This window comes from Emys orbicularis, chromosome 8 (assembly GCF_028017835.1).
Source record: "Emys orbicularis isolate rEmyOrb1 chromosome 8, rEmyOrb1.hap1, whole genome shotgun sequence".
Taxonomy (NCBI): domain Eukaryota; kingdom Metazoa; phylum Chordata; order Testudines; family Emydidae; genus Emys; species Emys orbicularis.
In genome coordinates this window covers 70,188,546-70,260,634 of record NC_088690.1, presented here as the reverse complement: position 1 = coordinate 70,260,634, position 72,089 = coordinate 70,188,546, and positions in this window count along the sequence as shown.

Sequence of the window (72,089 nt, the reverse complement as noted above, 5' to 3'; positions counted from 1 at the left end):
CAAACGTACCCTAGCATCATATCGATGTTTATTGAGGTCTGCGTTCTTCCGAGCCGCAGATGTAGCTAAGTGATAAGCATCCCGCAGCTTTTCTCTTAGTCGGGATACATATTGCTGATGAATTTCATAGTTATCTCCATCCTCTGATACACCAAAGCACAAGTCTATGGGAAATCTTGGTTCTCGCCCAAACATCAAGAGATATGGGGTGACTCCCGTAGCATCGTTCTTTGTGGCATTGTAGGCATGCACCAGAAATGCGACATGTTGGCTCCAGGTTGCCTTCTGCTCTGATCGCAAAGTCCCCAACATATCTAATAGGGTTTGGTTGAACCTCTCTGGCTGAGGATCACCTTGCCGGTGATAAGGCGTTGTCCTAGACTTTTTAATTCCCTCTATCCTCAGCACCTCCTTCAGAAGGTGACTCTCAAAGTCCCGCCCCTGATCCGAGTGTATCCGGGCTGGGAATCCATAAACTGAAAAATATTTTTCCCACAGTACTCGAGTGACAGTGGTGGCCCTCTGATCACGTGTGGGATATGCCTGTGCATACCGCGTAAAATGGTCAGTCACTACTAGAATGTTCCCAACATTCCTCTTGTCTACTTCTAAAGACAAGAAATCAATGCATACCAGTTCCAAAGGTTTGTTGCTGGTGATGTTCTTGAGATATGCAGCCCTCGTGAGCAGAGTTTTTCTTTGAACACATCAAGCGCAAGTCTCACATTTCCTGCGAACATCTTCAGCCATCCGGGGCCAATAGAACCTACTACGAATAAGTTCCAGGGTCCTCTCCATCCCTAAATGTCCAAAATCATCATGCAAGGCCCTCATGGCCAGGGCTCTGTACTCTTTTGGCAGCACTAGTTGTGCTCGTTGCTTTTGTAAAAGGTCGGTGGTCATTCGGTGTAGCACTCCCTGAATCAGTTTTAGTTTGGTCCATTCTCTCAATAGTAGTTTACCCTCTGGGTTAGATGGGACAACCGCAGCTGGGCTTCGCCCCTCCCTTTTGGCAAGTAGTGTATCACAAATGTCAATATCTTGCAGCTGGGATTCTTGCCAGTCAACCACACTGAGCATGGGCAAGGGAGATTGGTCCAATGCAATACAGTTCACTGAAGAAGAAGGCACGCATTCAGGGGGCAGGCCCAAAGCTTCTGCAACACATCCATGAAAGCTCTCATGGGCCTCTGGCTCTCGGCGACTCAAACTGCAAATAGCTCTCACTCCATCCGTGGGTATCACAGCAACTTCTGGTGCCTGCGGATGCCTGGACAATGCATCTGCATCTACATTGCTTCTCCCTGATTGGTATTGAATTCTGAAGTCATAGCTAGCCAAAGTAGCCACTCATCTTTGCCCTATAGCATCCAGCTTAGCACTAGTTAACACATAAGTCAGTGGGTTGTTGTCTGTCCACACCTGGAACTGAGCACCATACAAGTAATCTCAAAATTTCTCAGTGATGGCCCATTTCAAGGCCAAGAACGCCAGCTTCTGGGTGGGATAGTGAATTTCACTATCAGACAGTCCTCGGCTGGCAAAGGCTACAGGTTGACGTTTGCCTTCCACTTCCTGGTACAGGACTGCTCCCAGACCCTCCAAACTGGCATCAGTATGCAGGATAAACGGTTCGAAGGGGCCATAGTGTCTCTGCACAGGAGCCTTTGGGGACCTCCCCTTATTCTTGGTCTTAGATTTGTTCTTGCTGGACTAGTATCCCCTGGTAAGATCATTCAGCGGTTTTACAATCGTAGCATAGTTTTTCACAAATCTGCAGTAGTAGCCACTAAACCCAAGAAAGTTCTTGAGTTCTCTGTAGTTACTTGGACATGGCCATGTAGTGAGTGCTTCTATTTTATCGGGATCAGTACTCACACCCTCTTGGGACATGATGTCACCCACATACTTCTCTGAGGTTCTGCAGAACTGGCATTTGTCAATTGAAAGCTTCAAACCATAATCCTCCAACCTAGGGGTCGGCAACCTATGGCACGCGTGCCAAAGACGGCACGCAAGCCGATTTTTAATGGCACTCTGGAGCCTGCCGGGACTCCAGCGTGCCATTAAAAATCCTGCCCAGCCCGGCCCGCTCTCCTCTGCCCTCCGCTTCCCCCTCGGGGGCAGGGAGCAGAAGCATAGCCGTGCGCACGGGGTGGGCAAATGACCCCACTCTCCCGGCATGGCAAGCCGCGGGGTCCGCGCTCCTGGGCCGGAGCGCAGCAAGCTGCTGGCCCCTCCCGCGCCTTCTCCCCTCCCCTGGAGCTTTGCCACCGCGCGCGCAGCGCTCTGGGGGTAAGGGCTGCGCGCTCCCGCGGGGCAGTGTTTGGCTCTGCAGGGAGGGAAAGACGCTCCCCGCTCACCCGGAGCCCTGCCGCAGCACGCGCAGAGCTCTGGGGGCCGAGGCTGCGCGCTCCCGCGGGGCAGTTTATCAGGCTCTGCGTGGAGCTTCATGGTAAGGGGTCTGGGGCCGGGAGGGTTGGATAAGGGGTGGGCGTGGGGGCAGTCAGGGGACAGGGTGGGTTGGATGGGGGGGTCTCTGAAGGGGGCAGTCAGGGAGCAGGGGGGGTTGGATGGGGCATGGGAGTCCCGGGGTCTGTCAGGGGGCGGGGAGTGGATAGGGGTCAGGGCAGTCAGGGGACAGGGAGCAAGGAGGGTCCTGGGGGGGCAGTTAGGGTGGGGGGTCTCTGGAGGGGGTGGTCAGGGGACAAGGAGCTGGGGAGTTGGGAGTTCTTAGGGGGACAGTCACCCAGCCCTCTCCCCTGAGCCCTGACTCCCCCCCACACACACCCTGCCCTCTGCCCTGAGCCCCACACACACCCCAGACCCCTGCCCTGAGCCCTGTACCTCCCTCATACACACCCAGCCCTCTGCTTGACTCCTTCATCCCACCCCCACAACCCTAGCCCTGACTCTGGCACCCCCACACATCCCCAGCCCCCCCCTCTACCCTGACACCTGCACCGCCCCACATCCCCAGCCCCCCCACATCCCATGCACCCGCCACATCCCCACCCCCACCCAGAGCACCAAACGGGAGCTCCTGCACCCCTCCCACATTCCCATCTGCACCCCTCGCATCAAATGGGAGCTGCCCAGGTAAGTGCCCCACACCCGAACCTCCTGCCCCAACCCTGAGCCCCCTCCCTCATTTTAGCTCCTGGCCCGACCCTTCACCCCCAGCCCTGTGCTCAGTGCACTGCCACCCTCAGCTCAGTGCAGAGAGAGGAAGAGAATGGCCAGAACCAGGGAGAAGGTAGGTACCCACTGTATGTGGGGAGGGCCAGGACCCCAGACTGGCAGCAGGCTGAGTGGATCCGGTAGCCAGGATCCCGGCTGGAAGGAGCCGGCGGATGGAACCCCTGAGCGGCAGTGAGCTGAGCCGCTCAGTCCACTGCCGGTCTGGAGTCCTGGCCGCCGGCCCCACACAGCCCGCTGCTGGTCTGGGGTTCTGGCTGCCGGACCCTTGCCAGCCGGGGTCCTGGCCGCAGGCCTCGCTCAGCCTGCTGCCGGCCTAGGTGAACAGAACCCAGACCAGCAGTGGGCTGAGCGGGCCGGTGGCGTAAGATCAACATTTTAATTTCATTTTAAATTAAGCTTCTTAAACATTTTGAAAACCTTGTTTATTTTACAATACAACCCTAGTTTAATTATATAATATATAATCTTATAGAGAGAGACCTTCTAAAAAACATTAAAATGTATTACCGGCACGCGAAACCTTAAATTAGAGTGAATAAATGAAGACTCGGCACACCGCTTCTGAAAGGTTGCCGACCCCTGCTCCAACCTATCAAGCACTTTAAGAAGTCTTTCTTCATGCTCCTCCAAGTTTCTTCCAAACACAATCAGGTCATCCAAATAAACTAACACTTGCAGTAAATTCATGTCTCCCACAAGACAGCGTTTCTCCATAAGACGCTGAAATGTGGCAGGTGCTCCAGAAATCCCTTGGGGCATGCGTTCGAACTGATAAAACCCTAATGGGCAGATGAAGGCTGTCTTCTCCTTATCTTCTTCTCCCAGAGGGATCTGGTAGTATCCACTCCGAAGATCCAACACAGAGAACCACTGGCTTCCCAGCAAACAGTCTAAGGCATCTTGGACTCGGGGCATAGTGTACTGGTCAACTACAGTACGGCTGTTTAGGGTGCGGTAGTCAATACACATCCGGCTTTTCCCATTCTTTTTACGGACCACCACAATGGGTGAGACATATGGGCTGTGGGACTCTGTAATGATGGCATTTGCAGCCAGCTCCTGAAGATGTCACACATCTTCCATCTTGGAGAGAGCAATCCTCCTAGATCTCTCCCTGAAAGGTCGAGAGTCATGTAGTCTGATGTTGTGCTCTACTCCTTTTGCACATCCCACATCCCATTCGTGCAGTGAGAACACCTTGGATCTTACACAAAGTTTCCTCCTCAGGCGATCTTTCCACTCCTCGGACAATAGTGAATCTCCGAAGTCAAACTTTGTTGGTCTATTGTCGGAACTTGAGTCTCACACTGGGGTTTTACAATTGATTCAGGCTCGAACAGGTCTGCTATCTTTTGTCCTTGCTTCACAACAACATCATGACTTGTTTCATTAGCAATCTGTATAGTCACCTTTTCCTGGGCTTCAGCAGGTAGGGTTATGACTCCACTGGGGACCAGTACTTCTTCTGGGAGCTCTCCTTCAACCGGCTGTTCTACCATTGCTAATGCCTCTTTACTGCCTTTCAGCCTGGTACTCATGACAAGCACTTCTTGCTCCGTCATTGCAGGCACTACTAAGGGGGTTGTGCCCATGTACTTCAGTGCCCCAATCGGTAGCTCAGATGTCTCCTTTTTAGCGCTCTCAATTTTCCTATCGGCTACAGCACAAAGTGTATGGATCATCAGGGTATTCAGGTACTGGTCCCCAGCCTGTCGTCCGCACTAATCCGCGAGTACCTTGAAGAGACTGGAGTTGGTCCCTATCAGCACAGACACATCAGAGGTACCTTTAGGGTCAGGGCATATTAAGGCAGCTGTGTCTACCTCTTCTCTTACCCCAGCAACCTCCTCTGGGAATTCCAGGTGCACTATGACATACCCTTGGTAGGGGTATTCATCCATGCTGAGGCCACACAGACCAAGGCCAGTCAGTGGCTGTATAGGCAGGCGCCTAAGCATCTGTTGGTAGAATGACTGAAATATAATAGTCACTTGAGATCCAGTGTCAAGCGCTGCTTTGCACTCTGCCCCTTCAATCCTCACTGTGACCTCTGCTCGAGGCCCTATCAGTCCTGCGGGGATCCCAACTGGACAGTCTTTTCTGGGGGGATCTTCAAATCCTGCAGGCCTGGGTGGTCCATGTCCCCAGACCCCCTGGCAGTTACCGGATCTCTCCCAACTGATCCTCAGCTTTCCATACCCTAAGGAGGGGTTTTCTTCATTACGGCACTTGGCAGCACTGTGTCCATCCTGACCACATCGGTAGCAGAAGAATTGTCCTTTCCCCCTTCGCCTGGGTGGGATGGTGGCTCTAAATGCTGACTTCTCCATCACCACAGTCTGAGGCTCCTTATTCTTGGAAGTATTAGCTCAGTCAATGGTGCTTTGCAGTTCAGCTATCCGTTCTGTCAGGACCTGCATTTGTTGGGCAAGTTCCTCTGTGGTGCTCACCATCAGTACACTGGCCGTTTGCAGTGGTGTTGTGCTGGCTGGCTCCAATGTTTGGGCTTCCCAAAACTCCCTGGCAGCCTGCCTTTCTTCCTCTTCTCTGACCTCTTTTATCAGCTGGGAGTAACTTGGGGGATGTTCCTGTTGTTCTCTTAGCCGGAGATGAAGTAGAATCGGGTTCTGGTACTGAGTTCCTCTTACAATTTGAGCCAGTCTGGTCTGATCCATCTGCTCAGCAGTCACTGCTCCCCTCATGACAGCTCTCTGAAGCAGTCTCTCCAGCCTCTGTATATAGGCTGAAATCTTCTTGCCCCTTTGCTGTCGGGAATTAAGGAACTTACAGTAACTGTCTTCAGGGCCCTCTACACTCCCGAAGGTATGATCAAGGGCCTCTAGGCAGTCCTTCACACTGACCCCAGGGTCAATGAGCTTCAGGGTGTGAATCACATCTAATGCTGGGCCACTAAGGCTCTCTATTAGACTCTTTGCTTTTCTGCATCAGGTACAGCCCACTCCTGCAGCATTTCAGTGGTATGCTCCAAGCAGGGTTCAAACTCCTCTTCACCAGCAAATAACCTTAACTTACGACAAGAGTTTGACGTAGCATGGGACAGCACAACCTTTTCCAATGTTTGCCCCAGTGCTTTTGCCCAATCATCGGCTGAGGCTGCGGCCCCTGAGCTAGAGGCTGCAGAGCCAGGGCCCAACAAACCTGACATATCAGCCATTATACAAACAGTAATTTCCTCAAAATATAAAAACAATTGTTTCCCAATGTAGTGGAACACTCAACAGGTGCTTGCGAGGGGTACTGACCCAGGGATCCCGGCGAGCCCCCAAAAATGTAACCTTTCTGCCCATCTGAGTTGGCAGCAACAAGGGCTGGGTTCAGTATCTAGGGGCTCCATTTCAATAACACAATGCAAAACCGGCTCGAGCCCCCACCCAATGACCTGGGACAATTACATACCACCCCCCGGGCACCTCTAAGAGGCAATACTTCCCCTCTCGCAAGCACGGAGTCTGAGTGTAGAAAAATCCTTTTAATAGAGGAGGGAAACAATGCGGCATTATGTTGGGGGAACACCACAAACGGGATTCATAACACAAACCATGAGCAAAAGACCCACCCCCAAGTAAGTTTGGCAGTGTCCTTGTCCACTCAGGGTCTTAAGTCCCACAACCCAAAAAATCACTGAAAATCCCAAAAGTCCAACAACCCAAAAGTCTCTGTCCCTGGTCAGTGCAGCCCCAGAGTTCAAAAGTTTATCTGCAGAGTTTTACGTCCCAGCCTGGGTGGAAACGGGGGGGGGGGGGGGGAGGAGGGAGACACGCAGGGGTGTTAAGGGGCACCTTACGTGGTCCAAGGCCGACTGCCCCGCCTCTCCATGGGGTTCTGCTGCAGCCTTCACTGCGAGCCACTCCGTCCCACCAGCCGACCCATGAGCCGCTCCACAAACTGCTCCACTCCACCAGCTGTCCTGTGATCCACTCCAGCCGTCCCACGAACTGCTCCGCTCCACCAGCTGCTCAGCAATATATCTTCAGGCCCCCCCACAGCATTCAGTGATTGCAGCCCTTAGTAATTTTAGCTCTTTAGTGATTTCAGAAAATGAATTCAGCTCAGCAGCCTGTAACTATACTTCTAATGGAATCAAAATTAGCTCTGATATTCCACAGTGGAGAGCGGAGGAGATGCAATTGGTGTTTTGGGCCCTCAAAGGGGGTCCATACTATCAAGTACAAATACCTATCCCCAGCTTCTCTATATTCACTGGGTTTTGGAACCCATGTCCCTTGTCTAGCGAGTGCTACTTAGTTGATGGCGAGTCCCTCTGTCATAAAACAGTTCCACTGTCCTTGATTCACATAATCAAGGTAACAACACTTCATTCTTCCTGCCCCAATAACAGAGAAACTGGGGATCCCACAGCAGTCAAAGTGACCATTTGGGCGGCTGTGGGCTCATGCTAGGCGGGGTGGGTGTGCCTATGCAGCTCCTGAAGTTCTTTTCCACAACTTGCCACAATTCACCACCAGATGTCAGGGTAGAGCTCATCCTGACTCTGCTTACATGGTTTTAACAGCTCCAGGTCCCAGCTGGCACCCTGTCTGCTTTAGCCATTATTCAAAGAACAACAAACCAAGCAGCAAACTTCACCCTCACCACAGCACCATCAGGGAGCCTTTCCCCACCAAATCTCCTCCCACTCCTGAAGATCCACCCCTGCCAGGCCCCAGCCAATTCCATCAGTTGGGCAGCCCACCCTGAAGACCAGCAGTCCCAGGGTATGGGAGACCAAGGGCAGAAGCTGGCTTCACAGTGGAGGGCCCCCACGGAGAACACTCTGCCACCAGTCCCCTCTCCGTCACATCAAGGAGAATCCAGCTGAGGGCCATTGCTGAGCACAGCTGTGGCAACATCAGCCAGGGCCAGGAAAGGTCTGACCAATAGGCAGGGCCCTTTAGAGCTTCAAAGGTCAAACCCAACTCCTTCAACTGCACCCAGAAACTAAGAGGCAACCACTGCAGATCCCAGAGCCATGTGCTCCCTGTAAGGTGAACCTTTTACCGAGCAGGCCCTGCGCTCTGCCCCAGATAAGGTTCAGGGGCCGCCCCATGCAGAGGGCACTGCAGTTATCCAGTCTCAAGGTGACAAAAGCATGGATCATGGGAGCAAGGTGTTTGCATCTGACAGAGACACTTGCCTTTTGGCCAGGCACTAAACATTATCCCAGTGTCCAGGCTGGATGGGCAGCAGCATGGACGTGTACTTTATTCCCAAGGTTCAAAGGTGTGCCCTCCGAAGCACTAACAGGTGGTGTGTGGAGAGCTGGTGGGGCAGGTGGTGCTGTCCCCTCCAACTCTTCTCCAGCTGCTAGGTCACATTGAGACGCGAGGCCCCTGTGCACATAAATGTTCCCCCCAGGTAATACATCCCTGTAACAGTGCTGCCTATGCAGTCTGGCTTTGGGCTAGCCACTGGCTCGGCCTCTCCCTCTTGGGCTCCCCAACACCTCAATGATGTAGGCTTTCCAGTGTCGAGTGACACCCCTTCATGGGGGCTGGGTTTATTCACAAAGTTCACAGGGAGACACGCAATCCCCACCAGCCGTGCTACCTGGCTGCCAGGGTTCTAAGCCCTGTCCCTGCTGAGGCTTTCCCCACACTCCAGCCTTCCTACTTGGTTCCTACAGGCTTGCACCCCCCAACCCTCCGCTTGGGAGCCTCACTGGGGAGCACATCCCACACAGCCTCCACTCTGCTGAGTGCCTCCCTGGCCTCCATTAAGCAGCAATTTCCGCAGCTTCCTACTTGAACCTCCATCTGCCTGGCTACAGGCTTCTCTTGTCTCCACCCCCTGCCTGTCATTCAACACTGCTCATTGTGTCCCCCTGGGAGGGGGAGCTAAGTGTGCAACAGGTGGGGCTGGACCCTGCTCCTTTAGTGGGCTAGTCACCCTGGGACAAGCCCACTGTGGGATCCTGTCAGCCCCAGTGTTATTTACCGATGCCCAGGAAGCTGAGAGAATCAAATCTTTATGAAACAATCAATTTTCATTCTAAATTAGTTTATTTTCCTTTCGGCAAGTTTGGAAGGGAACCAAAGCAATGCATGACCTGGTGAGTCTGAGAATGTAGAGGACGCCACCCCAGTTACCTCTGTACCCTCTGCCCTGGAGGCAGCAGGTGAAAGGAAGAGATGGCGGAAGAGGAAAAACGACAGTGTGGGGATAATACAAGAATGATTCCTAGATTCATAGATTGTAGGACTGGAAGGGACCTCGAGAGGTCATCAAGTCCAGTCCCCTGCCCTCATGGCAGGACCAAATACTGTCTAGACCATCCCTGATAGACATTTATCTAACCTACTCTTAAATATCTCCAGAGATGGAGATTCCACAACCTCCCTAGGCAATTTATTCCAGTGTTTAACCACCCTGACAGTTAGGAACTTTTTCCTAATGTCCAACCTAAACCTCCCTTGCTGCAGTTTAAGCCCATTGCTTCTTGTTCTATCCTTAGAGGCTAAGGTGAACAAGTTTTCTCCCTCCTCCTTATGACACCCTTTTAGATATCTGAAAACAGCTATCATGTCCCCTCTCAGTCTTCTCTTTTCCAAACTAAACAAACCCAATTCTTTCAGCCTTCCTTCATAGGTCATGTTCTCAAGACCTTTAATCATTCTTGTTGCTCTTCTCTGGACCCTTTCCAATTTCTCCACATCTTTCTTGAAATGCGGTGCCCAGAACTGGACACAATACTCCAGCTGAGGCCTAACCAGCGCAGTGTAGAGCGGAAGAATGACTTCTCGTGTCTTGCTCACAACACACCTATTAATGCATCCCAGAATCATGTTTGCTTTTTTTGCAACAGCATCACACTGTTGACTCATATTTAGCTTGTGGTCCACTATAACACCTAGATCCCTTTCTGCTGTACTCCTTCCTAGACAGTCTCTTCCCATTCTGTATGTGTGAAACTGATTTTTCCTTCCTAAGTGGATTCTTGCCATCAGCGTTGCCTTCATGGCAGGCTAGCCGGACCAGGCCACCTGTCCTGCAGAGAGCAGGGTATCCCATTGTAAAAGGGGAAAGCAATGGAGAGTGGGAAACAGGTGGGCTTGTGGGAAGCTGTGACTCTCCTCTAGAGCCTTGTTTAAATGATGTCTAGATGTGGCTACTGAGCCTCACTGCTCAAATGGCTGGAGAAACACAGCAAAAAGAGCAGAGACAGTGGGCCTCATTTCTAATTGTTATTTATCACCTTGTAATATCTGTATTGCAGGAGCACCCACAGGTGCCAAACAGGAACTGGGGCCCATGGTGCTGGGCACTGCATGCATGAGGAACCAAATACACTCTGTGCCCCAAACTGCTTGCACTTTAAGGCCAGAATCCATCTCAAACCACCAACTGGTGCAATAAAATCCTGGGTACATCTCCAAAGAAAAGAATGGGTTTCCTTCTAGCTGTAATAAACAATTACCAAGAAATCCCACTTCTCCTGGGCACAGGGAGTGGGGATTTAAAAGTGCTTGGCTTTGGCCTATCTAGTCAATAGCAAAACTCTCTGTAACAAAGTTGCCACTCCAGCACACCCCCTTGTGGCCAGATATACTGATGCAGCAAGCCGGCCTCAGTTTCCCCGACTGTCCTTTGGCCTACTGAAGCCATAGGAGTGAGTGAGGTGCCTAACTCTGTTTGCAATCCACAGCTGTGAACCCACTCCTGCAATCAGGTGTCTAAGGCATTGCCTGTAAGAAGCAGTGCTGCTGTAGCAGCTAATGTATAGCCTAGTGGCAAGGTGACACACCCAGGATGTGAGAGAGGCCTGCTTCTAGTCCCCCATCTGCCTGATGAGGAGAAGGGATTTCAACAGGGATCCACCACCTCTCCAAAGAGTTCCCTAACCACTGGGCTAAGGGACATTCTGATGTGGGGGCTCCCTCAGTCTCTCCTATGGAACCTGTTGCATTGTGGATATTTAAATGAAAGAGTCATTGGAGCAGGGGCATTGGATCCTGGGTCTCCCACCTCCCAGGTGGAAGTCCTACCCAGAAAAGTTACAGAGTCATTATCTCTCTCTGGCCCAATGATTCTTTATTTAATTAATGCACCTACGAGGTTTGACTGCAGCCGAGCGGGGTTTTATGAATACCAGCAGCGGCTGAGGCTATGTCTACACTATCTCCAGATTGATGATGGAGGCAGCGAGGGTCGATTTAGTGGGTATAGTGAAGACCCACTAAATCAATGGTACAGCGCTCTCTGGTAGACCCCAGTACTCCACCGGGAACGAGAAGAGTAAGGTAAGTTGACGGGAGAGCATCTCCCATTGATCCAGCACAGTGTAGACACCACAGTAAGTTGATCTAAGCTACGTCGACTCCAGCTACGTTATTCACATAGCTGAGTTGCATAACTTAGGGTCAACTTACTGTGGTAGTGTAGACATAGCCTAAGTCTGGGACACAGGTGTGACATTGCACTCCATATGCTTTATGAAAATATGCTTATGAATGTGAATATGATGTAATTGGAATATGCTTTATGCAAAAGGTATCTTGTAAGGTATCATTACAAAGCTTATAATCTACTGAGTGTGTTCATCCTATTTGTTTGCATGTATTATTTCTATGTCTGGAGTTAGGAGAATAAGATATAAACTTGTATTACTGATGTATTACTGATGTAAGTGGAAGCCATTAAGGGTGCTTCAGAATCAGTGAACTGTAAATGGCTCTGTTTACTTGCAAACCTTCCTGTGTATGTGTGGGCCAGCCCAGGAAGAATGGAGGCTGGGGTCTCACAGGACATGTGACCATGTCACATGACACTGGAATCCATCTTAAATCTGGTACTTTTCCATTTAGAAGGAAGGGTGGGAACCCAGAGAGACAAAAGATTCCCACCTTGTGCCAAAGCTATAAAAGGGAGTGGAGCAAGAAAAAGGGGTGGCCAGTCATGAGAAAACCCTGCTTACCACCTGAGATGTCTGCTGGAACTAACAAGGACTGTACGAGGGGAAAGGGTTGGGCCCAGACTAGGAAGGAGTCTAGTCTGTGAAAGAAGCTTATTGGAACATCTCGGAGGGTGAGATATTACCTGTAATAAGTTTCTTAATGTATTAGGCTTAGACTTGCATGTTTTTACTTTATTTTGCTTGGTGATTTACTGTGTTCCCTCTGTTATTACTTGAAACCACTTAAATCCTACTTTTTATACTTAATAAAATCACTTTTGTTTATTAATAAACCCAGAGTAAGTGATTAATACGTGGGGGAGCAAACAACTGTGCATCTCTCTCTATCAGTGTTATAGAGGGCAGACAATTTATGAATTTATACAGAGTAAAACGGATTTATTTGGGGTTTGGATCCCATTGAGAACTGGGTGCTGGAGAGGTAGCCTGCTGAGCTGTTTACAGTTAAGTCTGCAGCTTTGGGAGCATGGACCAGACCCTGGGTCTGTGTTGCAGCAGGCTAGCATGTCTGGCTCAACAAGACAGGATTCTCTCCAAGCCATCAGGGAAAACGGGCTCAGAGGTAATTGAAGCAAATCAGGCGACAGTCCCAAGGGGGTCTCTGTGACCAAACCCATCACAACAGGGACCTAAGTCCCTTTGTGAATCTAGCCCCTCATGTTTGTGTAGCATTTTGTACTTCTTGCACCTTTCATGCAGGGATCTCAAAGTATTAATTATTCCAAGAAGCACTGCTCCATCTGATACTGATTCCTCTTACAACACACCATCTGCAGGGAGAGAGAAAATGCTACATTAGATTTATTTTCATCAGGATCCATAAATGAAACAACAGTGATTGCTTATAATGAGACAGTGAGACAATGAGAACAATATCCCTCTCTTCCTAGTGCTAAGGCACTCAAACCAAATCATCCAAATTATCCACAGTTAGTTATATCCCAGTGCATCTCTAATATACTTGTCACATATACACAATAGCATGGTACAATGGTTATGTGAAAACACATTGCAGATTTCATGTGCTCTGAAGGTCTAATGCTCCAAAAAGCAAGAATAAAAAGAAGGCTTTCATACAGGGATGGAAACATTTTTATGATATTGGTGTGTATGTGAAACATGTTAGACCACAATTGTGCGAGGAAATGAACAGATGGGCGATTTTACAGTTCTAAGTAATAAATTGTAAAGCAAATTGATTCTCGCTCCAGCCCTGAGATCGGAAAGATTACACCATTCTTTGCTGTAAATACTTGACATTATTTCTAATAGCAATGAGCCCTTTGGTGGTGCCTGACAGGGTGGTAGGTGTCTAAGGAGCGGAATTAAAGAGCACACCATATCCTGGTAGGATCTATTACAGGGGCCTGGTAGGAAAGTGGCAACCAAAGTCTGAATGTCCCTACAAAAATCATTCCCTTTCAAAGTAATCTCCTCAGCATTTATTAGTGTAGCTGGGCAGTGAATGCCATCTACCCCAGTCACCTGCAAGGGCCTAATGCAAGATAATTAGCCAGGCACCAGCAAGCCAGTGCCTGTTCTATCTAATACAAGCTCATGATTAGTGGCTAACTAGAAAATGTCAGACAAGAAGCAAAAGCCCCAGGAAAGGGAGAGCGGCGAGTTAAGCTGGGTTGAATCAGGAATTTGCTGGCATTTTCTAATTTACAGTATTCTGCTGAGACAAAGAAGCTCAGCCAGGGTCGCTTTGCTCTTGTTTTGTTCAAGTTATTATTCCTTGTAGACACATGGTGAGGGCCCATTTTCAAAGTAGTTTTCAGAGGCCAGAAGGTTCCTAGACATGGGGAAAAAGGAAGTTGCGGGGTCAGTCTGGAAAATGCTTTGTGATACAGGTGTTGGTTTATTATAAATATCTATCTCATAGAACTGGATGGGACCCTGAAAGGTCATTGAGTCCAGCCCCCTGCCTTCACTAGCAGGACTAAGTACTGATTTTTGCCCCAGATCCCTAAGTGGCTCCCTCAAGGATTGAACTCACAACCCTGGGTTTAGCAAGCCAATGCTCAAACCACTGAGCTATCCCTCCACCCCCCCTTTGCTAAATAGCAATGATGACAAATTAAATTAGTATTTACCACTGATAAAGGGCTTTTCATCTTCAGCCTGATTTACAAACAGCTAAACCTTGTAAGTCTCTTGGGCTCCAGTGCTAAGCGAGGCTGGGAGTGATCAGAACCTGCCCGGGAGATGTCCCTGGAGCACGAATGCTGCAGGACGAGTACTGGTTGGGTAGTGGTCCCCAAACCTTTTGCTAAGGCATTTGTCCTTTTTTGCAACCCACCATTACATGTGTACTCTCCGCCCTGACACCGCAATCCTAATCTCGGCCCAGTGTGGGGGAAGCCCTGGGGAGAGGGATGATGGAAAGTGATCTTGCCTGGCACTCACCCTGCAGAGAAGCTGGGCCCAGCTCCCCACACCGTGTGCTGCAGCCTGGCGCATGGGGTTGTGGTGTCACTGAGGTTGGGCCCTGCTGGCATGATGGAGCCGCAGTTGGGCCAAACTGGAATGAGTGGTGCTGTGACCCCATGCACCAGATTGCCAAGGACAGGAGCTGCCCTTGTGGGATGAGTGTGGGATGGGCTGGCTCGCTCTCCAGCACCCCAATCCCCTGTGGCCTCCCCTTCACACTGCGCTGTAAGAAGTGGTGTTTGCCTAGGCCAGGGTCAGTGATGGGCTAATCTGGCCCTGGATGTGGTGACCTATCTAGAACCTTCCCATGACCCACTGGTGGGTCAGGACCACCCACAGGGAAACACTGTGGTAGGGGATGCTCTTCCTCTGGTGGTCTCAGGGGAGTACTAGGGGCACTGTGCTTCTGGAGGTGCTGTACCTCAGAGCAAGAGTGAACTGCAGGGTGGGGCAGGTCATGGCTCTTGAAATAGCTGGTGGCATTTTTTGCAAGTGTGGGAGTGATTGCCCCTATAGCTTGGCCAAACTCCAGCTCCGGGTAGTGATGTACTGCTTCCCAAAACCCTGCTGCTGCTTCCTCTGGAGGCACTTGCCCCACATCCATCAAAGCAGCTTATAGGTGTGGGAGCATCTTATAGGAGTGGAGGAACGGAAGGTGGAGACAGAATGGCAGACTTTTATTGGAGGGCCTGGGTGGCCCAGCTCGCCGAGCAGCAGAGGGGGTTGTTCTGGCTGCTGTGGGGGTGGACACCCAGACCAGACGGGAGACCAGGCACCAAGGGCTGGAGGCCAGTGCGGGGCCTAAAAACTGTTTCGCCTGTGGGCAACCGGGACACTATAAGCAGGAGTGTCCCTACCATGAGGGAGCACAGAGGCCCCGCCTGGAAAAAGCTGGAACTGTGAGAGCGCCCCCTGTGAAGCCAACAGGGGGGCTCCAAAGCTGTTGGGCCTGTAAAGAGCCTGGACACATAAAGAGGCAGTGCCCTCAGGGGACTTGCAGAACCCAGGCTAGCCCTGAAGTAAGGGCTAAGACACATACAAACAGTGGGAGGGCCGTGGCAAGGGGAAGGCACAGGAGATGCTTCCACTGCCACACCAGGGGCCATTTAAAAAGGCACTGCCCCCTGAGGAAGAGGGGGAGTGCCGAGCAAGGGGCCCAGCCTGAGCCTGACCAGGCGGGAGGGACAGGCAAGGCTGGAGCCCCAAATCCAGAACTGTCGGTGGCAGGGAGGCCCCAGCTGTACCTGGGGACCCACACAAGAGCCAGGAGGGCTATGGTGGGATCTCAGACAGACAGGGAAACCCACGCAGGAGCTGAGAGGGCTACAGTGGGGATCCAGACTGTTATAGAGGGAAGCAGGTGGCTCCAAATAGTAGAGAGACTGCGGCAGGAGAGGGATTCCCTGAGAGCCCAGCTGCGAGGGGCACTGGTGTGATAGGGGTCTCCCCACCCCGTGCATTCTTAAGGGGGAGGGTGTGTAGCGGGATGATTACCTTGCTCCTGCCCTGACGGGTTTAAAAGCAGCCTTGGAGAAGGCTGCGGCGGGGAAAGCTAGGCTGATTGGGAAAGCAGCCACAGCTGTGGTCCGCTGCAGCCCTCTCCAAGGCTGCTTTTAAACCCTTCAGGGCAGGAGCGGGGTAACCACCCCGCTACAGTGATCCACACAGAGAATTGCAGCCCAAACTGGCCAGCCTCACTCCCAGAAGTAATCCATGGAAATCCAATGCAAATATTCTCCTGACTGAGGACATTCTCACGGGGCAGGAAAGGGGGCGAGAGCCACTTCTGAAGAAGATGTGGGAGACAGTGCACCAGGAGCACCAAGCCATGTTAGATGTAGGGGTTGTGGAAGAATTGAACAGTGATTGGAGGAGCCCCATTGGGCTTGTGCCAAAGCAGGACGGGTCAATGCAGTTCTGTATCGATTTCCATAAGGTGAATGCGACTTTGGAATTTGACACATACCCCATGCCAAGGTTTGACAAGCTGCTAAAAAGACTAGGGGCAGCCAAGTACATATGCACCCTCAACTTAATTAAGTGGCATTGGCAGATCCCCTAGACACCCTAGTCTAAAGAGAAAACCGCCTTCTCCACTCCATTCGGATTTTATCAATTTAAGACCATGCCCTTTGGGCTCCATGGGACTGCTGCCACCTTTCAGCAATTGATAAATAGACTGTTGCATCCCCATGGGGCATACACAGCTGCCTACATCGATGATATTGTCATGAAGGGTGGATCAACTGTATAAGATGTTACAGTGGTACTACAAGTTGTTAAGGAGGCAGGATTAATGAACAACCCAACCTAGTGCTGATTCGCCACCCAGGAAGTCATATAAGTGAGGTATACAGTCAGAGGGGGACAGTTATGCTCCCCAGGGGATACAGTCCAAGCTCTAGCAGACTGTCCCATCACCTCCACAAGAAGCAAGTTTGCTGGTTCTTGGAATTAGCAGAAAAGCATTGGCGATTCATCCCAAACTTCACATTGCTTCTCCTTTGCTGGACCTGGTAAAAGATTCTGCACCCAAAAAGATCCATTGGACAACAAGCTGTGAAAAGGCATTTAGACCACTGAAAGGCCAGCTAAGCCAGGAACTGGTGCTGTTCCACCCAGACTTCCTGAGGCTATTTGTCTTACAGCAGACACATCGGAGCGGTGCCATCTCAAGAATTCAGAAGAGAAGAGCATCCCATCCTCTTCCTCAGCAGAAAGTTGTTCCCACGGGAGGTTGTATGCTCAAGAAGAAGGCCCTGGCAGTAAATGGTCTGTCAATGTCTTGTGATATTACTTCCGGGAGCAACTCTTCCTCCTAGGAGCTGACCAGTCACGACTCCAATGGCTGAACTCCATAAAAGATCAGAACCTGCACATCATGCAGTGGTACCACTCACTGCAGCCATATAGCTTTCAGGTGCCTCACTGAGCAGGCACGGGAAATAAAAATGTGGATTTATTTCACAGGAAGAAGAAGACCTGGAGCAGCCCCAGGACACACCTACTCAAGGGCTGAAGGGGAGGGTGTGTGGAGGGGTACACAACCCCGCAGTGGGCAATACTGGGCCAGGTAGCCCCACCCCTCCAGACCCGCTGAGCATGCTGTAGTTGGAGGGGTGGGTTAAAAGGAACTCAGAAGCCCAGGCAAAGGGTGGTAGCCAGGCTGCAGGAGAGGAATCCTTCTTCAGGAAGCCAGACAGAAGATGGAGCCTGAGAAGGGACCACAGAGCACATCAGGTCCTCAGGCACGGCCGTCTCCAACCAGCACCCGTCTGAGATCCAGCAGGTCCGGCCCTGCTCCTTTAGACATTCTGTGAAGCTATTGACTGTTTGGACATAAGGGCCATGCCCCAAACTGAATCATCAAACCACAGGGCTGGGGAGAGTGCAAGGGTCAGCTAGTCTAACCCCCTGCCAAGATGCAGGATTTGTTGAGTCTAAACCATCCAAAACAGATAGCTGTCCAGCTTCTTTTTGAAAACCTCCAATGAAGGAGTTTCCACAACCTCCCTAGGCAGTCTGTTCCATTGTCCTACTGTTCTTACAATTAGGAAGTTTTCCCTGAGATTTAAGCTAAATCTGCTGTGCTGTACTTTGAACCCATCGACTCTTGTCCTGCCCTTTGGTAAGAGAGAACAACTTTTCTCCATCTTTTTTTTTTATGGCAGCCTTTCAAGCATTTGAAGACTGCTGTCATGTCCCCCCCCAATCTCCTCTTTTCCAAACTAAACATACCAGTTCCTTCAGCCTTTGCTCATATGGCTTGCATTCCATCCCTTTAATAATCTTTGTCGCTCATTTCTGGATCCTTTCTAGTTTCCCCACATCCTTTCTATACATTGGTGACCAAGATTGGACACAGTACTCCTGCTGAGACCTAGTGTAGCAGATCACTGACTCACTGGCGCAGCTCCTCCTGCTGGTTACCTCCGGAATTAGCTCAATTCTAGCACTCGGCACTCCTCCTGCTGTCCGGTGTCTCTCCTGCTTCAGGCCTCATGTCCCTCCCGGACTTCGATGCCCCCTTTCTCTCAGGGTTCTGCCCACTGCAGTACCCCCACACTCTGGGTCTTCCCTCCCAGGGGAACTCCCAACCCTCTGTGCCCACTTTGCCTCAGTGGCTACTGCCAGTCATCATCTAGCCCCCATTCTCTGGGGCAAACTGCAGTCTGGAATGGCCACTCATCACTGGCAAGGGGGTTGGACCTGCTGCCTTTCTAGGCCCTGCTGTCTCCCTGCAGCCCCAGTATCTCCTTTGGCCTTCAGCAAGGCCTCAGCCTGGGGACTCACCAGGCCAGAGCTTTCCAGCTCTGCTTGCCCTTCCCCAGCACTGTTATGCTTCAGGTACCCTGTCTCTCCCAGACAGCTAGGTGCTTCTCACTACCAGCCTCAGAGTGAGACTGACCGAGCTCCTCCCTCAGCCCTTATATCAGTGCCAGGTGTGGCCTGATTGGGTGTGACCACAGCAGTGGCTGCCTCCCCAGTAAGCCTACCTTATTCCCTAGGAGCAGGGTAACTGCCCCGCTACACCTAGCCATCACCGAGTAGAGCGGTACTGTCCCCTCCCATGACTTGCATGCTATGCCTCTGTTAATGCAACCCAAAATTGTATTAGCTTTTTTTGCAAGAGCATCGCATTGCTGACTCATATTGAGGTCATGTTCCACCACAACTCCCAGATCCTTCTCAGCAGTGCTGTTGCCAAGCCAGTTATCCCCCATTCTGTATTTGTGCATTTGGTTTTTCTTCCCTAAGTGAAGCACTTTACATTTGTCTTTGTTGAATTTCATTTTGTTGTCTATAGCGCAGTTCTCCAATTTATCAAGATCCCTCTGAATTTTAGAGTCATCTGCAAATTTGATCAATATGCTCCCCAGTTCTACATCCAGGTCATTAATAAAGATGTTAAATGAAGGAGCACAGAGGTAGGAACTAGTCCAGTGGGCAGATTTAGAACCTCAACAGGGAGGAGTCTGCTGGTGCTATTTCCCACAGGGCCCAGGTGGAGAGGGAGGGCCTGGGTCCCCTCCATACCCCACTTCAGGCAAAGGCCCAGATGCAGCGGGGAGGCCTAAACACTCCCAGCCAGGAGTCAGGAATTAAGTCCCACTGCTGCCCCCACCCCCTGAGAGAGAGACTGAGAGTGGAGATCCCCATAATGGACTGTTATCAACTGTTAAGCAGCCCCTCTGGTTCACCAGCAAGAATGATGTAAGAACACAGAATGCCGGTTCACCATCTACCACAGCATCCTGTCGGCCTGAGCTGTTGAGATGCTGAATCCCCATGGCAGGTCCTGGCCGGCTTATTTCCTGAAGCAGGAAAATGTATATGCCTAATCATGGTGGAGGGCGGCTCCTTATTATTAGCTATTAGCTATATCATAATAGTGGGGGCTAATGGGCGTCAGAGTGGTCAGAGTGCAGGTTCATCTCTTAACTCGCTGCACTCTGTCACAGCCACGCTCTACAAATCAAAGCGTCTTACTGCTAACAGCGCTAAGCTGACACAGGTGATGCCTCTGTGCTTTGGAGGCTGACAGAGCTTCACCTTGAAGGGCCAGGCAGCAGGGAGAGATTTTCTTTGATTTAGATTAATCCAGCATTTTCAGTACCTTGTGCCCGCCCCCCCCCCCCACCCAGTGGTCACAATGCACCAGCTGAGAAACACCCCGCTGACAGACAGGAGCATGACAGAACTGGGCCATGATGTTTGCAGGTGTTGTGCTCATATTAAGGGGGCAGCTAAAGCTTCTGGTTGGGATTCAGAAGCTGCTAACTGACTCAGGAGCCTGCGTCCTGGTGACTGTCAATGAGACTCCTGCTCCAAGTCACCCTGGCGTTTTCGAAAATGCCACTCTCTGGCCCCCCTGGATCCCTGCTTAAACCAGGCCTCATCCCACTCCCATGGTGTACGGGGAGATTTTGGCCTGAAACCACTATGGCTTATTGCTAAAAGCAGCCAAGTCAGCAGGCCGTAAAGTGGCCATGCAGCAGCCTCAGCTTGACCAAGGCAGGGGGGGGGGGGGTTTGGTTTGGGTGCCACAGAAAGGGCAGCTTGATCCCATGTCCTTCCTGATAAGAATTGTGTTGAAGTTGCTGATACACGCATTTTAGAAGAGCAGGATGTGCCCTCAGGAATGCCTATTAGGGCCTCAAGGCTGCAACTCTGGAAAAACCCACACCTGGTTAATCAATAATCAGAAGGAACCTCTTGCTTGACCATTGAAGCTGCTTGCTTAACAAGTTTTCTTTAAGGGACATGTCATTCTATTACTAATGTATAAATAAGGGGGAAAAGTTTGAGGTAGTTGGACTCTTCTGGACTCTCCCTCTGGATACATCTTGCGGTCCCCACCAGCAGACGGAAGATTTGGCCACCGGCAGCCTGCCGTTGTGCCACTCGAGAGCCACACTCAGCTTTGGTAATTATCAAGGGTTGTGAGTGTTTTACTAACCTGCTGCAGACGTGTGTAAGTGCTTGAGACTAAGTAAAGTTTAGCTTTAAGTGAAAACACTCTTGTGTTGTCCTGTTTGTGCCAGCCATCTATCGGTCGGACGGCCGTGTCTCCCCTGATTTATTTCCTGACACCACCTCGCACAGAGTAAAAGTTACCAAGAGCTTTGGGTTGAAAGAACCCTGGGTAACAATGGAACCAAATGGGAGCTTTGCCATTGACTTTAAAGGGAGCAGGATCCACATGGAAATATGCCTGTCATGTCATACCAGCAAAGGAAACGTACACAGCCTGCCATTGGCCACAGCGCACCAAGCAAAAGGGGAGCTAGGTGGGGAGGAAGAAGCCAGAGCTATCTGCAGAGAAGAGAGACACAGGGCTCAATTCTGACAGGTGTCAATCTAGTGACTTCCTTGTCACAGAGAGACTCAGGATTCACACTGTCCTCAGGAACAGATAAAAAAAACTCCAGGCCATGCCCAGTGTTATGGAGAGAGCTGAGTATCAGAAAATGGCATTGGATCCTGGGCTTCTGCCTAGGTGAAATTTCCATTGTTGTACTGACATTTAATCATGGGGAAATATTACAATATGCAGTCTCCTTAATTATGACAGACCAAGCAGTTCGTTGTGGTAATTTAATCCTCCTCTTGATATTCTGAGTTACTGATTTTTGATAGTCACGCTCCATTAGGCAGGAGAGTACAGTGGGTAATAAAGAAATGTAAATTGCTCAGAATGTAAAGTGCCAGGCTCTGGGTTCTAGTGGTCAGGCCCGACGGTTGGAGCAGTGGTTGAGAACAAGCACCAAGGGTCAAAGCCGGATGTACAGTCAGGACTGGGGCAAGGGCAGTGCTGAAACCAAGGTCCAGGGACAAGCTGTGGGTCAGAGTCTTTGGACAAGCCAAATCAGGATCATAGTAGGAGTCTGGAAGCAGGCCAAAAGCCAAAGTGGGGTTGGAGTCAGTCCAAGGGTAAGGGGGGTCAGGAGGTGGGTGTAGGGCTGGAGTGGGTCAGGAACAGGGCTGGAGTGAGGTCAGAATAGGGCATGGACCAGACCGCAGTGGGCTGGAACAAGGCCGTGGCAAGGCTGGGTCACAGGCAGGACAGAGGCAGCATCGAGGGCAGGCTGGAAGCCTAGTGCATCTGTAACACCGTAAGGCAGCAGGATGGTTCCTAACCGAGCGGTGCTGTTGCACAGACTAATTTGTGGCTCTCGTGGTAAGAGTGAAATCTGTGCCTGGGGTCATCTGATCCAGGCCCTGCCCAGGGCCAGGCTGTTGCAGTAGGCCTGAGGGCTGAGGAATTGCAGGCTCTGCTGGAGGGGAGAGCCAGTGCAGCTGAGTTGCTGCAGTATGCCTGAGAAATGCATCACTGCAGGAGTGAGTCATTGTTCCTATTGAATCTAAAGCCCACCTGCCCCCAGCCTAAGGGGAGGAGCTACTGAATCCGGGACTCTAGTGAATGCCGGGGACAACTAATGAAAAACAAGCATGGGAGTGAGGGTCACAGGATCATAAGCAGGGAGCCAGAGCGGGACACCAAGTAGAGAACCCTGGACAGCGCCCACTGCTTCTCGAAGGTATCCAGGGAGCCAGTGGACGTGGCCCAGAGAAACTTTGCCCAGAGATGTGAGCTGAGAGCTGAGAGAGAAGGTCAGAAATAGGCTCCACAGGCACAGAGCACCTCCTCACCCAACAGCCTCCTTCTGGTGCAATGGACGGCCACCTTGGCCAGCACCAGGAGTTGGTTGGCAAGGAGGTCTCATGACTTCGTGGGGCCACAGATGGAGTGTGCATACAGCAGGAGGTGTGGGGAGAAGTGCAGCCAGAACCTGAAGAGAAGGTTCTAGAGGAGCCGGAAAAGGGGCTGACATCCGGGTAGATGTGCACCAGGGTCTCCCTCTCGCTGCAGAAGGGGAAGGTGTCAGGGAGGGGAGTGACCCATGCCAGGTACATGCCCATGCTCACGGCTCTGTGAAGGAGCCGCCAGCTAATATCCCCGGCGGGCCGTGGGCCCAGGGTGGAATACAGACTGGCCCGCCAGGGCTACTCACCCTCCACAGTTGGTAGGAGATTCATTTGGTGTTGGGGTGGGACATGAGAGTGAGAAAGTGAAGAGTATGGAACACAAGCACGTACAGCAGTGGTGGGGACCTGCAATGGACATGCCCTGTTCTCTTTCCTGCTTAAAGCCAGAAGGGATTTCATGTGCAAACTGGTGGCTATGCTGGAGGGAAAGATTCTTGGATTGGAGTTTGCCTGGGAGTTTGCCTGGGGAGAGCTTACTGAGGCTTTCATCTGCGGGTTTCTCTGAGTAGTTACTGCAACAGCTGAGGAAGCTCTTAAGAGGAAGGTGATATGGAAGGTGAGTGATCAGCTGTTGTAACCTGCACAGGTTGTGCCATGTTTGTCTTTCTTCCACAGGACAGAAGCAACTTTGTCTGTACAAAGTGCAAGCTGGTCTCCATATTGGAAGAGAAGGTTCGAGGTCTGGAGAAACAAGTATCGACTCTGCGTTGCATAAGGGAAAATGAAGATTTCCTGGACAGACATCAGGAGATGCTTCTACGACCACAACGTTCTGAAGATTCAGAGCAGGCGCAGCAGGGACAGAAGGATGGTGAAGAAGTTTGGCAGCATGTGACCTCCAGAAGGAGAAAGAGGAGCGTCCATGTACCAGCAATGGAGATACAGGTGAGCAATCGTTTCCATGTTCTCTCTACAGGTACTAATGCGGAGAGTGGACTAGATGACACATCTGAGGAAAGGGAGCAGAAGGAGACTCCACTGATTGGAAGGCAAAAGATGCACTGTCCTAGGGATGAGGGTTCCAGAACCACCACTCCCAAGAGGAGGAGGAGGGTGGTGGTGGTCGGGGACTCTCTCCTCAGGGGGACTGAGTCATCTATCTGCCGCCTCGACCAGGAAAACCGAGAGGTCTGCTGCTTGCCAGGAGCTAGGATACACGATGTAACAGAGAGACTGCCGAGACTCATCAAGCCCTCGGATCGCTACCCCTTCCTGCTTCTCCACGTGGGCACCAATGATACTGCCAAGAATGACCTTGAGCGGATCACTGCAGACTACGTGGCTCTGGGAAGAAGGATAAAGGAGTTCGAGGCGCAAGTGGTGTTCTCGTCCATCCTCCCTGTGCAAGGAAAAGGCCTGGGTAGAGACCGTCGAATCGTGGAAGTCAACAAATGGCTATGCAGGTGGTGTCGGAGAGAAGGCTTTGGATTCTTCAACCATGGAATGGTGTTCCAAGAAGGAGGAGTGCTAGGCAGAGACGGGCTCCACCTAACGAAGAGAGGGAAGAGCATCTTCTCAAGCAGGCTGGCTAACCTAGTGAGGAGGGCTTTAAACTAGGTTCACCGGGGGAAGGAGACCAAAGCCCTGAGGTAAGTGGGGAAATGGGATCCTGGGAGGAAGCACGAGCAGGAGAGCGCAAGAGGGGAGGACTCCTGTCTCATACTGAGAAAAAGGGATGATCGATGAGTTATCTTAAGTGCCTATACACAAATGCAAGAAGCCTGGGAAACAAGCAGGGAGAACTGGAAGTCCTGGCACAGTCAGGGAACTATGATGTGATTGGAATAACAGAGACTTGGTGGGATAACTCACACGACTGGAGTACTGTCATGGATGGATATAAACTGTTCAGGAAGGACAGGCAGGGCAGAAAAGGTGGGGGAGTTGCATTGTATGTAAGAGAGGAGTATGACTGCTCAGAGCTCTGGTATGAAACTGCAGAAAAACCTGAGAGTCTCTGGATAAAGTTGAGAAGTGTGAGCAACAAGGGTGATGTCGTGGTCGGAGTCTGCTATAGACCACCAGACCAGGGGGATGAGGCTTTCTTCTGGCAACTAACAGAAGTTGCTAGATCGCAGGCCCCGGTTCTCATGGGAGACTTTAATCACCCTGATATCTGCTGGGAGAGCAATACAGCGGTGCACAGACAATCCAGGAAGTTTTTGGAAAGTGTAGGGGACAATTTCCTGGTGCAAGTGCTGGAGGAGCCAACTAGGGGCAGAGCTTTTCTCGACCTGCTGCTCACAAACAGGGAAGAATTAGTAGGGGAAGCAAAAGTGGATGGGAACCTGGGATGCATTGACCATGAGATGGTCTAGTTCAGGATCCTGACACAAGGAAGAAAGGAGAGCAGCAGAATACGGACCCTGGACTTCAGAAAAGCAGACTTTGACTGCCTCAGGGAACAGATGGGCAGGATCCCCTGGGAGAATAACATGAAGGGCAAAGGGGTCCAGGAGAGCTGGCTGTATTTTAAAGAATCCTTATTGCGGTTGCAAGAACAAACCATCCCGATGTGTAGAAAGAATAGTAAATATGGCAGGCGACCAGCTTGGCTTAACAGTGAAATCCTTGCTGACCTTAAACGCAAAAAAGAAGCTTACAAGAAGTGGAAGATTGGACAAATGACCAGGGAGGAGTATAAAAATATCGCTCAGGCATGCAGGAGTGAAATCAGGAAGGCCAAATCACACTTGGAGTTGCAGCTAGCAAGAGATGTTAAGAGTAACAAGAAGGGTTTCTTCAGGTATGTTAGCAACAAGAAGAAAGTCAAGGAAAGTGTGGGCCCCTTACTGAATGAGGGAGGCAACCTAGTGACCGAGGATGTGGAAAAAGCTAATGTACTCAATGCTTTTTTTGCCTCTGTCGTCACAAACAAGGTCAGCTCCCAGACTGCTGGACTGGGCAGCACAGTATGGGGAGAAGGTGACCAGCCATCTGTAGAGAAAGAAGTGGTTCGGGACTATTTAGAAAAACTGGATGAGCACAAATCCATGGGGCCGGATGCGCTGCATCCGAGGGTGCTAAAGGAGTTGGCGGATGTGATTGCGGAGCCATTGGCCATCATCTTTGAAAACTCATGGCGATCGGGGGAGGTCCCGGATGACTGGAAAAAGGCTAATGTGGTGCCCATCTTTAAAAAAGGGAAGAAGGAGGATCCGGGGAACTACAGGCCAGTCAGCCTCACCTCAGTCCCTGGAAAAATCATGGAGCAGGTCCTCAAGGAATCAATTATGAAACACTTAGAGGAGAGGAAAGTGATCAGGAACAGTCAGCATGGATTCACCAAGGGGAAGTCGTGCCTGACTAACCTAATTGCCTTCTATGATGAGATAACTGGCTCTGTGGATGAGGGGAAAGCAGTGGATGTGTTATTCCTTGACTTTAGCAAAGCTTTTGATACGGTCTCCCACAGTATTCTTGCTGCCAAGTTAAAGAAGTATGGGCTGGATGAATGGACTGTAAGGTGGATAGAAAGCTGGCTAGATCGTCGGGCTCAACGGGTAGTGATCAATGGCTCCATGTCTAGTTGGCAGCCGGTTTCAAGCGGAGTGCCCCAAGGGTCGGTCCTGGGGCCGGTTTTGTTTAATATCTTTATTAATGATCTGGAGGATGGTGTGGACTGCACTCTCAGCAAGTTTGCAGATGACACTAAACTGGGAGGCGTGGTAGATACCCTGGAGGGTAGGGATCGGATCCAGAGGGACCTAGACAAATTAGAGGACTGGGCCAAAAAAACCCTGATGAGGTTCAACAAGGACAAGTGCAGAGTCCTGCACTTAGGACGGAAGAATCCTATGCACTGCTACAGACTAGGGACCGAATGGCTAGGTAGCAGTTCTGCAGAAAAGGACCTAGGTCATTTGTCCAATCTGCAGAAAAGGACGAGAAGCTGGATATGAGTCAACAGTGTGCTCTTGTTGCCAAGAAGGCTAACGGCATTTTGGTCTCTATAAGTAGGGGCATTGCCAGCAGATCGAGGAACGTGATCGTTCCCCTTTATTCGACATTGTTGAGGCCTCATCTGGAGTACTGTGTCCAGTTTTGGACCCCACACTACAAGAAGGATGTGGAAAAAGTCTTGGAACACTGGGGAAGTTCCTGTAGACTCAAAGGAAACTAATTTTGTCCCAATATTTTAAAAGGGTAAAGGGATGACCCAAGTAATTATAGGCCAATCAGCAGGGTCGGCTCTAGGTTTTTTGCCGCCCCAAGCAAAAATTTTTTTGGCTGCCCCCGACCTGAGCCCTGGGCTCTCACCCCCCCCACCAGTGCCCTCCCCCACCCACATGCCCTGCCGCCCCAGCCCTGGGCTCCCCACCACCAGTGTTTACTCTGCACACTCTCCAGCCGTCTGGCGCTGGCAGGGTTGGAGTAAGCAGCGGGGCTCCCGGGCCGCGCCTCAGCCCAGGGTCCCTCCAGCCAGGGCTCCCGCCTCCAGGACCGGCCGGGACCTGGGAGGGCAGAGCCGGGGGACCGCCCCGGCAGGGGGCTGAGGAGCCAGGGCAGGGTAGCCCCAGAGGGAGCGGAGCCCCAGAGAGCGGGACGCGGGCCCCACATGGCAGCACCCTGCCCTGTATGGCCCCGCTGCTAATGCTGCTTCTGGCCACCCTGCCGCAGTCCCTGGGTGGCTTGGGCTGCTTCACCCGGCTTCGGTGCTGGGGGCGGCCGCCCTACAGCACTTGCAGGCAGCTCCGTGTGCCCCGCGGGGTGGCCTCCACCCTGAGTGTCCCCTGCTTGGAGCCTGCCCAGCCCAGCCACAAGGTGCGGGTGCTGCTCCCCCGCGGCGTGAACCGCAGCGGCCCCAGGGAGCCCCCGCTCACGACGTGCTGCTGCTGCCAGGGCCGGCTCTAGGCTTTTGTCGCCCGAAGAAAAAAAAAAATAAAGAAGATGAAAAAGCACATGCTTGGTTTGCTGGTGCCTAGAGCCAGCCCTGCCTATCAGTCTGACATCAATCCTGGGCAAGATAATGGTGTAGCTGATATGGGACTCGATTAATAATTAACTAAAGGAGGGTAATGTAGTTAATGCAAATCAACATGGGTTTATGTAAAATAGATCCTGTCAAACTAATTTGATATCCTTTTTTGATGAGATGATAAGTTTGGTTGATAAACGTAATAGTACTGTTGTAATATACTTAGGCTTCTGTAAGGTATTTGACTTGATACTGCACAACATTTTGATTTAAAGAACTAGAATGATATAAAATTAACAAAGTACATATTAAATGGATTAAAAGCTGGCTAACTGAAGTCTCAAAATGCAACTGTAAACAGGGAATCATCATCAAGAAAGTGTGTTTCTAGTGGGATCTTGGATGAAAACATAATATTCATTTTGCAGATGATAAAGTTTTCAGATAACACAAAAATTAGGAGAGTGGTAAATAATGAAGCGGACAGGTCACTGTTCAGAGCAATCTGGATCTCTTGGTAAGCTGGGGGCAAGCAAACAATATGCATTTTAACATGGTTTCATGTAAATGTATACATACAGGAACAAAGCATGTAGGCCATGCTTACAGGATGGGTGACTCTATCCTGGGACGCAGTGACTCTAAAAAAGATTTGGGGGTCATGGTGGATAATCAGGTGAACATGAGCTCCCAATGCAACGCTGTGGTCAAAAGAGCAAATGTGATCCTGGGATGCAGAAACAGGGGAATCTTGAGTAGGAGCAGAGAGGTGATTTTACCTCCAAGTGGCTCTGATGAAACTGCTGCTGGAATCCTATGTCCAGTTCTGGTGTCCACAATTCAAGAATGTTGATAAATTGGAGAGGGTTCAGAGAAGAGTCATGAGAATGATGAAAGGATTAGAAAACCTGCCTTATAGTGATAGACTCAAGAAGCTCAGTCTATTTAGCTGAACAAAGAGAAGAATAAGAGGTGACTTGATTACAGTCTATAAGTACCTACATGGGGAACAAATATTTGATAAATGACTCTTCACTCTAGCAGAGAAAGTTCTAACAATACAATGGCTGGAAGCAGAAGCTAGACAAATTCAGACTGGAAATAAGGCATGCATTTTTAATGGTGAGAGTATTAACCACTAGACCAATGGCTGTGGTGGATTCTCCATCACTGACAATTTTTAAATCAAGATTGGCTGTTTTTCTAACCAATTGGTTCTAGGAATTATTTGGGACAGTTCTCTGGTGGGTGCTATACAGGAGCTAAGACTAGAAGATTGCAACGGTCCCTTAGAATCATAGAATATCAGGGTTGGAAGGGACCTCAGGAGGTCATCTAGTCCAACCCCCTGCTCAAAGCAGAACCAATCCCCAGACAGATTTTTGCCCCAGATCCCTATAATGGCCCCCTCAAAGATTGAACTCACAATCCTGGGTTTAGCAGGCCAATGCTCAAACCACTGAGCTATCCCTCCCCCCATTCTGGCCTTGGAATCTATGCATCTATGAACCTCCCATTTGCTGGCTTAGGCAGCCCCCCACCTAGCATGCTGGGTTTTATGGCTCTGGAATCTGAGGCAGCTTAAATGTTCTGCTTCCCCATGGGCTCCTCTGGCAAGGCACTGAGCACTGTGCAGCATGTCCCATACACCCACATTTTCCACTGACGTCAGCAGCTCCCAGGAAGCACTCTGCATCTTGCAGGATAGGACGCCTAAATATTGCCTGTACACCAGCCTGCCCCCTGCAAAGATTTCAGGCACTTTAGATGCTTCTGCTGCTGCAGACATTTACAGTGCTTTAACTATCTGTGCTCCCTGGAGGCTCAACCACTCATCCTGCCTTAGCACTTGTTTTTGTTTTTCCAAATTCTATTTAAAAATAGGAAAATTACATGCAAAATTCCCTGCATCAGTGGGACAGGCGGCGTACACAGTTTAAGTTGCCAGAAGGGATTTTTTATGTGCCTGTCACCATGGTATCTTCTTGGATATCTGGGGTATAGTGCGGTGCCAGGAAAAACCCTTTACGCTAATCCAAGCCTCAGGTTCTCCCACCATTTTGTTGTTGTGTCTTCTTACAACATTCTTTCTCTTTTTGTTCATTATCTCGTGTATTTATCACATGGATGAGGAATATGAGGGAATCAGATTCAATCTCTTGATTAATGAGATCTGTGTTAAAAAATAACCTAAAATTCAACAGAATGTGCCCACAAACTGCTAGGAGAGGGTCCAGGGCCAGGATGTCATTGCAAGACACTGAAGCAATAGAGAGATTTTAGTGAGACTGTTTACAAGGTTTTTGTTCTCACATTTCCTTAGTAACCCAACAGAGAAAAGCTCTAGGAGTGAGATTCCACACCCCCTCCTCCCCAGCCCTCTACTGCATCTTGCACGAAAGCTCCTGCTCCAGCTCTTCATTCCTCCATGAAGTCCTCCCTCAACAACAGGGAAATCAAGGTCTGTTATTTCTAATGGAAAAAACAAGGTGGTTTGAAACCTCCTTCAGGCTCTCCCTGTAGCCCATAGAAACACAAAAGGGCACGAGCGCAATTGTCTTCCCTGACGGAGAGCACGAGGGTCACACTGAGCCCTGATGAGAGAATGTCTGACTCCATGGCAGTCTGTGCCCCAGGCAGTGATGGGTCTTGGGCCCTGCGAGGAGCCTGAGCAGGAGTGGGGCTGCTGCTTTCCTTTTCTCCCTGCTGCAAGCATCTTTCTGCTTCTAAACGTTGATAAGGGAAATCCAAAAGCAGGTGCTGAGGATGATTCAACGTTTAACAAAGCTCACAGTAACATACTCACACAAAGGGCAAAAGACACTCTTGGAGCCACTTCTGCTTGGGCTGTGCCTGGGCTACTTAGAGTCATACAGTCAGAGAAACGTCAGGCTGGAGGGACCTCAAGAGGTCACCTAGTCCAGCCGCCTGTGCTGAGGGAGAACCAATGTACGGATAGGAGCCCTGATTCTCCATCATATCCGAGCTGCCCTGGAGGGGGCAGCTGTAGGGAACTACTTGCAGCTCCTTCATCCTTACCGGCCCAGCCCAGATGGAAGTTAGAGTAGATACTTCCCAACAGCCTGGCTCCCGGCCTTGAGTGCAGACCCTTTCTCAGCTGGGCTTCTTGGGACATCTCAGCATGACGCCACGAGAAGCCACCGCATTTCACCCTGCAGCAAATGTTCACTTAAGTCAGAATGAATCAGGCTGTCAGCTTACAAGGCAATTAAAGGACGGGGTCATGTGTCTGATTATACAGCAAATAAGCCTTGGCAAATTACAGACATATCAATAGTGATTCCAATTAGCTACAGCGTTTCGCTTGAGAGAGAGTGTGGGGAATAATGTCTCATTCCCAGTCCCTCTCCTTGCGTTCAAGAGCTGAGCAATAAGATGTCTTGAGAGCAGTGAGCTGCATTTTCATCTCGTACTAAGCGTCCAGGATGCTGCAATTACTTGTCAGCTGAGAGAAGTGTGATGGCTACATGCAGCAATTAGTGTATAATCGGAACTCAGCTAATTGCCTGTCACCCAAACTAATAGGTGCCCCTTCCTCCCTGCTCATTAGTATTATTATTATTGAAACTGTGATAAATCAGGTTGATTTCGGGTCCCTTCTTGCCTCCATTTCATGGAGCATAAAAGCCACGTCAGCCCCTTCCTGTGCAGTTTGCACAGCCCAAGTACCTGCACTGACGTGTGTACCAAGAGCTTTGGAATCACATGGCTCAGAACAGCCTGGGGCCAAGAGTGCTAGATGTCTCAGGCCATCCCTGCCCCGGACAGGGTTTTCGGCTTACACTGCCTCATGCCTACACACAATGATTCCCTCCCACTGTAATTAGCCAGCTGTAACATCACTCTATGTCAGAAGGCAGTATAGCGCTATGTGTGTGGTTTCATATGAGCTATACTGCTTCAGGTATTCCTCCCTCCGCTACCCACACTTCCCTTCTTCACATCTAGCCTGGCCTGTCTGGGTACCCGTGCGCTCTCTGCTGATCTGGGTTCATCTTGACCACGTTTTCACTGTTTAAACGCTCCCCCTTTATCTTAGGTACTTATCTGGCCCCTATCACCATAGTCTCTGGGCACCTCACAATCTTCTATGACCCATCCCCAAAACACCCCTGGGAGGCAGGGCTACAGGCAGATGGGGAACTGAGGCACAGAGAGATTAAGTGACTTGCCTGAAGCACGGTTCAGCTCTTGGGTTAGCCACCCCACATAGCAACCCACTTGGGCTCCAGGGTAACGTACTTACAGCTGCTAGCCCATCCCACCATTTCTTGTGCTACCACAGGTACGCTATTATGTTTAGCATGCTAGCTCAGCTGAAAGGTGTATGTAGGGAATCACCCCCTACCTCGTAGTGTAGGGGCAGCCTTAGTCTGTAGCACAGCAGGGACCTGCATGCAGATTTCCCAAGGTCCAGGTTAGTGCCCTAACCACTGCACCATGCTTCCTGTCTCTCACACACCCACTGCTGGGACATATCCAATCACAGCTGCTTGTGACTCCAGCATGTGGCAAATTCACAGACCTTGAGCCCACTACAGCCACCATCTCCAGTGCTTCTGTAGCCTTTGGGTGGGCTAGAGTACGCGTCATTGCCCTTATCCAGTGCCTAACCCCCCCCCCCCACAACTCCTATAGAAAAGCAGCTGGAGACCCAGAATTCAGCCTCTGAGGAGTTTCAGCAAGGATTGCACAGGGTCAACCTCCCTACTTCCAAGTCCCAAAAGGAACTAAAGGAATGAATTTAATTAAATAACTTTATAAAATCATATGAGAACGAAACAAACAATTTAATTTTTACAGCATAACATGGCTATTTTATCACCCACAGACATTACCTTCACAGTTATACAGAAACATAAATAAAGAAAACAAATTAAAATCTGAACAGTTCAGTCCCCACAGAAACACAGTGAGAAGAAACTCAGAGTTCCCAAAAGCTTAGGTTTAGTTCACCTAAGTCTCAGATCACCAAATCTATACAGTTTGCTGAGCCTAAAACAACATCTTCCCTCCACTTGCTTGTAGGGATCTTCAGTTGGAATCCATTCAGACTCTTCCTCTGTTGAAATCACTACTGCAAAATGCTTCAGAGTTAGGGACAACAGCCTGCTTTCTGCTCCTGGGCAGCTTCTCCCAACTCACACAGGACACATGGCCCTTAGTAAAGCAGCTGCCCTGACTGCTTGCCCTCCGGGAGTCTGACCCCAGCAACAGGGAACCTATTGGAACAGACCTAAAACTACCACACCCATTCCAGAAGCTTGTCGATGTAGAGTGCTAAATCCGCCTAGCAACAATGACCCAGACACAACTCACTCCTACCCAGCCCCCGCAACAGATCTCTTAATGAGATATCTCCCTATTAGAGACGTGGGTTACACTTCCACATGGTTGTGCCAGGGGATCCTGGACTTCCCAGGGCCGCCCGGGGGGGGGGGGGGGGGGGGAGTGGGGCAATTTGCCCCAGGCCCCGGGCCACACAGGGGTCCCCATGAGAATATAGTATTCTATAGTATTGCAACTTTTTTTTATGGAAGGGGCCCCCGAAATTGCTTTGCCCCGGGCCCCCTGAATCCTCTGGGCAGCCCTGGGACTTCCTTGTCCCCTGGGGAGATGAGCAGATTTAGTTTACTCCTAGTAGTTGTTAGAGTGCAAGAATCTACCAGCAGCTAGCAGAGCAACTGCTGGAGAAAAGGTGATCCCAGGGCACATGGCAGTGCCCACCAAAGCCAATGAGTGGCCACAGAATTGCAAAGTTACCAAAGACAGGAACACTCACAGGACCTGTGTGCACTAGGAGGAGGTGGGCTGGGTTTTTCACTGAGAGGCCACCCCAGAATGCCATGGACAGTTTGGCCATGATCCATGATGGGGCAGACACAGCTTCAGAACTACACAGGCAAGCACGGACCCTGACCAGGAGGAAATTTCCCCAGATGACCAAGATCCCTTTGGCATGTGTGATGGGGCGACTGCCCCACACTGTTATGTAAGGGGTTAAAAAAGGCCTAAGGAGGTTGCACAGGAAAACAGCCAATAGGAGAGAGGCTGTGAGGAGCAGCCAATCCAGGCCCAGCAGGCCCATATAAGGAGAGCCACACACACACACACACCCTGGATGTGTAAGCCTAAAGCCTTTGTCTGTGGCCAGATTAAAAGAGCAGCAGCCATTAGCTGAGAAGCAGGAAGTCACATACTCACATTCCATCTTAATTACATTAAAACAATGTAATATAAGGCTGTTAAGAAGGAGACCCCATCCTAACGGCACCCACTATCACAAGCATGGCTCAAGTTTCACTATATAAACTGGGGTCTAAAAGGAAGTTCTTTGGGAAACAACTCCAGGACACAGCCTCAAAGAAGAGCTGCCAAACCTCAACACTCTGCTAATGACACCGTGCAGAAACTGGAGTCCTCCAGATAGACCTGATCCTGACTGGCCATCCAGAAAAGTTCATCTGCCTTATTGGAAGTGGTGAGCATTGAATGTGTAGCGTGTCCATTCTGGTTTTTGGGGATTATTAATAAATAGAGGTTATGTAGGATATTACTATGTGAGGCTCTTTCATTAGTAAAAGACCCTGTAAACCCACAAAAGAGCCTGGACTCCATAGGGAAAGGGTGTTTGGCTGCCTGGACTCCACAGGGAAAGGGTGTTTGCCCATAGCCCATGGAGAGGTAAAGTTAGGTGCCTTTCGCCTGGAGCCCTAGGAACTGGAAAGGGTGGGGCTGCCTAAATTAAGAGGGTTACACCTTGAGCCCTAGGAACTGGGTAAAGGTGGGTGCCCTAGAGTGTGAGTAACAGAATTTTGTGCAGGGGTAACAGATGGGCTGCTGGAGCTGTGGGGAAATGGCCCAGGGAAATGCAGCGGTAGGTGAGGCAAAGGAATGCAGTAGGTGACTGCGGTTTGGACGGTCTCTGGGCAGGCCTGGGTCCACACCCTTGGCCACACTCAGTGGCTGGTGGGGGGGGGGGGGGAGATGCTAGCCAGACAGCAGGGTCTGGAAAGACTGTAATTTCCCCAGAAGGGGAGGACTTGCATGATCTGGTTGGAGGGTGAGGCACGAAGAGGGCGCTGTGGTTCCTGGGGCTGCAGGTGCATAATAGAGACGGAGTGTTGGTGTGCGAACCACGGACAGGGAGGTGTTGGCCTTGAGCTGATCTCCAGAGTACCAGGAGGAGGCGCCAGTCTGGTGGTGAGTAGTGTGCCCCGTGAGCATGCCATACAGCCAGCTGGAAAACCAGCTGAACCTGCCCAAAAGCCATCAAGGGAGCACATAGACTGATTAGACAGAGAAAGGAATATGCAGGAAAGAATGGCCGATGTGCAGAAGCAGATCGGGCCAACCATAGCCAGAGGCTCCCATGATACATTGCAGTGGCTCAACAAAAGCAGCAGCTGGGGTGTATCATAGGAGGTGTAGTCCAGCCTATAGAAGAGAATAGGGGCCTGAGGTAGGATCACCAGCCGTCCTGATAAAATCGGGACTGTCCTGATATTGAGCAGGTTGTCCCACGTCCCGACCGAAGTACGGTTGGGATGCCATTTGTCCTGATATTTTGTTTTGGGCGCTTTTCTTTTTCTTTTTTCTTTTTTTTCTCTCCTTGTTGCTGCGGCGGCAGTGACTGGCAGGGGGAGCGCCTTTTCAATTTTTACACTCACCCGTCCAAGTCTTCGGTGGCATTTCGGCGGCGGGTACTTCCTTCTTTGGCGGCAAGGTTTATTACCTGCCGCCGAAGACCGTCAGCGACTGAAGGACCCTCCGCCGAAGTGCTGCCGAAGATTCGGATGGGTGAGTGTAACAACTGAAAAGGCGTTCCCCCTGCAGTGGTCCCGATATTTTGGAATTCTCATCTGGTCACCCTAGCCTGAGGCAACAGAACTACAACTCCCAGGAGGCACTGTGGCACCATTTCCAAATATAAATGTTTGCTTTTGGCCTGCAACTTTTTCAGGGTGGTTTGTTTTTTGGTTTTTCCCCTTCCAAAAAGTCAAAATTTTCAATGGGAGGGAGGGGGAACATTTTGCAGCCAGCACTAATGATGGGTGAATGATAGTTGCCTCCTGGCTAGGTAGGGGCATGAGGCCTTTTTAGAGTAGTAAAGGGCACTGCAGTATTAAGGACAGTCAGTAAAAAAGCTGGAATTGGACCTCACGGCCAGTAGCTCAGTGCACCTTTCCCTCTGTTCCAAGGTCCTGCACCAGGCAGGGCCCATGGGTGGGACATCTCACCAGTTGTGGGGGAATGTGTGATAAGCCAGCATAATGCCTGGGTGTCCCACAAGAGGTGACACTGGCACATCTGTACTGATCCTGGGTTCTGTTTAGGAATGAAGGGTGCAGCTGTTTGCTGTAGGACTTCCAGGGTCCGCTGCTATTCAGACCTGTTTGGACTGCCCAGACCATCTTGCTAGTGCTCTAGGATACTGGACGCTGCCTTTGAAAAGCTGCATTGTTCACTTTGAACTCTGGTACCAATTACAGCTGTGCCTAGGGCAATTGTCCCCTGATTATAAAGCTACATTTCTGGTATGGAGCCCAGCCTTTGCTTTGTTTGGCTTCCATGGCCCTGAATTGCCTGTTATTAAATTGACTGCAGTGCTGGTGCAAAAGGGGCTTTTGTAGCCCACTGGCAATGATCCAGGCTGCGAACAGTGGTGGCTCCGGTCAGAGAAATTCAGGTGTCCTCCACAGCTGTGGGAGATCTGGGTTCTCCCCTGGAGGCGGCTGGGCTCACAGAACAGCTGCCCCACAAGGGATGTGCTGTGTGAACGGACACAGTGTCACGCACATGCAGGGAAACATCCCCACTCTTGCCAGATGGGGCTGGGTTTGGTGGATGCTCATGACCTTGGGACCAGCAATGGCAGGTCTGGAATCCTGCCTGAGCTGCCTGCAAGAGCTTGGTTTGGCTGCTAGAGGCCCTGTGTACCCTGAGCAGGGCAGAGCCCTGGAACTGCTTTTCTCCCCACCCCCACTCCTGGCCTCGGGCTGCAGCCACCCCACCCCGTCACAGTGAAGTGAAGGAGGTGGGCGCCTAGGGAAGAACATGGGCAGGCCCTGCAGACTGGAGACAAGGGTAGCTGCTAGAGCCAGCTGGGGGAGGAGTAGGGGTTGGAGTGGGTAATGGGGGCTGCAGCAGCCTGCTGGGGGAGGTGGAGTTGGCTGGTGATTTGGGTGCCTTTGGAGCTGGGGCTGGCAAGGGAGGTGTGACAGCATCCATAAGAAACAACTGGATCTACGTCAACTATTGGTGTATCACAGAGCAGTTCAACCAATGGAACAGAAATGCTAGCCACTGCTGTTTCCTGCCCAGTGAAGCTTACCAGAGGGTGACAACCAGCAGCAAGGGTAATCTATAACATGAATGGACAGTATGGTGTAATAATCAATTACAATATATTTATATATAAAGGCCTCAGTAGCAGTGTCACTACTCCAAATTTCTGTTTTACTTCTCATATACATAATACTGTGGAATACACTATAACAATGCCTATCCCAGTATTTCAAAACACTCAGCCCACTACTAATGATGAGACAGGTGATAACTGCAATTGCCCTAATAGGACTGTGTTTCTATCTGTGTCAAAAAGGGCCAGAGTACATCACCAGACTGGAAAAACATGGTTATGCTTGGATATAAGGTGGTGTCATATGTACACATACATACTATACATATATATACGCCATATCCATATTATTCATATATATTAATTATTTGGGAGTGCCTTTAAGGCTCAGTCATAATACTACATTACTCAGTCACGGTTCCGGGCCTAACATTCCCAGGCCCATCATAAGGGACTAAAAATAATTGGATAGTAAAATCTATCAGTTGTATGAGGGAATGTGCAGACTAAAGACAGGTGGGGCATGAGTGTATGGGTGGTAAAATAAGGTAACTACATAACAGTGTTTAGTCCACTGGGTTATCTTTAGTCCATGCATTATGCTTTTCTGGGATGATGGGTAAACATCTTCCCCATAAAAAGACAAAAGGTGGGGGGAAATGTAGTAAGATGAAGCCCTGAAACATAAACCCTTGTATCAGAGGCCCGGTATGAGGCCTAAGGCCTGAACTAAAGTAATGGTCAAGACTTTGCTAACATAAAGCAAAGTTAAGTTGTGAGCCAGAGGCAGGCTCTGCTCACAGAAGCTGGCAAGGAGAGGACTGATGCTGCAAAAATACACATACCTAAAAGGTACTGGACACTAGAGATATAAACATATGCTAGGATAGTACTAGAACACTGATACTTGCACATTCCACACAGATAACAAGGAACAGGCTGACCCATCCTAAAGACGGGCAAAAGTGTAATATGATGAATAGAGTTGTTTTGTTTGAACTAGGGTGACCAGACGTCCCGATTTTATCGGGACTGTCCCGATATTTGCTTCTTTGTCCCGCGTCCCGACCAATGTTTGGTCGGGACACTGGACAAAAAAGAAATTTTGCCCTCCGCTCTGGCGCTTGCGCCCCCCCTGCCCCGGCTCCGCCCCCTCCTTCCCCCATTGGCTCCCTCCCCAAATCCTCGCCCTGGCCCCGCCTCTTCCCCAACCACGCAGCATTCCTCCTCCCTCCCAGGCTTGCAGCATGGCGGCGCAAGTGGGTCCGGTCGGGGGCAGTGCGGAGCGGGCAGGGGCCAGGTGGGTGGCGCGGGGGCATGGGCCGAATCCCTGCTGCTGCCAGGGAGCCCCGCGCCTCTCCCTCCCTCTCACGGCTGCGGCTCCTTCCCGGCGGGACGCGCCCCCCGGCCTGCCCTGCGCACATGTGGCGCGCGTCCAGCTGCTCCTTCCCGGCGGGAGGGAGACTAGGTGAGGGGGACGCACGCCGCATGTGGCCGGGGCAGCGGGAGGCGCGTCCCGCCGGGAAGGAGCCACAGCCACGAGCGGGAGGGAGAGGCGCGGGGCTCCCTGGCAGCAGCGGGGATTTGGCCCCTGCCGCCCACCCGGCTCCTGCCCGCTCCGCGCTGCCCCCGCCCGGACCCACCATGCCCCGCATATGCCCGTGGCGGGCCGGGGGGCGGGAGGCTCCGCTGGGAGGGCAGCGCGCGGGGCCGGGGCCTGCTAATGCCCCAGGCCCCTTTAAAACTTTTTTTTTTGCTCCGCCCCCCCTTTTTTTTGCTCCGCCCCCCCCCTTTTTTTGCTCCGCCCCCGTCCCGATATTTTATACTACTAATCTGGTCACCCTAGTTTGAACCAACTTGTACAAGGTGAGAGGAGGCACCTTACTGCGTAGTGGGGTTGCACCTTGCTACGTAGAGGGGTTGCACCTCAATAAGTCAGGAGTGATGTGTAACTTGTTTGTACCTGTGTATAAGAATTCACCCCTGAGGCGTTGTCTTTGTTCAGCCTAGGAGGCAGTGGAGTGTCCCGCCACTGACTGAGCTGTGTCCATTTTCAGGGAGCACATATATACTAGCAGAACTGTAGACATCTCATCCGGGGAGCTAGAGACTGTTTCATTTGGCAGTAGACCTGGCCGGGTGCCTTTGTACCTTATCGGAGTCTGTGGTCTTTGGGGTTTCTCTCAGGGTCTACTGTGTCGGCGATCTGCAGAGCCTGGGCGGCACACAGAGGGAACACACACATGCAACCAACTGTTATCAACATTGAACAGAGCAGAGCACCACACTGGTAACATCTGAAAACAGGATGATGTCCCCTCACCCACACTAACACTGCTGCCAGCAGTGGAACTGCACTGGCTGTGCTATGATGGGAGATTTTAATAGCAAACTCATTATGGATGTAACACTGCACCCCTGGGTTTGTTGACAGCTAGGATTGAACCTGAGGGGTCTCGTATCTAAATGCCTAAATCTCTCCTGCCTGAGCTAAAAGACTCCTCTCTGTTAGCCACGGCTGTAGTAGGTTCATCAGCCTTCGTCTGCGTTCCAGCAGCCACCACTAGAGGGGGACAGAGCATCACCCTGAGTGTGGGTTACACAGGCAAGGTGTGACCATCTTTGTGCCTGTCCCCCATGAATGCAGGAATTGTCATCTGGCGGGTGTGAGATGCTGCATTGCTAGAAGAACATCCCCTCTCTCTTTGCCAAGGGAGAGCAGAGGAGGGGAAGGTGTCACTGAAAGGGGGTTCCCAACTACCTGAAAGGGGGTTCCAAAGAGGATGGAGCTAGACTGTTCTCAGTGGTACCAGATGACAGAACAAGGAGTAATGGTCTCAAGTTGCAGTGGGGGAGGTTTAGGTTGGATATTAGGAAAAACTTTTTCACTAGGAGGGTGGTGAAGCACTGGAATGGGTTACCTAGGGAGGTGGTGGAATCTCCTTCCTTAGAGGTTTTTAAGGTCAGGCTTGACAAAGCCCTGGCTGGGATGATTTAGTTGGGAATTGGTCCTGCTTTGAGCAGGGGGTTGGACTCAGGGCCGGCTCCAGCATTTCTGCCGCCCCAAGCAAAAAAATAAAATAAAAGCCGCGATCGCGATTGGCGGTGGCAATTGGAAAAAAAAAAAAGCCGTGATCGGCGGCGGCAGTTCAGCGGCAGGTCCTTCGCTCCTAGAGGAAGTGAGGGACCTGCCGCCCCTGAATTGCCGCAGGTGCCGCCCCTCTCCCTTGGCCGCCCCAAGCATCTGCTTGTTAAGCTGGTGCCTGGAGCCGGCCCTGGTTGGACTAGATGACCTCCTGAGGTCCCTTCCAACCCTGATATTCTATGATTCTACTGTCCCACTGGAGCTGGGGAGAAGAGAAATCCCTGTCTCTCAGTGTGAAAGGGCAGAGAAGCTGGTTTGTGACTGGTATGTTGGAGCAGGGGAGGAGGGAAAGGAGTCAAGGCAGAGGGTCTGGTGCTGCTTTCCCCAGTGGCTGTGGGATATGGCCTCCTGCAGGACCCTGTAGTTGCTAATTCCCCCTGCAGAAAGGGGAGGCAGAGTCTATCAGTGCAGGGGGAAAGAGCAGCTCTGACTGGGGAGCTGCCCAGTTTACTGCACCTGTTGACACACAAACCGTGCTACTAGCAGAGAGTTTAATGTGTACATAGCACCCACCCCACCCATTTTGCCATTGGTGTTAATAACTGCTTTGCTCCACTCTGGGTATTGCCAGAACTACCGCAGGCTGGAAGGGGAGTGTGAGAGACAGTGGCAAGGGAGCATGGCAAGGGTAACGCCAGCAGGAACGCTTAGTAATGCAGACTGGCATTGTGCAGCGCTCAATGCTGGCAGTAGTGTTGGCTTGATTTGGGTGTCATTTCGATTTGCCCCTGACTGAGCCATTGCTGGTGAGATCTGCAGGCTGAGATTTACAGACACATCTAAGGGAGCGAGAGACAGGCATCTAGCGGTCTTGTTCTTTACTGGTAAGGGGGACACTGGTACAATGTTCAGAGTATGTGAGTGTGAGTGTGTGTGTGTGTGTATGAATGAGTGAAAAAGGAAGTCCCATAAAGAAGGGGAGATGGAATATGGACTTGTCACATGAAGGGGCCCATGAAAAGATGGGCATTGGCCATGGTGCACACGCTGGGAGTGCGCACATTCCTCTACTTGAGTGATTAGCTGATCAAGGCTAGCACCCTGAAGGTGGCAGAAAATCAATCTGTATTGACACCAGGCTTCTGGAGTCATTAGAGTTAATAAGAACTGCCCTAAGGTTGTCCCCTGCAGGCCACTGTTGTGCCTAGGAGCCCTGCTTCACACAATCTATGACCTCCTGGCATCCAGGAAACTGTCCCTCCCAACAAACTCCAACTACCAAGAGGAAGAGGCTAGGAGTATGGTGCTATCAGGTGATGACAACGTCTTTATTGTCCTGCATAAAACCTAGTGACTCCTCCTTTCACTGGGTGAGTGAAGACTTAGGCCCAACTCCTCACGGGGATTTAGGCACTTAGTGAAATCAATGGCAGTTAAGAGTTAGGCTCCTAAATACCTGTGGGTATCTGGACCTAAGTTCATGCTGGTGCATTGGGCAGCTCTTTTGGCCTCTCACAAGTTGGCTGAAGGCAGGTCAGTGTCTCTGCGGTCCCTTGTTGTCAGATCCATGTGGGATTTGACACTACTGGCACTTCCCATTTAAAAAGCCCTGTGTCCTGCGGAGTCACGTGGCCCTGACTCAGCTGCTGAAAGCTCCTTTGAATTACTCACTGTGCCAGCAGCTCTCAGAATGAACGAGTGAGCTTTGGGCTCCAGCAGCAGCCCTCCCTTCACGCCAGCTTTTACAGGGGAGCGGGGAGTTATTGACTCAGCAAGATGCCCTCTCTCAGGGTGGAGTTTCACCGTCATAACCCGCCCATCCCAGTGAGGCCCTTTTCCCATCATGCAGCATTCAGCTCTCCTTAGGGCAGAGCCTGGAGCACAACGAAAGTCTTAAACTATCCACCAACCGTTGGTTTTGTTGGCCAATGCTGTTACTAAGAGGGTTGTGTCTAAATGGATGTGTGACTGCATTGCTCCTTGCTAAGATCTGGCTGGCCACCTCAGGCTCACTCAAGCCTTTGCAAGGAGGCCACATGAGCCTGTCCCTAGTCTGCTCTCTACACATGTCCACATTGTGTTTGCTTGGACTCTGCCTTGAGGAAGGAATCCTGATCAGTCTCTCCAGGCTCCAGAATTTCCAAGGTCAAGGAGACTGAACACTCCTTCTTAAACAGGTTTAGTTTCTTTCAGGATGATCCATTACAAATATTGGAAAAATTATTCTGTGGCAAAATTTGCCAATGTTTTACTCTTGTGCATGGAAATTTTTGAAGGTTTTTAGTCCCCTCTCTAGTAGAGAGAGAGCCTGGAGCCCTGTGCAAGGTCTGAGGCCTGAACCAAAGTCAGCAAAAGTCAGGCCCTGTCATGAAGCAGACGCCTGCTTACAAGTTCACTGCCTGGTACATGAACCTGGCAAAAACAGGCACTTGATATTCATGTAAACACATTCCTAGGAGATGGTACAGGAACATACCAACCTGACTAAGATAGAGACGGCGTGATGGGATGGGGATGTCCAAGGTGTAGGGACAGTAACTGGCCATGTCAGGAGTGTGATACAGAGGGGCACCTTTGTCCAGCCAAGGGGGCAGCAGAGACTCCGGCTGCTGACTGAGCTGGTACCATTTTCACAGGCTGTGACCGGAGTCCCAGGGGAGCCAGCTGAGGTCACTCAATTAGAATAATAGAATCATAGAATATCAGGGTTGGAAGTGACCTCAGGAGGTCATCTAGCCCAACCCCCTGCTCAAAGCAGGACCAATTCCCAACTAAATCATCCCAGCCAGGGCTTTGTCAAGCCGGGCCTTAAAAACCTCCAAGGAAGGAGACTCCACCACCTCCCTAGGTAACCCATTCCAGTGCTTCACCACCCTCCTAGTGAAATAGTGTTTCCTAATATCCAACCTAGACCTCCCCCACTGCAACTTGAGACCATTGCTCCTTGTTCTGTCATCTGCCACCATTGAGAACAGCCAAGTTCCATCCTCTTTGGAACCCCCCTTCAGGTAGTTGAAGGCTGCTATCAAATCCCCCCTCATTCTTCTCTTCTGGAGACTAAACAATCCCAGTTCCCTCAGCCTCTCCTCATAAGTCATGCGCTCCAGACCCCTAATCATTTTTGTTGCCCGCCGCTGGACTCTTTCCAATTTTTCCACATCCTTCTTGTAGTGTGGGGCCCAAAACTGGACGCAGTACTCCAGATGAGGCCTCACCAATGTCGAATAAAGGGGAACGATCACGTCCCTCGATCTGCTGGCAATGCCCCTACTTATAGAGCCCAAAATGCCGTTAGCCTTCTTGGCAACAAGAGCACACTGTTGACTCATATCCAGCTTCTCGTCCACTGTGACCCCTAGGTCCTTTTCTGCAGAACTGCTACCTAGCCATTCGGTCCCTAGTCTGTAGCTGTGCATGGGATTCTTCCGTCCTAAGTGCAGGACTCTGCACTTGTCCCTGTTGAACCTCATCAGGTTTCTTTTGGCCCAATTCTCTAATTTGTCTAGGTCCCTCTGTATCCGATCCCTACCCTCTAGTGTATCTACCACGCCTCCTAGTTTAGTGTCATCGGCAAACTTGCGGAGAGTGCAGTCCACACCATCCTCCAGATCATTAATAAAGATATTAAACAAAACTGGCCCCAGGACCGACCCTTGGGGCACTCCGCTTGAAACTGGCTGCCAACTAGACATGGAGCCATTGATCACTACCCGTTGAGCCCGACGATCTAGCCAGCTTTCTATCCACCTTACAGTCCATTCATCCAGCCCATACTTCTTTAACTTGGCAGCAAGAATACTGTGGGAGACCGTATCAAAAGCTTTGCTAAAGTCAAGGAATAACACATCCACTGCTTTCCCCTCATCCACAGAGCCAGTTATCTCATCATAGAAGGCAATTAGGTTAGTCAGGCATGACTTCCCCTTGGTGAATCCATGCTGACTGTTCCTGATCACTTTCCTCTCCTCTAAGTGTTTCATAATTGATTCCTGGAGCACCTGCTCCATGATTTTTCCAGGGACTGAGGTGAGGCTGACTGGCCTGTAGTTCCCCGGATCCTCCTTCTTCCCTTTTTAAAAGATGGGCACTACATTAGCCTTTTTCCAGTCATCCGGGACCTCCCCCGATTGCCATGAGTTTTCAAAAATAATGGCTAATGGCTCTGCAATCTCATCCGCCAACTCCTTTAGCACCCTCGGATGCAGCGCATCCGGCCCCATGGACTTGTGCACGTCCAGTTTTTCTAAATAGTCCCGAACCACTTCTTTCTCCACAGAGGGCTTGTCACCTTCTCCCCATATTGTGCTGCCCAGTGCAGCGGTCTGGGAGCTGACCTTGTTTGTGAAGACAGAGGCAAAAAAATCATTGAGTACATTAGCTTTTTTCACATCCTCGGTCACTAGGTTGCCTCCCTCATTCAGTAAGGAGCCCACACTTTCCTTGACTTTCTTCTTGTTGCTAACAAACCTGAAGAAACCCTTCTTGTTACTCTTAACATCTCTTGCTAGCTGCAACTCCAAGTGTGATTTGGCCTTCCTGATTTCACTCCTGCATGCGTGAGCAATATTTTTATACTCCTCCCTGGTCATTTGTCCAATCTTCCACTTCTTGTAAGCTTCTTTTTTGCGTTTAAGATCAGCAAGGATTTCACTGTTTAGCCAAGCTGGTCGCCTGCCATATTTACTATTCTTTCTACACTTCGGGATGGTTTGTTCCTGCAACCGCAATAAGGATTCTTTAAAATACAGCCAGCTCTCCTGGACCCCTTTGCCCTTCATGTTATTCTCCCAGGGGATCCTGCCCATCTGTTCCCTGAGGCAGTCAAAGTCTGCTTTTCTGAAGTCCAGGGTCCGTATTCTGCTGCTCTCCTTTCTTCCTTGTGTCAGGATCCTGAACTAGACCATCTCATGGTCAATGCATCCCAGGTTCCCATCCACTTTTGCTTCCCCTACTAATTCTTCCCTGTTTGTGAGCAGCAGGTCAAGAAAAGCTCTGCCCCTAGTTGGTTCCTCCAGCACTTGCACCAGGAAATTGTCCCCTACACTTTCCAAAAACTTCCTGGATTGTCTGTGCACCGCTGTATTGCTCTCCCAGCAGATATCAGGGTGATTAAAGTCTCCCATGAGAACCAGGGCCTGCGATCTAGCAACTTCTGCTAGTTGCCAGAAGAAAGCCTCATCCCCCTGGTCTGGTGGTCTATAGCAGACTCCGACCACGACATCACCCTTGTTGCTCACACTTCTCAACTTTATCCAGAGACTCTCAGGCTTTTCTGTAGTTTCATACCGGAGCTCTGAGCAGTCATACTCCTCTCTTACATACAATGCAACTCCCCCACCTTTTCTGCCCTGCCTGTCCTTCCTGAACAGTTTATATCCATCCATGATAGTACTCCAGTCATGTGAGTTTTCCCACCAAGTCTCTGTTATTCCAATCGCATAATAGTTCCCTGACTGTGCCAGGACTTCCAGTTCTCCCTGCTTGTTTCCCAGGCTTCTTGCATTTGTGTATAGGCACTTAAGATAACTCATTGATCGTCCCTCTTTCTCAGTATGAGACAGGAGTCCTCCCCTCTTGCGCTCTCCTGCTTGTGCTTCCTCCCAGGATCCCATTTCCCCACTTACCTCAGGGCTTTGGTCTCCTTCCCCCGGTGAACCTAGTTTAAAGCCCTCCTCACTAGGTTAGCCAGCCTGCTGGCGAAGATGCTCTTCCCTCTCTTTGTTAGGTGGAGCCCGTCCCTGCCCAGCACTCCTCCTTCTTGGAACATCATCCCATGGTCGAAGAATCCAAAGCCTTCTCTCCGACACCACCTGCGTAGCCATTCGTTGACTTCCACGATTCGACGGTCTCTACCCAGGCCTTTTCCTTGCACAGGGAGGATGGACGAGAACACCACTTGCGCCTCAAACTCCTTTATCCTTCTTCCCAGAGCCACGTAGTCTGCAGTGATCCGCTCAAGGTCATTCTTGGCAGTATCATTGGTGCCCACGTGGAGAAGCAGGAAGGGGTAGCGATCCGAGGGCTTGATGAGTCTCGGCAGTCTCTCTGTTACATCGTGTATCCTAGCTCCTGGCAAGCAGCAGACCTCTCGGTTTTCCCGGTCGGGGCGGCAGATAGATGACTCAGTCCCCCTGAGGAGGGAGTCCCCAACCACCACCACCCTCCTCCTCCTCCTCTTGGGAGTGGTGGTCGTGGAACCCCCATCCCTAGGACAGTGCATCTTTTGCCTTCCAATCGGTGGAGTCTCCTTCTGCTCCCTTCCCTCAGATGGGTCATCTACTCCACTCTCTGCATTAGTACCTGTAGAGAGAACATGGAAACGATTGCTCACCTGTATCTCCATTGCTGGTACATGGATGCTCCTCTTTCTCCTTCTGGAGGTCACATGCTGCCAAACTTCATCATCCGTCTGTCCCTGCTGCGCCTGCTCTGAATCTTCAGAACATTGTGGTCGTAGAAGCATCTCCTGACGTCTGTCCAGGAAATCTTCATTTTCCCTTATGCAACGCAGAGTCGATACTCGTTTCTCCAGACCTCGAACCTTCTCTTCCAATATGGAGACCAGCTTGCACTTTGTACAGACAAAGTCGCTTCTGTCCTGTGGAAGAAAGACAAACATGGCACAACCTGTGCAGGTTACAACAGCTGATCGCTCACCTTCCACATCAACTTCCTCTTAAGAGCTTCCTCAGCTGATGCAAGAACTACTCAGAGAAACCTGCAGATGAAAGCCTCAGTGAGCTCTCCCCAGGCAAACTCCGTCTGTTAGTCTCTGCTGTTCGCCGCTCAGCTGGTTCACTGCTGACTGCCCTTATATACCAGTCAGGCCCACTCAAGGCCCACCTGGAACAAAGCACTCCCAATTCACACTTTTCAAACAAACAAGCAAGCAATGAAGCACACGGTCAAACTGATTAGGGTGAACTGCAAAGAATGGGGCAGGCAATCCCCAAAGCTAGTGGATATTCCAATACTTAGAAGCTGTTCTATGCTGGTTTAGTAAATCTACAATACCTCACTGGTCACCTAGAAGCCAACAATACAGTTCCCTTAAAGCAACCCAGCCTCAGGCCACCACCCAGCCACCCAAGTCAAATATGATGAGGATTACTGAAAAATCTTATTCATCATATGAAAAAGTTTTATGAATCCCAAAGGATCTGACACATTACCTCCCATGTTAATGAATCTTCCAGATCTTACCCAAATACACGCTTACAGCTATATATCCCTCCTCCGCTAAGGTGTTATAAGTGCCAAAGGCATGGGCATATAGCAGGATGCAGTAAGTGTGGAGGAGAGCATTCCTATAAAAATTGTATAGACAGGACAGAGGTCAAATGTAGTAACTGTGGTGGTAATCATAGTCCAGCATATAGAGGGTGTATTGTGGCAAGGCCAGGTAAGAGATACAGAGGACAAAAATTGTTAACATATCTTATGCCGAAGCTGTAAGGAGACTCTCAAAGCATTAGGTAGTGAGGGAAGGAGTGAATCAGTACAGGAAAAGGGGAACTGCAGACAGCCTCATTCTATAAAGAATATGCTAAACACTATGGAAGGAATAAGTGAATAAAAAAGGTTTATTGCATTTATGATTGAAGTGATAAATTGTACGTCACAAACTAAGGAAAAAAATCAGAAAAAATGAAAATTATAGCAAAGGCAGTGGAAAAAACACTGCACAAAAATATAGCACAAATCATTAGATTTAGTACAAGCCCAAGCACTATGAATTGCATGCAATGCATTTATTACAACACCTGTATGCAGGTGAAATGCCAGTTACACTAGGAATGAAATTACCGGACCTAACTTTCTGAGCCAAAGTTAATGGCACTGCAATGATGAAAGAACCAAACACATTTGAGAGTTGTTGGGAATATGAGAGGCGAACTATTGCACATGATGTTAGAACTTCACATGCCATCTGAATTGAAGTGTGGTTGCAGGAGTTGAAAGACATGGAAAAGCTGAGCAAAGTTTTAGCCATGTGACAATTAGTTATGGATGGAAAGTCGCATGTCCAAGCATGAATTTAGATTCATTTTATAAACGTAAGGGTAAAAAAGAGGCAGTAGATATTAAAAATGTAGCATTACCAATAGATAGATGAACAGTGGAATCAGTTTTGTCAAATATACAGATGGGTCCAAAAAAGAAAAAAAAAAAAAACAGGGAGAGCAAGGATGGCATATTTAATACCAAAATTGGGAATTAGTACATTGAAAAGAATATCTGACTGTGTAGCTGTCATGACAGCTGACCTAGTAGCAATAATGCTAGCATTAAACTGGAGCTGGGATGTACGCCCAGTAGCAGCAGTCATTTTTTGCATTCAGTCTCAGGCCTTATGTGATTAAAAAAGGGTGTCTTGTGCTGGAGCTGTGATTTAATCCATGGAATTATATTTCTAATAACAGAGAGAGTACAGATGGGGATACATGTTGTGTTAGCTTGGATCCCAGCACATCCGGGGGTAACAGGAAATGAAGTGGCGGACACAGCAGCTAAACCCGCTGTAAGGAAGGGTTGGCATAGACATACCTTTGAGTACACAGGAATCAAAAGCCTAGCACAGAAACATTGAAAGGAGGAATGGCCCAACACTTGAATTAATGAAAAAAGAGGAAGAAGATTTTTTTGAATTGTGCCTGAGAGATGAGCATTGCAACATACTTCAGGGTCTGGACAGGACCAGTGAAGTGCTTTTGTTTAGAATATTCATTGGCCATTGTGGCTTAAACCAAAATCTTTTTCAAATACATAGACACAAAGATAGACTCTACACTGTGTGAGGTGGAAGAAACAATTGATCCCCTTTGATGGGTATGTAAGAGCTTTGACAAAGAAAGGGAAAAGCTTTCTGAGAAATTCAAATATCTTATTGTAAAAAAGACTGTTATTTTATAAAAACAGCTGGGAAATGGAGTATTATTAAACAGGTGCTGTTACGGTACCTGAAAGATGCAGGGCAGAATGCGAGGACAGCAACTGCTAAGGATTGAGGAATTGTAGTTGCTGGTACCTATAGACTATTGAGTCAAGTCTGCTTGGCCATGAAAAAGAAAAGAAAAATGAAGGGAAGATTGAAGGAGATGGGCTGAGTGAAGGAGATCAAGCCATGTTTATAAGCAAGGAGGAGCAGATGGAAAGTGGAGGGGTGAAGGCTCCAGTCAGGCTGGGCTGCAGGAAGGTTGGCTAGGCAGCTGAGCTGCTCTGGCTGAGCTATACTTTGGGGGGTTGTGGGTGGATGGAAGATGTAGTGGAGAATACTGAAACCAGTCTGGAAAATGATGAAGAAGATGACAGAGAGGAAGACTTAACAGCTTAGGAAAAAGAAAAGGGAGGACATTGCAGAACTAGGAGAAACAGCAGACAGACAGGAAAGAGTAAAGAGGAAACTAAATGTTAGAATAATGAACTCACTAATCAAGGATGAGAAGATGAGGGACATTGACCCTCTGAAAATGGCAGAATGGATTAAGAACAGGAGTACTTGTGGCACCTTAGAGACTAACAAATTTATTTGAGCATAAGCTTTCGTGGGCTACAGCCCACTTCATCGGATGCATAGACTGGAACATACAGCAAGAAGATATTTATACATACAGAGAACATGAAATATCATCTTGCTATATGTTCCAGTCTATGATCCGATGAAGTGGGCTGTAGCCCACGAAAGCTTATGCTCAAATAAATTTGTTAGTCTCTAAGGTGCCACAAGTACTCCTGTTCTTTTTGCGGATACAGACTAATACAGCTGCTACTCTGAAACCTGTCAGAGTGGATTAAGAAAGTGCTGGTGACATAGAAAGAGCTAGAAAGCTACAAGGAGGAAATTTATCAATTGAATGTAAAAGCAAGGAACAAGTATTATAGATTAAATTTTAGGAAAATGGAAAGTAAGCTGCCAATTGCCTAAGTATCTGATGGAGACAAGAGGAGTTACATATGGGATGCCAATCAGAATGACTAAGAATGAAGTAAAACAATGCACAGGGGGTGATCAGGTATACTAACCAGCTAACTAGCAAGAGGGAGGAGGGGAAGAAAGCTGTCAACAGCTGTGCTAGTTGCATTTGAAGAAGAACCCCTTCCAGATAGGGTAACAATAGGATACCAGATGGTTTAGACAAAACCATCTACCCCCGCCTCCCAGTGAGGTGCTACAGATGCCAAAGGTTTGGACATGTGGCAAACATATGTAAAGGGAAAATCAGATGCAGTAAATGCAGAGGGGTGCTCTCCTATGACAATTGTGTGGAAGGGACTGAATTAAAGTGTAACAGCTGTGGAGGAGAGCATAGTGCAGCACATGGAGGTGATATAGCAGCAAGAGAGAAACAAAACAAAACTTACAAATAGCATATCATATGCAAAAGCTAGTAGGGGGCATCTAAAACCAAAAGAGGAAGAGAAAAGGAAACTCAGTAAGGAGAAAGAGATAAACACAACAGAATAAATCAAAGGATATAATGAGTGATCCATGGAAAATAGGAGGATACATATTCTGTAGAGACGAAGAGAGGTTTATCGTTTGACTGAAATAATAAACTGCACATTACAAACAGGGAAAAAATAGAAAATGAAAATTGTTGTTAAAGCTACAGAAAAGTACCTACATGTTAGCAATTTTTCAGTAGAATGACTATTTTAAGTGAAGAAAAAAAAATGAAGGATAGATAGAATGGTACTAACTATATACCATTGGAATGCACATAGCCTAATAGCACTGGACAGGAAATAAACAAACATCTTTAATAAAGCCACTAAACCTGATATCATTTTCATACAAGAAACATGGTTAATAGGAAAACTAAATTTCAGACTCCCTGGCATCTATAGGCAAGACAGAAGAAGGAAGGGGAGGAGGTTTGTACATTCATTAAGGAAAACCTAAATTACCTTGAAATTGAGGTGAAGAAAAAAAATATAGAATATAATGCTATTGAGATTGCAGTGCAAAATAAATGTGCATCTTTGATAATATATAAGATGTACAACCTCTGTGGAAAACTGGAGTAAGGATTTGACAGATAGTTGAAGTTGCAACAGGTCCATATATTATATGTGGTGAGCTAAACAGTCATAACACATTGGGGAAGTGGAAAAAATGATAATGGCAAATGTCTAGAACAATTAATTGAGGAAAATACTGAGTGATGGTACACCTGCTAGGTTTAATGCAAACAATGGAAATCTCTCCTGTCTAGACCTGGGAGCCAGCGGCGGCTCCAGGCACCAGCGCTCCAAGCGTGTGCCTGGGGCGGCGTGCCAGTCCCTGCGAGGGCGGCAGTCAGGCAGCCTTCGGTGGCTTGCCTGCGGGAGGTCTGCCGGTCCCGCGGATTCAGCGGCAATTCGGCGGCGGGTACGCTGAATCCGCGGTACCGGGGACCTCCGCAGGCGCGCCGCCGAAAGCTGCCTGCCTGCCGTGCTTGGGGTGGCAAAAAAGCTAGAGCTGCCCCTGCTGGGAGCTGTCAAGTAGTACAACAAGCAAATGCGGCTGGGAAGTTGATAAAGAAGAGGGAATGGAAAGTGACTTCCCTATACTTACAGTATATCAAGATAGTGTTGAGGATGGAGGAAGGCCCCCTACTTGGAATATAAAAAAAGCAAACTGGGAACTATTTAGAAGCAAATGTAATGAAAATATTAATGAACAATGTATAAGTGAGGACACTGAGGAGTTTAGTAGCAGTATAACTAAGGGAATCATGATGGCTGCAAAGTTAGCTATACTTAATATAACACATAGCCACAAAGGTAGAAACCATGTGCCAGGGTGGAGTGAGGAGTATAAAAAAGCAATTAAAGAAAGGAACAAGGCATTTGAGAAGGTAAGAGTTACAATGAATAGGAAGGACTTAATGAAATATAAAAGAAACAAGACAATTGCACAAAGGACTACTAAAAAGCAAAAAAAAAAAAAAGGCATGAGAAAGTACAGTGGGAAAATAAATGGATACTAAAACATGAGATATGTAGGTATGTGAAAGAGTGCTGGGAACCAACAACTAAGCCAGCACTCGATCACTTAAACACCAATTAATTCCTGCCCCCTCCCCCACAACCAAAGGGGACCTTACTATGCCTAATTAGCAGATTAGAATGGGCTGGAGGCATTGAACTAATTAGCCCATTAACACAGAAGGTAGAAGGCAGCACAGGAAAGAACTGTTGTAAGGAGGGACAGGCTAGTGGAATCAGAAGTGATCTCTGGATGCAGAGGTCTCTTCCCTCTCTTTGGCAGAGGAGAAACTAATGCTGTAAGTGAGGTGGCATATGGATCAGTAAAGGAGGTGAGAAGAGCAATATAAATAAACAACATTGTGGTGGTGAACAGCAGAAGGTCTCTGTACAGCCTGTAAAGACAGAGCAGAAGACAGGAGTAGGAAACCCTTTGCCCTGTCACAAGGCAGATTAGGAGGACAATGACTGGAATATGGAGAAGGAGCAATTCTATACAAGGCCCTGTTGTAGAAGGTCAAGGGATATTTAAAATAAAAAAAAAAATGAAAAAAAGCAGAAGCCCTAGCAGAAATATTCCACGTTAGTCATGGTGAAAATTATGGTATGGAAATCTACTTGAGGAAAACACACTTCATTAAACAGAATCATGAGAACTGGAAGAGGTGGAAGGAAGATGAGGCTGCAATATTAAATGAAAACTTCTGTACGAAGGATCTTCCAAAGGCTGCAACTAAAAGCAAAAACGCCACACCAGGCAAAGGTGGTGGATGTAATGAAAAGATAAGACATCCGGATGAAGGGAGTCTGAAAATATTGCTAAAACTGTACAACAGTAAATGTGGGAAAAGATGAGCTACCAATTGACTGGAAACATGGAATCATTGTAATGTAGGGCAGGAAGGGACCTTGAGAAGCCATCAAATCCAGGCCCCTGTGCTGTGTCAGGACTAGGTAACCCTAGACCATCCCTTACAGGTGTTTGCCCACCTGATCTTATAAGCCTCCCGTGACAGGGATTCCACACCCTCCCTTGATAACCTGTGTGACCCAACCCGTCACAGTGACGTAGTTGAACAGGATCTGTGCACAGCTGATTGCTTTGAGATACTGGTAGTGATTTTAAGTGAGTTTTAAGTGTGGTGGATGGAGAACAGACAAAGTGGTTACTGGTTTGTTATTTTCTGTTTATTTCAGGTGAGGGAAATAGGCACAAGAAAGCAGAAAAATGACTACCAGTGAGGAAGCTACGAAACTAGAGCAGGCCAGACTGGAAGCAGAAGAGAAGGCAAAGGACCGCAAGTTTCAAATAAGGCTCCAAGAAGCAGAGGCAGCCAGGGAGGAGACTGCACACAGAAGGGCTATGGAGGCAGCGGCAGCTGCTCACAAAAGAGCCATGGAAGTCCAGAGGTTAGCCCAACAAGCTGCTCAAGAAGAGAGGCAGCAAGCATACTCTCCACTTCATTGTATATGTCATAATTATAAATATTGACTAGTACCAGTTCCAAAGCTGACTCCCTCTGTGACCCCACTAGATATGTCCTCCCAGTCTGACAGTGAAACACTGATAACGATTCTTTAAGTATATTTCAACCAGTTGTGCACCCACATTATAGTACTTTCATCTAAACTGCATTTCCCTAGTTCACTTATGAGAATGTTATTGGGACTGTTACAAAAGCCTTATTAAAATGAAGGTATATCACAGCTACTGCGTCCCTCTATCCACTAGGCCAATAGACCTATCAAAGAATGAAATTAGATTCGTTTGGCATGGTTTGTTCTTGACAAATTCATGCTGGCTATTCCTTATAACTCTATTATCCTCCAGGTGCTTATAAATGTATTGTTTAATAATTTGTTCCAATAGCTTTCCAGGTATCAAAATTAGGCTGACTGGTCTATAATTCCCTGGTCCTCCTTGTTCCCCTTTTAAAAGACAGATACTATGTTTGTCCTTCCCTGGTCTTCACCTGTTCTTTAGGAAATCTCAAAGGTAATGGTTAAAGGTTCCAAGATTGCTTCAGCTAGTTCCTTAAGTACCTGTTGCAGGGTAGCTGGTACCTGTGAATAGACTAGGCTACGGTTGCCAGGTGTCTGGTTTTAGACCAGAACGTCCAGTCAAAAAGGGGCCCTGGTGGCTCTGATCAGCACTGCCGACCAGGCCGTTAAAAGTCTGGTCGGCGGGACAGCAGGGGCCCAGAGCAAAGGCAGATTCCCTGCCAGCCCTAACTCCATGCTGCTCCCAGAAGCGGCCACCAGCTCCCTGCGGCCCCTAGCTGCTGGGGTGGCCAGGGAGGCTCTGAGCGCTGCCCCCAGCGCCAGCTCTGCAGCTCCCATTGGCCAGGAACTGTAACCAATGAGAGCTGCGTGGGGTGGTGTCTGTGGGTACGAAGGCAGTGCCCACCACGCAGAGCCAATTGGCCGCACCTCCACCTAGCGGTCTCAGGGACGTGGCGGCCGCTTCCTCGGAGCCACAGTAAGCACTGCCAAGACCCCCCCACACCGCACCCCAACCCCCTCATCCCTGGCCTCACTCCCAGCTGGAGCCCTCACCCTCCCTGGCACCCCAACCTCCTGGCTGAGCCCGGAGTCCCCTCCTGCACCCCAATCCCCTCATCTTCAGCCCTACCCCAGAAGAGTGAGCGATGGAGGGAGGGGGGATGGAGTGAGTTGGGGCGGGGCCTCAGAGAAGGGGTGGGGCATGGGCAGGGCCATAGAGAATGGACGGGGTAGGGGGTGGAGCAGGGGTGTTCAATTTTGTGTGATTAGAAAGTTGGCTACCCTAGACTAGGCCCAGTGCCCCTGTACCAGAGCAGGTTCGTCCAATCCAGCCAATTAAAGGGGGGGAGAGATTGATTGAGACAGGATGTGACTGGGGAGGGAGAGCCAGAGTGGTGTGGAGCTAACACCTGTGGTGGCTCCCCTTGACCATGGGGCTAAGCGCTGGAGTAGACCACGTTAGGCTGATGGATGAATTCTTCCTTTGACCTAACTACGGCCTCTCGGCGAGGTGAAGTTACCACAGTGACAGAAGAACCAGTTTTGTCATGGAGTAAGTGTCTGCACTGCCATGCTACACGCTGCAGCTGCGCTGCTATAGCATTATTAGTGTAGATGTACCTTTACTTCTCTTCCTGTGAGTAGCTGTAGTCCCAGCATGGAAACAGGTAAGCTGCAATGATAATGCTTTACAGAGCAAATATAGTGCCCATCTTTAAAAAAGAGAAGAAGGAGAATCCTGGGAACTGCAGACTGGTCAGCCTCACCTCAGTCCCTGGAAAAATCATGGAGCAGATCCTCAAGGAATCCATTTTGAAGCACTTGGAGGAGAGGAAGGTGAGCAGGAACAGTCAACATGGATTCACCAAGGGCAAGTATGATAAATGAAGGGGGGGAGGGGTAGCTCCCTTTTATGGACACCCAGCCAGCCAGTTAGCTACAAAATCCCTGTTAGTAGCTATTCTCTACTTGCTTTACCAGTAAAGGGTTAAAAAAGCCCATAGGTAAAAGGAAGGGAGTGGGCACCTGGCCAAAAGAGCCAAGAGGGGGAGAGAACTTTTTAAAATTGGGAGGAAAAAAAACTTTTCCCTTTGTCCTGTCTGTTGTTCTCTGGAGAGAGGGGACAAAGCCGGGCTGGAGCTATGCTGTAAAAAGCTGTGAACCAGGTATGAAAATCGACAGATCATACCTAGAAACTACTCAATTTGAAACCCCAAATATGTAAGTAGATCAGGAAATGTCTAGAAAAACCCGATTAGGTTTATCTCTTTTATTTCTGTAAGGCTTGTAGACTCCTCTGTGCTAACCCCCAAATGCTTTTGTTTTCCTTGTCACCTTTAAACGGGACCTCAAGGGAATTATCTTGATGCTTAATCCTTGTAATTGTATTTTTTAAATCTAGAAAAAAGCCTACATTCAAGATGTATTTTCTTTCTTTTGTTTTTAATAAAACTTTTTTAAGAACAGGATTGGATTTTTGTGTCTTAAGAGATTTGTGCATATGTTGTTTAATTAGTTGGTAGCAACAGCTGATTTCCTTTGTTTTCTTTCTCAGCTCTTCCCCCGGAGGGGGTGTGTGAAAGGGCTTGAGGGTACCCCACAGGGAGAAATTCCCAAGTGCGCCTTCCTGGGTCCAAAGGGGTTTTTTGCACTTGGGTGGTTGCAACATCTACCCATCCAAGGTCAGAGAGAAGCTGTAACCTTGGAAGTTTAATACCAGCCTGGAGTGGTCAGTATTGATTTTTAGAATCCTTGCAGGCCCCCATCTTCTGCACTCGAAGTGCCAGAGTGGGGAATCAGCCTTGACAGCAAGTCATGCCTGACCAACCTGATTGCCTTCTATGATGAGATAACTGGCTCTGTGGATATGGGGAAAGCAGTGGACTTGATATATCTTGACTTTAGCAAAGCTTTTGATACGGTCTCCCACAGAATTCTTGCCAGCAAGTTAAAAAAGTATGGATTGGCTGAATGGACAATAAGGTGGATAGAAAGCTGGCTAGATCCCCGGGCTCAACAGGTAGTGATCAATGGCTCGTTGTCTAGTTGGCAGCCGGTATCAAGCGTAGTGCCCCAGGGGTCTTTTCTGGGGCTGGTTTTGTTCAAAGTCTTCATTAATGATCTGGATAATGGGATGAATTGCACCCTCAGCAAGTTCGCAGATGACACTAAGCTGGGGGGAGAGGTAGATATGCTGGAGGATAGGGTCCAGAGTGACCTAGACAAATTGGAGGATTGGGCTAAAAGAAATCTGATGAGGTACAACGAGGGCAAGTGCAGAGTCCTGCATTTAGGAAGGAAGAATCCCATGCACCGCTACAGGCTGGGAACCGACTTGCTAAGCAGCAGTTCTGCAGAAAAGGACCTGGGGATTACAGTGGATGAGAAGCTAGGTATGAGTCAACAGTGTGCCCTTGTTGCCAAGAAGGCTAATGGTATATTGGGCTGTATTAGTAGGAGCATTGCCAGCAGATCGAGGGAAGTGATTATTCCTCTATCTTCGGCACTGGTGAGGCCACATCTGGAGTACTGCATCCAGTTTTTGGCCCCCCACTACAGAAAGGATGTGGACAAATTGGAGAAAATCCAGCGGAGGGCAACAAAAATGATTAGGGGGCTAGGGCACATGACTTACGAGGAGAGGCTGAGAGAACTGGGGTTATTTAGACTGCAGAAGAGAAGAATGAGGCGGGATTTGATAGCAGCCTTCAACTACCTGAAGGGGGGTTCCAAAGAGGATGGAGCTCGGCTGTTCTCAGTGGTGGTAGATGACAGAACAAGAAGCAATGGTCTCAAGTTGCAGTGGGGGAGGTCTAGGTTGGATATTAGGAAAAAATTAGGATAGCAGGAAGTAAGATGGGAGACAAAGTAGCAAAAAATACTTTTAAAAATTGACCTACAGATCACTCTGCGTAAACAAGTTTTAAAACCCATTTAAAAATGAAGTAAGACAGGAGAGGCAGGACAAAAGAATGGACAAAGGAAACAAGAAGGAAAAGCTTTCATGAAGTATGCCCTACAATTGAAAATGCTGACATAGGGCGAGAGAACCTGAGAGAAAGAGTGAGGTACTGAAGCTGTACTCTGAATACTGTGGCTTAAACCGTAACTTGGCCTTAATTAACAAACATAAAGAAGGGCTTGGTTTATAGATTCATAGATTCTAGGACTGGAAGGGACCTCGAGAGGTTATCGAGTCCAGTCCCCTGCCCTCATGGCAGGACCAAATACTGTCTAGACCATCCCTGATAGACATTTATCTAACCTACTCTTAAATATCTCCAGAGATAGAGATTCCACAACCTCCCTAGGCAATTTATTCCAGTGTTTAACCACCCTGACAGTTAGGAACTTTTTCCTAATGTCCAACCTAAACCTTCCTTGCTGCAGTTTAAGCCCATTGCTTCTTGCTCTATCCTTAGAGGCTAAGGTGAACACGTTTTTATTTCCCTTTTTATAGATGGGCACTATATTTGCCCTTTTCCAGTCTTCTGGAATCTCTCCTGTCTCCCATGATTTTCCAAAGATAATAGCTAGAGGCTCAGATACCTCCTCGATTAGCTCCTTGAGTATTCTAGGATGCATTTCATCAGGCCCTGGTGACTTGCAAGCATCTAACTTTTCTAAGTGATTTTTAACTTGTTCTTTTTTTATTTTATCTGCTAAACCTACCCCCTTCCCATTAGCATTCACTATGTTAGGCATTCCTTCAGACTTCTCGGTGAAGACCGAAACAAAGAAGTCATTAAGCATCTCTGCCATTTCCAAGTTTCCTGTTACTGTTTCTCCCTCCTCACTGAGCAGTGGGCCTACCCTGTCCTTGGTCTTCCTCTTGCTTCTACTGTATTGATAAAAAGTCTTCTTGTTTCCCTTTATTCCCGTAGCTAGTTTGAGCTCATTTTGTGCCTTTGCCTTTCTAATCTTGCCCCTGCATTCCTGTGTTGTTTGTCTATATTCATCCTTTGTAATCTGTCCTAGTTTCCATTTTTTGAGACTCCTTTTTATTTTTTAGATCATGCAAGATCTCGTAGTTAAGCCAAGGTGGTCTTTTGCCACATTTTCTATTTTTCCTACTCTTTGGTGAGACATACAAAGTTAAAGGAACAGTTGATCACATTCTCTGGGAGTGTAAAGAGTGTAACACTGATGGGGCTTATGTATGACAAATTCAGGCACCTAAAAGTGACACTCTTATTTTAGTGTAAACTTTATCAGGAGTTAAATAGCACACCATTAACAAAGCAATATTACAATTTTAAAAAAACCCTGGGAAAACAGAGAAACTGTAACTATATGTCATGAAATCCATCCCCTGGTGGTTACAGACTCAGAATGTGAGTCTGCTATGCCACACAATACAAGAAGAAGTAATGGGAATGAGAGCTGATTTAAGTGGTGATAAAGCCCAGTTTGGCAAAGGGCTGCAGAGACATCCAGGTCGGCGGCTCAGAGTGCAAGGAAAGGTCTCCAGGCAGGAGGACCTGGGAGAGACCCTGATTAGCAAGGAGGAGGCAGAGGGGAACTTGAGAAGAGAGGCAGGAAGTGGCTTAGGGAAAACCACAGCCCAGGTAAAGGAGCAGACCTAGCTGTTTGGAACAGGGCCCTGGGCTGGAACCCAGAGTGGAGGCTGGTCCTGGGTTCTGCTATGGGCCCCAAGGAAGGGGACGTACAAGGCCATTGTAAGGGTTGTTGAGCCCAGCAAAGGGGCAGTGGGCTGAGCCGCCACCTGGCTGAGGAAAATCCCCAGAGAGGGTGGAGGGATTTTTGTTTCTGTTTAAAGACATTTTTAGACTTTTAGTTGGGACACTTGGGACCCTGGAAAGGATGGACTAAAAACGGTGACAGGGCCTGAGGGCAAATTAGCAAGCAGAGAAACCGCCCCAGTGCCGGAGCGATCGTCAGCATGAGAGAGCTGTGATGCCATGCCTGGCCCGAGGGGTGCCTGGCGGTGAGTGAGCTCTGATACACTGCCCAGACCTGCACAGGAAGAGTCTGTGGCAGAATCGGGGCTAGAAATTCCATTTTTTGAGACTCACCCCCAGGGCCGGCTTTAGGAAGTGTGGGGCCCGATTCGGATACCTGGCGGTGGTCCGGGTCTTCGGCGGCACTTCGGCGGCGGGTCCTTCACTCACTCCGGGTCTTCCACGGCGCTGAAGGACCCGCCGCCGAAATGCTGCCAAAGTCACGGAGCGAGTGAAGGACCTGCCGCTGAAGTGCCGCCGAAGACCCGGACCGCCGCCGGGTGAGTAAAAATAATAAAGTTAGGCGCTCTTCTTTAGAGTGCGGCGCCCTCTTAGCCGCGGGTCCCGTTTCGGGGGAATCGGGAGAATTGGCCTAAAGCCGGCCCTGCTCACCCCCATGCTTTAGGTCTGTGTTAGAGAACAAGCAGGCTGACCCAAAGGCGGATTGAGAAAACAGGCTTCTTTATTGCGGTACTTGTTTCTCTTGACCCAATTGTTGAATAAGCCCCAAGTTAATCACCTCACACTCCTTTTATCTAAGCTAATATGTAATTACCTACATTTACTACAATATCCTCAAAACCCTTATTTAGTAATATAAATGCCCATATATTGAATATAATTATCCCCGCCCCTGTTTACTGTTTACAACATTAAGCATATTCTAAAGACATTTTATCCTTGAAAATACATTTCTTTGCAGTAATTGCAGCCACAAGTTCCCTTGATCAGCAGTTTTCAGGGAAGGGAGGAAGGGGCCATGACCCTGAGCTCGTTTATGTAGCTGGGCAAGAAAGCGAGGGGTGAGATAACACTTCTTTACACAAAGGGTATTCTTTAGACAACCACATTCCTTATGCAGCTACAGCACTTATCTATCCTTAACAAGCAGAAGGGAAGGGAGAGGGATGGCATTTTATCTATCAAGCGCAGAAACGGTGCCTGCTGTGCTGTTACGCCCTAATATCATGTCAGCACACCAGCACAGGTCTTTACTTTTTGTGGGGAGAAGTATGTAGCCAGGTTCAACAGACCCTCACCAATCATCTTGTAAACCTCTTGCAGGATGCCCGCTGGGGTTTATGGCCACCTAGATTAGAGGGGACCAATGTAGCAAATCAATTAAAGGGTTATTGGCCCTTTAGAGCCACCTGGCAGACAACCTTGGGGGACTGCACACTGGGTCGATGTACCCTTACTGTCAGGGGAGTGGCTGGAGGAACATGGACCTCAGCCACCCTTTTACAGCCAGGGTTCGGGGGTGGGTGCAAATGGAAATGGTCCCAAGAACCTGTGTGGCAAGTGCGGATAGAAAATAATGACACATGGTTTCTAATGGGGTCGGAGGTGTACAATCTACGCATAGGCTTAGTGTGGGTGGGACAGGGAAATAATATTTGCTGAGAGGGATCGGCCATGCTTAATGGCCAGGTTTTGGAGGGTGGAACATGTGTGGAGCGGGTGGGATTTGGACCAGGAAACTTCTCCCTGCAGCTGGAAAACTCTGCTTCTCAGATTTATATACCAGCCATGTTATGGCTTAATGTAACCAGACACCCAACAATAGCCACTAATTGGACTATGGTGGTACTGGAACCCACCTGGATGAACCAGTGGCATAGCCAGGTTCTAAGAGCAGGGGGAGCAAACATAAAAAAGGTGCCCCCCCTTGGCTCCTCCTCTGGCCAGGCCCCCCCTTGGCTCCTCCTCTGGCTGAACCGCGCCCCCCCCTTGGCTCCTCCGGCTACGCTGCGGCCATGCTGCGCCCCCCCTCGCTCCTCTGGCCGCGCCCGCCACCCCCCCATTGCTCCTCCAGCTGTAGCCCCCCCAAGGGGCAGTTTGTGGGGCATTGAGGGGTCACTAGAACCCAGGGTTTGATGCATGTAGCCCCGAAGCTACCCACGGCCCATTGACACGCTAACAACCTTGCCCTTTAGCGGCAGCTCTTCCGTTCACAAGCACGAGAAATGCCCTACAGGCAGCTACCCAGCCTCACTAACACCCTCCTCCCTCCCCGCCCCACACACCCCGCTTCCAGCTCAGGGAGCTTGCACACCCGCCCCAGCTGTTTACCTGTTGCAAATCCAGCTAACTCCTCAGTCTCTGCCCGCCGAGCCCTCCACCCGTGAATGCGGAGGCTGGACAGTGCCACTCCCATGGCTCCTCCGGCCACGCTGCGGCCATGCTGTGCCCCCCTCGCTCCTCTGGCCACGCTGCCTCCCCCTTGGCTCCTCCAGCCGTGCCGTGCTGCCCCCGTGACCCCCACGGGGGGGGGGGATCTCCATTGCTGCCCAGTTCAGAGCAACAGCTCTGCCCTAGGAGATACTGGGGGGGCTGGGCTCTGGCCTGGGCCGTGCAGGGGGTCGGCCGAGATGAGCACAAGGTCCTTTCTGGCCTCGGGAGCTAGGAACCCTCTGGCCCCAGGTTCCCTGAGCTGGCAAGGGCGGCTTTCAGCGGGGGTGGCACTGGGAGACTCTGTGGGGGGGAGGGGAGCCCCAGGGTGAGGCTGGGGCAAACGGGGCCCCTTGCCCGTAGCTCTCCTGTGGGGACTAGGCAGGGCTGGCACGGGATCCGCTCCCCAGCACAGAGCAGCTTGGAGGAGATTACAGCAGAGACCTGGCAGCTCCAGGGAAGTGTGTGTGTGTGGAGGGGGAGGGCTGTCCATGCTGCTCAAGGCCCCGGGCCACCCCCCCAAGGCTGCATCCCACCCACCCCACTCCTGAGCCCCATCTCCTTGCCGGAGGCAGAGATGCCAGATGAAGTGAACATTGATGAACTCCTGGCAGCCCCGGAGCCAGCAAGCGAGCAGGGCTGGGGATGCGGGGGGAGGGGGTTGGGACGGGGCGGAGCCGAGAGCAAGCTGGCGGCCACATGCAAACCCTGGCTCCGGACTCTGAGTCCAGAGCCCAGTGCTGGCTGCGCAGAAAGGCGCCACTTTTGGAAAACGTGCTGAGGGGAAGCGGCTGTTTCCCCTGCACCCCCCCAGTTACGCTCCTGGGATGAACTAGGATTGTTTGACACAGTTGCTCAGGCAGCTCCAGGCTGAGCAATGCCCAACGCAGGTCTTGGAAGCCCAGGCCCTTCCAGGGATGAATGCCTTCCAACTAGCTACTGAACTGCCTGCTGATTGTGCTTGGACTGATGCCATACTTGTAAATTTAGTGGCTTACCCCTTTTATGACCCGCCTTCTCTCGCTCCCCATAGCATGACCGGTGGACCATCTGTGTCTTTATCTGGTGATGGTGGGTACTATTAGGACAGGATTGCCTTCTTAACAGCCTGATATTTCATTGTTTCAATATAAATTAGATGGAATGTGAGGCTGTGACTTTCTGTTTCTTAGCTCATGGCTGCCGCTGTCCTAATGTGGCTGCAAAAAAAGGTTTCAAACCTTACATATCACAACAATGTAAAGCAGGAATCCTCAAGATCACAAAGATAAATTACAGACAAACAGGAAAATCACAGTAGCCGTGACATTTTCCCCACCGTGCCAAACCTGCAGCCCTAGTTATTTTCCAATGAGGCCTTGACTACAGTGAAAGGTTCCCTTTCATTCTCATTATCTGCACTATTTTGTTCCAGTGTTGGGTATAACAGAGGTGCCATTTCTTCACTGGGAGTTTGTAAGTGAACCATGTCACTTAATTACTGTGTGACAGTGCTTGTCAGCCTGATGCATCTGTACTCCCATCCCTGAGGTGTGGCTGAAGTCTCCCTTCTGGTGTTTGCTACTTGGAGCGGCTTCTCCCCTCTCTCCTCAGATGGGCTGGATTCTGGGTTCCTTTGTGTGATGCCTGGTGAGTCCTGGCTGTGCCCAGGGCACAAGGGGCACTGTCCCTTGGGAAGCTAATGCTACTAAACGGCAAGGAGTAGAACGCCCAGCACACAAGAAACAAAGTACATCAGCGCAAACCCCCACAAAGAAACAACATCCCCCCAAATAACCATACAACTTTCCTGGAAGTGGGAAAGTGGGAGCTGGGAAAGGAAAGGGTTAGGGGTCACTGTTAATAAACATTAATAAATCAACCTCCTGACACACAGACAGCTTTTCCCAACCCCAGCTCCCACCCTGACACCCTTCCAGGCAGATGGCACGTTGGTGATGAATCTGGACACGTGTGCTGCAGTGCTGTGAATGCTTAAACCAAAGGATCCATGACAGCATCTTCGCCCCTCCTGGCTCCCCAGTCTGGGGTCCTGTGGGAGTCTCGGCTGGCTCTCAGTAGCCGGCGTTGGGTTGGATCTCTGTCACTCTGTACACTGGTCTCTGCAGGGCTGGAGCTGCCTGACCCAGGCACTGGATCCCATAGGAGGGCAAAGATGCCTTTTGTGGGGGGAGGGACACAAATCAGAAACTCCCTGAGTGGGTCTGCTTCTTGCTCAGCTTCCAGCACAAACAGTCTGTGCTGTTTGAAATAAACCCCATACTGGAGGAGGAAAAGGAGCATCTCTGTGCGCAGGGGGCCCTGCCGAGCTGCACCTGCAAAGCCTGCACATACTGGAGGGGGGGCTTAAAAGGGCAAACAAAGCAGCTGAGAAGGGGGCAGGCAGTGGACGGGAGAAGATTTGAGCATTCCAGGTGTGACATTGCACTCCATATGATTTTATGAAAATATGCTAATGAGTGTGAATATAATGTAACTGGAATATGCTTCATGCAAAAGGTCTCTTGTAAGGTATTATTACAAAGCTTATAATCTACTGTGTGGGGTCATCCTATTTATATAAATGTATCATTCTTGTATCTGAAACTAGAAATATGAAATATAACTCTGAGGTCCTATTGTAATTATGCAAAGTGTGGGCCATTAATGGTAGTTTGGAATCTTGATGGCTCCCATCAACTAGGAAAATTGGTTGTAAACGGCTCTGTTTACTTGCAAGCCTTCCTGTGAGTCAGGCCAGGAAGAATGAAGGCTTGGGGTCTCACAGGACATGTGACCATGTCACCTGGTACTGGAATCCATCTTAAACCTGGTGCTATTCCATTTAGAAGGAGGGGTTGGTACCCAGAGAGACAAAAGATTCCCACTTGTGCCAAAGCTATATAAGGGGGTGGAACAGAACAAAGGAGGCTACAGTCATGAGAAATCCCCTAGTTACCACCTGAGCTGGAACTAACAAGAACTGTACTGGGGAAAGGATTGGGCCCACACTAAGAAGGAGTCTAGTCTGTGAAAGAAGCTTATTGGAACATCTCTGAGGGTGAGATTTTATCTGTAATCAGTTTCTTAATGTATTAGGCTTAGACTTGCGTGTTTTGTTTTATTTTGCTTGGAAACTTACTTTGTTCTGTCTGTTATTACTTGGAACCACTTAAATCCTACTTTTTATACTTAATAAATTCACGTTTGCTTATTAATTAACCCAGAATAAGCAATTAATACCTGGGGGAGCAAACAGCTGTGCATCTCTCTCTATCAGTGTTATAGAGGGCGGACAATTTATGAATGTACCCGTGTAAGCTTTATACGGAGTAAAACGGATTTATTTGGGGTTTGGATCCCATTGAGACCTGGGTGCTGGAGAGAGAACTGAAAACAGCTCAGCAGGTTAAGTCTTCAGCTTTGGGAGCATGGACAAGATCCTGGGTCTGTGTTGCAGCAGGCTAGCGTGTCTGGCTCAACAAGACAGGGTTCTGGAAGTCCCAAGCCATCAATGAAAACAGGCTCAGAGGTAATTTAAGCACTCAAGACAGTCCCAAGGGGGTCTCTGTGACCGAACCCATCACAACAGGGGCCTAAGTCCCTTTGTGCATCTCTATCAGTGTTATAGAGGGCAGACAATTCATGAGTTTACCCTGTATAAGCTTTATACAGAGTAAAACAGATTCATTTGGGGTTTGGATCCCATTGGGAGCTGGGGGTCTGGGTGCTGGAGACAGGAGCACTTCTTAAGCTGTTTTCAGTTAAGTCTGCAGCTTTGGGGTGCGTGGTTCAGACCCTGGGTCTGTGTTGGAGCAGACTGGTGTGTCTGGCTCAACAAGGCAGGGTTCTGGAGGAGAAAACAGGCTCAGAGGTAGTCTCAGCACATCAGGTGACAGTCCCAAGGGGGTCTCTGTGACCGAACCCATCACACAGGAATGCTTGCAGCTTGAGGCTTGGAGATATTGATCTGCCCAAGCTGCAAGGGAGGGACTGGGGACTTCTGAAGGTCACAGACTTTAATTTTGTGTTTGGTTCTTTATTTTACCCTGTGGAGGGAGAAGACACTGGTAGGAAGCCATTCAGGGAGGCAGCCACATAGCGCCCCAAGGTGCAGATCTCAGCTGCCTACCCTTGGGCCCTGAATCCTCTACCAGCCCTTATAGAGGGGACAATGACAGAAGCCTGTCCATTGGTGGGGAATCTGGTTGGGAGATCCTAAAACCCCAACTCATGGGGGAAGCCCTGAAGCCCTTGCTGACTTCTGAAGATTTCCACATCATTGGACTTGACCATGTGACCTAGCTGGAGGGCTGAGTTGCTAACAGGACAGACCCCCACCTGGTGGATCTGTTGTGAGAAAGAGGAACTCCCAGAAGGAAGACAACCTGCCTCACGCCTGCCAGCCTGACCACTAGACAGCACTGCTGGTGTGCGTTCCCCTTCACACAGCTCCAAGCTGAAAGTAAACAGAGTCCCTTTGTCTCTGCACTGCAATAAAACACCCGTGACTGGCTTGAGTCAATGAGGTTATGTCTACACTAGGAAATTAGGTCGAATTTATAGAAGTCGATCTTTAGAAAGCGATTTTATACAGTCGATCGTGTATGTCCCCACTAAGTGCAGTAGGTTGGCGGAGTGCGTCCTCAATACCATGGCTAACAGCGACTCACGGAGTGGTGCACTGGTGGTAGCTATCCCACATTTCCCGTAGTCTTCGCTGCCCATTGGAATTCTGGGTTAAGCTCCCACTGCCTGATGGGGCAAAAACATTGTCGCGGGTGGTTTTGGGTACATGTCGTCAGTCCCCCTCCCTCCGTGAAAGTAATGGCAGACAATCGTTTCGTGCTTTTTTTCCGTGCAGACGCCACACCACGGCAAGCATGGAGCCCGATCAGCTCACCACTGCTGTTGTGAGCATTGTAAACACCTCGCGCGTTATCCTGCAGTATGTGCAGAACCTGCAAAAGCAGGCGAGGAGGCGACGACAGTGCGATCACGATAGTGATGAGGACATGGACACAGAATTCTCTCAGAGCATGGGCCCTGGCAATTTGGACATCATGGTGGTAATGGGGCAGGTTCATTCCATGGAACGCTGATTCTGGGCCCAGGAAACAAGCACAGACTGGTGGGACCCCATAGTGTTGCAGGTCTGGGATGATTCCCAGTGGCTGCGAAACTTTCGCATGAGTAAGGGCACTTTCATGCAACTTTGTGACTTGCTTTCCCCTGCCCTGAAGCGCAAGAATACCAAGATAAAAGCAGCCCTCAGAGTTGAGAAGCGAGTGGCGATAGCCCTCTGGAAGCTTGCAATGCCAGACAGCTACCGGTCAGTCAGGAATCAATTTGGAGTGGGCAAATCTACTGTGGGGGCTGCTGTGATCCAAGTAGCCAATGCAATCACTGAGCTCCTGCTACCAAGGGTAGTGACTCTGGGAAATGTGCAGATCATAGTGGATGGCGTTGCTGCAATGGGATTCCCTAACTGTGGTGGGGTGATAGACTTGGCCTCACAAGGCTCAGGCTGCAGGGCTATACAACTGCAATGCAGATGTCTGGGCCCAGGCTCTGGGAAGCTCACAAGGGGAGAGGGTCCCAGAGCCTGAGCTCCAGCCTGAGACAGAATGTCTACACTGCAATTGTGTAGCCCACATGGGCCAGCTGCGGGTGTTTTAATGCAGTGTAGATAAACCCTGAGTCGGGCTGTCCCCTCCCACTGAGGGGCTGAGTGGCCCACAAACTGCTTATCTAGATCAACCTGTGCAGAAGCCACCATATTGGCCTTGCAGGATTTTCTAGACCATGCTGTCCCACCCCTGAGATGTGTCAGGGGGATCTGGTTGCTATTGTTGAACTCCCATTGGTAAGACCCTCTAGAGACCCCATCCAGAGTTCCAAGGGCTAGAAAATTCCACATGGGGGTTCCAGCTAAATCCCCCTTGCTGCAGATTAAGCAGATTGCTCCTTGTCCTACCCTCGGTGGCCCTGGAGAGCAATTGATCACTGTCCTTTTTATAACAACCCTTAACATCTCTGAAAACTGTTATCAGGTCCCCCTGATACTCCCCAAACAGGGAGGACTTAATTTACTCCCTGTCCACTCCTACTTGGAGCAAAGGGGAGGCAGCGGAAGGATAGTGTCTCTGAGGCCAAATGGGAAATGACTCAAAGCCGTGGTCTACACTATGAGTTTAGGTCGAAGTTAGCAGCGTTAGATCAATTTAACCCTGCACCCATCCACACGATGAAGCCATTTTTGTTTGTTGACTTAAAGGGTCTTAAAATTGATTTCTGTACTCCTCCCTGACGAGGGGATTAGCGCTGAAATTGACATCGCCGGGTCGAATTTGGGGGTAGTGTGGACGCAATTCGACGGTATTGGCCTCCGGGAGCTATCCCAGAGTGCTCCATTGTGACCGCTCTGGACAGCACTCTCAACTCAGATGCACTGGCCAGGTAGACAGGAAAAGCCCCGCGAACTTTTGAATTTTATTTCCTGTTTGGCCAGCGTGGCAAGCGGATCAGCACATGTTACCATGCAGTCCCAGAATTGCAAAAGAGCTCCAGCATGGACCAAACGGGAAGTACTGGATCTGATCGCTGTATGGGGAGACGAATCCGTGCTATCAGAACTCCATTCCAAAAGACGAAATGCTAAAATATTTGAAAAAATCTCCAAGGGGATGAAGGACAGAGGCTATAACAGGGACCTGCAGCAGTATCGCGTGAAACTTAAGGAGCTCAGGCAAGCCTACCAAAAAACCAAAGAGGCAAATGGCCGCTCAGGGTCAGACCGCCAGACATGCCGCTTCTATCATGAGCTGCATGCACTTCTAGGGGGTGTCCCTACAACTACCCCACCCCTGTACATGGACTCCTGCAAGGGAGTCTCACGCAACAGGGATGAGGATTTTGGGGACGAGGAAGATAGCGCACAGCAGGCAAATGGAGAAACCGTTCTCCCTGACAGCCAGGAACTGTTTATCATCCTGGAGACATTACCCTCCCAACCTGGGCTCCCGGACCTTGAAGGCAGAGAAGGCACCTCTGGTGAGTGTACCTTTGTAAATATAATACATGGTTTAAAAGGAAGCGGGTTTAATGATTAATTTGCCCTGAAGACTTGGGATGTATTCGCAGCCAGTACAGCTACTGGAATGCAATCAAGCAACATCCGTTCTTTAGCTCTCTGTGTTATCCTCAGGAGAGTGATATCATTCATGGTCACCTGGTTGAAATAGGGGAATTTTATTAAGGGGACATTCAGAGGTGGCTATTCCTGCTGGGCTGTGTGCCTGTGGCTGAAAAGAAATCATCCCCGCTGTTAGCCACACGGTGGGGGGAGGGGTGAAGTGATCATCCCAGAGAATTGGGTGTGTTTAGTTGAGTTTGTGCGGCACGTTAATCAGAAAACCGCAGCCCCTCCTTTTAAATGGCCAACCCATTTTAAATGGTCAACCCAACGCTCCCTTTTTTTCCTCCCACAGCTGCAAATGTTTCAACACTCCCCCATCATCTCCGTCCCAGAAGCTAGCGCAGATAAGAAGGCGAAAAAAATGCACTCACGATGAAATGTTCTCTGAGCTCATGCAGTCCTCCCGCACTGAAAGAGCCCAGCAGAATGCGTGGAGGCAGACAATGTCAGAGTCCAGGAAAGCACAAAATGAACACGAGGACAGGAGGGATGCGCGAGAGGATAGATGGCTGGAGCAAGAGGAGCGGTGGCAGCAGCATGATGAGAGGAGGCAGGATGCAATGCTGAGGCTATTGGAAGTTCAAACTGATATATTCAGCCATATGGTTGAGGTGCAGGAAAGGCAACAGGAGCACAGACCGCCGCTGCAGCCCCTGTGTAACCAACTGCCCTCCTCCCCAAGTTCCATAGTCTCCTCACCCAGATGCCCAAGAACGCAGGGGGGGGGGGGGGGAAGGGGCCCTCCGGGCACCCAACCACTCCACCCCAGAGGACTGCCCAAGCAACAGAAGGCTGGCATTCAATAAGTTTTGAAGTGCAGTGTGGCCTTGTCCTTCCCTCCTCCACCACCCCTCCCGGGCTACCTTGACAGTTATCCCCCCCATTTCTGTGACTAATTAATAAAGAATGCATGAATTTGAAACAACAATGACTTTATTGCCTCTGCAAATGGTGATTGAAGGGGGGAGGGGAGGGCGTTTGGCTTACAGGCAAGTAGAGTGAACTAAGGGGGGCGGGTTTTCATCAAGGAGAAACAAAGAACTTTCATACCGTAGCCTGGCCAGTCATGAAACTGGTTTTCAAAGCTTCTCTGATGCGCAGTGCGCCCTGCTGTGCTCTTCTAACTGCCCTGGTGTTGGGCTGCGCATAATCAGCGGCCAGGCAATTTGCCTCAACCTCCCACCCTGCAATAAATGTCTCCCCCTTACTCTCACAGATATTGTGGAGCACACAGCAAGCAGTAATAACAATAGGAATATTGGTTTCGCTGAGGTCTAACCGAGTCAGTAAACTGCACCAGTGCACTTTTAAACATCCAAATGCACATTCTACCAACATTCTGCACTTGCTCAGCCTATAGTTGAACAGCTCCTGACTACTGTCCAGGGTGCCGGTGTATGGCTTCATGAGCCATGGCATTAAGGGGTAGGCTGAGTCCCCAAGGATAACTATAGGCATTTCAACATCCCCAATGGTTATTTCCTGGTCTGGAAAGTAAGTCCCTTGCTGCAGCTGTTCAGACAGACCAGAGTTCCTGAAGATGCGAGCGTCATGTACCTTTCCCGCTCATCCCACGTTGATGTTGGTGAAACGTCCCTTGTGATCCACCAGTGCTTGCAGCAGCATTGAAAAGTACCCCTTTCAGTTTATGTACTGGCTGCCTTGGTGTTCCGGTCCCAAGATAGGGATATGCGTTCCGTCTATCGCCCCACCACAGTTAGGGAATCCCATTGCAGCAAAGCCATCCATTATGACCTGCACATTTCCCAGAGTCACTACCCTTGATAGCAGCAGCTCAGTGATTGTGTTGGCTACTTGGATCACAGCAGCCCCCACAGTAGATTTGCCCACTCCAAATTGATTCCTGACTGACCGGTAGCTGTCTGGCATTGCAAGCTTCAAGAGGGCTATCGCCACTCGCTTTTCAACTCTGAGGGCTGCTCTTGTCTTGGTATTCTTGTGCTTCTGGGCAGGAGAAAGCAAGTCACAAAGTTGCATGAAAGTGCCCTTATGCATGCGAAAGTTTCGCAGCCACTGGGAATCATCCCAGACCTACAACACTATGCAGTCCCACCAGTCTGTGCTTGTTTCCCGGGCCCAGAATTGGCGTTCCACGGCATGAACCTGCCCCATTACCACCATGATGTCCAAATTGCCAGGGCCCATGCTCTGAGAGAAGTCTGTGTCCATGTCCTCATCAGTCTCATCACCGCGCTGCCGTCGCCTCCTCACCTGCTTTTTCAGGTTCTGCATATACTGCAGGATAATGTGTGAGGTGTTTACAGTGCTCATAACTGCTGCGGTGATCTGAGCGTACTCCATGCTTGCCGTGGTATTATGTCTGCAGGAGAGCAGAGTGGCAGCGGAAGCTTGACGATGGTTTGCAGCCCTACTGCGCCGTCTGCTGCCAGAGCAGGAGAGCAGAGTGGCAGTGGAAGCGTGACAATGGTTTGCAGCCCTACTGCACCGTCTGCTGCCAGCAGCACACAGGACACAACAGTGGCAGCTGAGCTGAGCAGGCTGCACGCTTGCCATGATATGGTGTCTGCACGGAAAAAAGGCGCGAAACGTATGTCTGCCGTTGCTCTCACTGAGGGAGGGGTGACTGACGACATGTACCCAAAATCACCCACAACAATGTTTTTGCCCCATTAGGCAGTGGGAGCTTAACCCAGAATTCTAATGGGTGGTGGAGATTGTGGGAACTGTGGGATAGCTACCCACAGTGCAACGCTCCAAAAGTCGACGCTTGCCTCGGTACTGTGGACGCACTCTGCCTAATGCACTTAGTGGGGATACACACAAATTGACTGTATAAAATCGCTTCCTAAAAAAAAAAAAAAAATCGACTTCTATAAATTCGACATAATTTCGTAGTGTAGACAAACCCAAAGAAACTCCCAGGCAGCCAGACTGTGTCTGAATACTGTGACCAATTGCAGAACAGCCAGGAAAACCCAAACCAGGAATAAAATCCTGCTCTCACATCTCAACCATGGAGTTTGTCCCAGAGGTCTTCTCTCTACATATGCTGATCTCTCATAGGGGGAGTGTGGGGGTGGGGGTCTGGACAAAACTCCCACCA